Source organism: Metopolophium dirhodum, chromosome 1 (genome assembly GCF_019925205.1).
Source record: "Metopolophium dirhodum isolate CAU chromosome 1, ASM1992520v1, whole genome shotgun sequence".
Taxonomy (NCBI): domain Eukaryota; kingdom Metazoa; phylum Arthropoda; class Insecta; order Hemiptera; family Aphididae; genus Metopolophium; species Metopolophium dirhodum.
Genome location: NC_083560.1, coordinates 5905746 through 5977834, shown reverse-complemented (window position 1 = coordinate 5977834; position 72089 = coordinate 5905746). Strand labels below are relative to the sequence as shown.

General features: G+C 29.2%; 3 protein-coding genes and 2 long non-coding RNA genes across 19 annotated transcripts; 2 read left to right on the top strand and 3 right to left on the bottom strand.

Annotated features, from left to right (window-relative positions):
- Nucleotides 1-13311: 13311 nt before the first annotated feature.
- Nucleotides 13312-24625, bottom strand: LOC132936426 (uncharacterized). Of its 12 annotated transcripts, none has more exons than XR_009663455.1 (15): nucleotides 24222-24625; nucleotides 23880-24142; nucleotides 23176-23283; nucleotides 22942-23083; nucleotides 22724-22862; nucleotides 21092-21228; nucleotides 19606-20454; nucleotides 16722-17444; nucleotides 16338-16653; nucleotides 16018-16154; nucleotides 15792-15950; nucleotides 14766-14901; nucleotides 14529-14695; nucleotides 13581-13756; nucleotides 13312-13463 (listed from the first exon to the last, which is right to left on the bottom strand). It is a non-coding gene; the product is annotated as an uncharacterized LOC132936426 (long non-coding RNA). The 12 variants fall into 12 exon arrangements; XR_009663457.1 differs by having other exon boundaries at nucleotides 16338-16590; XR_009663459.1 differs by having other exon boundaries at nucleotides 14529-14709; nucleotides 16338-17444.
- Nucleotides 24626-25299: 674 nt separating this feature from the next.
- LOC132940941 (uncharacterized) lies at nucleotides 25300-27820 on the top strand. Its single transcript, XM_061008789.1, has 7 exons — nucleotides 25300-25571; nucleotides 25648-25806; nucleotides 25869-25955; nucleotides 26042-26197; nucleotides 26408-26561; nucleotides 27316-27462; nucleotides 27537-27820. The coding sequence occupies exons 1-7, from the start codon at nucleotides 25458-25460 to the stop codon at nucleotides 27818-27820; spliced, it is 1101 nt and encodes a 366-aa protein (XP_060864772.1). The 5' UTR covers nucleotides 25300-25457.
- A 1027-nt stretch (nucleotides 27821-28847) lies between these two features.
- LOC132940852 (putative nuclease HARBI1) lies at nucleotides 28848-30178 on the bottom strand. The gene is made up of 4 exons (XM_061008681.1): nucleotides 29784-30178; nucleotides 29404-29542; nucleotides 29014-29333; nucleotides 28848-28905 (listed from the first exon to the last, which is right to left on the bottom strand). Exons 1-4 carry the CDS (start codon nucleotides 29927-29929, stop codon nucleotides 28848-28850), a joined length of 663 nt encoding a protein of 220 aa, XP_060864664.1. The 5' UTR covers nucleotides 29930-30178.
- Nucleotides 30179-30213: 35 nt separating this feature from the next.
- LOC132937011 (uncharacterized) lies at nucleotides 30214-39758 on the top strand. Of its 4 annotated transcripts, none has more exons than XR_009663580.1 (11): nucleotides 30214-30527; nucleotides 30696-30890; nucleotides 33439-33617; nucleotides 33737-33852; nucleotides 33941-34200; nucleotides 36386-36559; nucleotides 36648-36965; nucleotides 38767-38879; nucleotides 38982-39100; nucleotides 39189-39317; nucleotides 39427-39758. It is a non-coding gene; the product is annotated as an uncharacterized LOC132937011 (long non-coding RNA). The 4 variants fall into 4 exon arrangements; XR_009663579.1 differs by having other exon boundaries at nucleotides 33941-36311; XR_009663578.1 differs by having other exon boundaries at nucleotides 33439-33601; nucleotides 33941-36559.
- A 4262-nt stretch (nucleotides 39759-44020) lies between these two features.
- LOC132934018 (uncharacterized) lies at nucleotides 44021-45628 on the bottom strand. The gene has a single exon (XM_061000309.1). It carries the CDS (start codon nucleotides 45626-45628, stop codon nucleotides 44021-44023), a length of 1608 nt encoding a protein of 535 aa, XP_060856292.1.
- Nucleotides 45629-72089: the final 26461 nt, after the last annotated feature.

Below are 72089 nucleotides of genomic sequence, written 5' to 3'. Positions count from 1 at the left end.
TATAGGTACTACAAATTAAAAAAACAAATTTTCATGGCAAAACATTTATTTTTTTTTAGAATTTTGTAAATACTTACATAAATACAACATACAAGTTATGTAATATATGTGTTGAATATTATTTAATAATGTGAAAAATCACGCCATATCATGCGATATAATTATTAGCGAATCTGATATTGTTAAACAGTGGCGTGAGACTTAGGTCAATAGGTCACTTGTATATAAGGCCGACTCTTAGCATACTGTAGGCCGGTACTTCCTACATTATAATATTACTTATGTGTACGTCATTCGTTTATTAAATGTTACTTATTACTAAAAGCAGTGTAGTCATTTTTATCCAGATCGATCTACAAACATACTCATAAACTCAACAATATGTATAATTATTACAGATCTTATCATAAAATAAAATATAATTTCTATTTTATTGATAGTTTATATACCATATATTATACCTATCAAAATAAATATATCACTTGCTGCATGGTGAGAATTACACCATGAATTAGGCCAGGATTGCGCCATCCAACCTCTATTTTTTTTGTTTTAAAATTTTTTCAACACCAAAGTCGTACTTCTTACCAAAACAATATTTGGTTTTTATACTTAATAAGTCAATTTTTTTCTAAAAAAATGCATCGTTGCAGTATAAGTATAAAAACATTTATCGGTCCCCTGTGTGGGCTGTGCTGGAAAGAGTTAAAAACAGCAAGGGCTATAATAGCTATTATAGCGACGTTATACAGCAACGCACACACTTACTCGCGTTTCGCGTAAGTTCTGTACAAAAATAAATTAAATATCCCAAAATGTTGTTTATCTAATGCATCTAATATATGTATAATATAGTACAATATATTTTAAATTAAAGTAAACGAATAAAATTCATAATAGTAGGTACCAATAAAAAGTAAACAAATATTTTTTAATTTCTGAAATTACAAGTGAGGCTCCTCCCAAAACAGCCACTGTACCTACCTAACCTAACCTATTAAGCACGGTTTTTTTATAATCATTTGAAGTAAAAAAAATTCAAAATATATACCTACAAATAAATAGTTTTTGATTAAACAATTTAATTGACTATACTTTACTTTAGCAAACCTGTAATTCCCTAAACCAATACAAAAACTAGTACCTATGAAATAAGAAAGAATAGAAAAATGTATTTTTTAGTAAGTAGGTATTTAAAAAAATTTGTATATACGTACCAGTGGCGTATTTATAGGGGGACCTCCCCCCCACCATTTACTCGTGTCTCGTACATGTTTAATGTTGTGTTTCTACATGATAAAGAAAAACAAATTTTATCATACAATACAAAGAATTTTGTAGAAAATTTTCGAAGCTTCAGTTATCAACATTTTCAATAAATATCGTGATTTTTTTGTTATCAGTTTGGTACCAAAAATGGTTGAAAAATACTGAGTTCATTTTTTAATTCAAATATTTTCTAGTTTTGTACATGGCCAGTTTCTACAGCCACTCCAGAGAGCTCTTTTTCAACCTTTTTAAGGTTGAAAAGTTATCTAAGATCAACTATGAATGAATAGTTATGTATTTTAGGAAATATTTGTATAAAAGTTATAACTTATATTATAGTGGCGGCTATCCTAGAGTAGAGGTGTGCGCCCACTACACCTTTAATTAGAGGTGAGTGGAGTGGGTTATCTATGTAATTGTTTGTATGTGAATAATACAGAATTATACTTTGGAATATTTTAATAGTATATTTTATAGTAACTGTATTTATAGAATGTAGATTGCAAGATTGTAGGTACTAGATGTCTAGATGTGTTATTTATTAATTTAAATATTAATTAAAAAAAAAAAATTAAGGAAAACCGGGGATTTTTACGCAGGGTAGAACACGATTGAGAACGGTACCTTTTTTAATATCAAGACTGAGAACGTTTTTACCTACCAACTTTTATGCGACGTTGCTGCAGTAATTAAAAATACAAAATAGAAATAAAATATACAGATATTATTTTTTTCTCCGCCAAGCTTGGACTATATGAAAACGGCAAGTTTCAATAATCACATTTGGAAATATTTCTTTGACTACTTCGTGAGCACCGATTTCGAAGTCCAAATTCAGCTTTTGAACGTTAAGAGCTGGACATATTTTCAAGAGATACTTCCACATTTTAATGTAAATTTGTTTTGGTTTGTTCGGTAAAAAAAAATAAGCAATAGGCACGTGAAAACCGTTTACATAATATGTGTGTAATGTATTGTTGGTGCCGACGTAACTCCTACGATATATGGCGGTTAGCCGCACGACGAGGCTGCATCCGAATTGCGTGCAGAAAAAAAGAACTATGTTTGACAACAACCGAATTGCGTGCGCGGTTTTTTCGAGACACAGCCGAATTGCGTGCGTGGTTTCTTCATGACAGAGCTGAATTGCGTGTGCATATTTTATTTAAAGACAACCGGTTTTCACCGAGCTGGATGTGTCGGCCGGAGAATCATTTATCTGTATTTAATATGATAGCTATATATGGGTATATGGGTATTATCAAGAAATTATGTTTTACCAAATTCTAAATTTCCACCGTCATTATGGGCTGAATTTTCTAACTCTTTGCAGCGCACTACTAATTCATGCGAGTCATTCCATTCGAAACTAAACAGTATGTTTTACTCTGCGTATCCAAATATATTTCAATTTGTAGAAATCTTGAAAAATGTACAAACCGCTGTTTATGTCAAAATTCGTAGCTCAAATGTGACAAAAAAACGACGGGAGGTATTAGAAAAAGAAGATTATATTAATTACAACAAAATCTTAAATTTAAAAAGAAAAAGTTTTATGAATTCTCAACTCAAAATAATTTGGAAATTTTCGTCATTTTTACGTATTTTATCAATATTTGAACTGTAAATGATTATAAATAAAAACTGAGACTAAGGATTTTTAATATTTTATTCAAATATCATTGTAACAATATAGTAGAAGCCTTGTATTAAATTTTCGAGCTTTTTTAACCGACAAACAAAGTTTCATTGACATCCATAGAAAAAAATACTAATAAAATTGGAAACTGAAAATGTTCCTAAACAGTTCAAAACAAATCAATATATTTTAAAAATTTTATCGTGTAAAGAAACTGCAAATATAAACAACCAATGAAAATTTCATGTATATACGTTCATTTGTTTTAGAGTTACACCAAAAACCAAAATCGATTTTCTCAAAAACAGATTTTGCTTAAAAATTCCCGTTTTTCCTTAATTTTTCTTTTGTTTTTTCACGGCGCTTTTAAAAACTACTGGGAAATTTTTACTTTTGATCCCCCAAAGTTCTAACTAGATTTACTTTCCTATCAGAAAAGATACTGTTGAAGAAAATCCAAGCACTTTTACTGTCCTAAAAGGTGATGGCAGCCACAAAAAAAAAAAAATCACACATCATTGTAAAATCAATACATTCATCGTTCCACACAGAATTTTAAATAATTTTTATTTTGAAGTGGAGCAGACAAATTTTTAACCATCCTAACACCCAAGTTTTTTTTTAGTTGTGTCACCAGATTTCCCTGTGTATACACATCGAAGTTCCATTAATACCCGTGTTTGTTAGCTAAATCACATACTTTGTAACCTCTTTTATGGGCTTTTTAGGCATATATTGTTTTGATGAATTACGACCTTTAAATTTAATTATAGATTCATCAATAGTAACTATTCGATTAGGATAATACAATGCCTGACTATTTTAAATAATAATCATACAAATCGATCGATTCAATAAGGAAAAAACTCATCATTAGGTTTTAAAAATAAATGTTTGTAAATAATAATTGGAAAAAATTAATTAACCAATATTTAATAATGTTAGCCTTCTAAGAATTTATACGCATTAACTATGTATAAAGGAAAACATATTAAATTTCTTAAATTAAACCAACAGCCGACTGAAAAATAGAAAAAAAATATTTTTTAGGTGGTATGCTATTTGTCCCACCGTGCCAGATGGGTTATTTTTTTGGTGGGACTGCCTGTATCCCACCGTGCCAGAATACGTAGTTATTCGTAAATCTTGGTTGATAAGTTATTCATTATCGATATTTCCGATATCTATAACCAAATACGTTTCGCCAGCACTGCCACTTTCGAATCATAATACCAAACCTTAATAGTATTATGTACCTACTTTTTTTTGTACAATTTTGTACACCCCCCCCCCCCTCCCAAACACGACCAAAACCGTTTTTCCTATGCGCGTGCTGGAGAAACGTTTCCCCAGCACTGCCAATGTCGAAAATCTAAAAAGTTCAATTTTAAACTGTACAGTATTATGTACTTTTTTTTGTACAATTTTGTACAACCAAAATTAAATTTTATACACCCCCCCCAAACACGACCAAAACTCGTCAACAAATGCAATAAACATTGATCAAATTCATCAAATTCATCAAAATTATGCAAAAGAAACAATGATGACATTAGATAATATTCCAAAAACTCTGAATTTAAAAAATCAAATTTACTATCTGAGAGGTGTTGTAGTATTTGAAGGAGGACAGCGTACGGGTTTAAGAGTATCAAGTGGACATTATAAAGGATTTGCATATAGGTCAAACGATCATTGGGAATTATACGATGATCTAAAAGTAAAATGTAAAACCGGCAACAAAAAAAAATGTAAATGTTGAATTACTATTATATACTAAGTAAAAAATTCAGTAAATAATGATTCTATATTTCTGTAATCTTATGTAAAATAATAAAAACAGCACTCCCAACAAAAAAATATCTAACAGTATACAAAAAGTATAAAATAATTTTATTTTACATCAAATATCCTTTTCATCCATATTATTACCAACCTATTAATTAAACCACGCCGTGGCGTATAATACTGTAAACAAAAATATATAAATATTATAAAAATACTTTTATTCTTACCAAAATATTTGATATAGATTTATAAAGAAAATGATAAATTTACATTTCGGACTTTTGGTATTAAAAATATAATCACATCATTCACGTCAATAAATTAAATGGTATATCAAATATCAATGATATAATTTCAAACACGGAAGAGATTGTAAGCAAGTATATTAAGTATTTATCATTATCTATTGGATAAAAAAAAGTATGATAAAATGTGTATAAATAATATATTAGAATGGAAGGTATATTAAGTATTACGTAAAAGAGGAATAAAATAGTATACTACCTACGTTTTATGTATTTTATATTTGTATCATCTTTCAATTAAAATATACAAAAGTATAGTACATAATAGTATGGGCATAGGAAATACAGGAAAATACAGGTAATTGATATGAAAAATGGAAAAATTGTTTTGTCATTCAATTAAAATGTACACAAGTATAGTACATAATAGTATGCGCATAGGAAAAACGGTTTTGGTCGTGTGGGGGGGGGGGGGGGGTGTACAAAATTTAATTTTAGTTATACAAAATTGTACAAAAAAAGTACATAATACTGTACAGTTTAAAATTGAACTTTTTAGATTTTTAGATTTTCGCTGTTTTATTTTGCTTTGCATTGCGGGATAAAAATTCAAAATAAGCACTACTATCAGCTGCAGCACATGCTAAAATACTTAACAAGGAATCTGATGAGCAGCTGTTGTCTAGAATGATTTTACCTTATCTTGGAATGTTGTATGGTTTGTTACGAAATGTATTGCCATTCTTGAGAAATACAATTACCTTTTTTATTTAAATCGACATGGTCAAATCCTGGCTGTGGCATAAGATACGATTCAGCAGATCGACATTGTGATAATATAGTCGATGATTTTGTATTATTGATATTTGAATTCAGCCACCATATACTATGGAAAGATGTAGTGCGGGGAAGACTATTTTTAATTACAACAACAACAACTGGCACAATATTTAATTTACTGATATTATTCGGTTATTATTAACATTTTGTCACTTTATTTTGGTCATATACTATATAGGATATTGATAAAACGCACAGTATAAAATGTGATGCTTTAGTTAAACGCATAGTTCGTAATAATATTATGTCTATGATAAAAAGCATATTTTTTATAAGACTATAATAGTTACTCGTAGATATATAAATGTGCACTAGGCGTACCTATATATTATACTGCATTACAATATGCATGGGTAATACAATTTTAGACTGTTTTAATAATTGCAGGTAATTGATTTGAAAAATGGAAAAACTGTTTTGTCATTCAATTAAAATGTACACAAGTATAGTACATAATAGTATGCGCATAGGAAAAACGGTTTTGGTCGTGTTTGGGGGGGTGTACAAAATTTAATTTTGGTTGTACAAAATTGTACAAAAAAAAGTACATAATACTATTAAGGTTTGGTATTATGATTCGAAAGTGGCAGTGCTGGCGAAACGGGCCTGAGTATTTTATTACGACGTCAACTACGAGCAATATTTATAACGTTTATAAGCGAACAAAGGCTGCATATTCGAGCATTTTTAATCGCATAAGTACACAACAACGGATAGACTGTCTGTTTTATAGCTATGCCACAGTGGAATTATCATAATGAACCCATGATTCAGTTATTCAGTCGTTATTTTATTATTTTTATAAAGACAGATTAGAACCGACAAAGTAACATCGGTATCCAAATACTATATACATAATATACAATTTAAAAATGTTGAATGGTGATCGCTCAAAAACAATAAATTACAATATAGAAATCACTAAATTCTAGGCTCTAGGTATATGGATAAGTATATTATATTATAAATTTATACGGATTACAGACACTGGTATAAGATCGTCACGATTACGATAATTTGATAATTATCAATAATTATTTACAATCGTAAATAAAATTTACATGCGTTATTATGGACCATGGTAATAGACAAGGTGAATATTTTATAATTTGATATTTTAATAGGTATTATCTGTTATTAATCCGAGTAACAATTTTAAGGTTCAGTGTCGGTTCTGGAGTACCGTGCATGTAACACAGTGTACACACTGTCCTAGCGTGCAGGATAAATTGTCTATGGTGCACATTCTGTGCTCAAGGGATATTCAATATGGTTAAAAAAAAACCGTTTCTACTGGGCGCAGCTGTGCAAACTATGTACAGTGCACTAAGGGTACAACCATGCATAACTTGACGGTGCAGTTAAAGTGTATGGGTGTCTATTTGAAACCATTTTTATTTTGCGCACATGCTATTATGATGCTACGAAACGAACTCTGTACATCGAAAGTGTGACGGTGGACAAAATTACGGTGCTGTTACCATACAGCGGTGTTTATAAACATTGTTACAATACATACCTATTTGGTGCATAGCACTATACTGCAGTGGTGCATAGTATAGGTGCCATAATTCTTTTAAAATACCGTTTTTAAGAATGTATAAATGTATCCGTATTTATAGCGTTCTACAATAATTATAGTATAATTATATAATTTTTTCAATAAATATCACAGCTGTTATAACTTATAAGTTATAAGTTATAACCTTTAAAATTTAAACTATTGTCTATTGAATAGGTTTTTGGTGCAATTCTAAAACAAATGATCGTAGGTACATGAAATTTTGACTGAATGTTTATATAAATATTTTCTATACACCACATTTTCCAAATATTTTGACTTATTTTGAGCTGTTTACGGACATTTTCAGTTTCCATTTTTTTTAGTTTTTTTTTCTATAAATATCAATAAAATTTTATTTGTTGGTTAAAAAAGCTTAAAAATTTAATAGAAGGCTCCTAGGTTATTGTTTCAAAGGCAGATGAAAAAAATTAAAAATCCTTAATCACAGTTTTTTTTTATAAGCATCTAAAGTTCAAATCTTGACAAAATACGGAAAAATCACGAAAATTAGCAAATTATTTTGAGTTGAGAATTCATAAAAATTTTTCTTTTTAAATCTAAGAATTGAAAATGTAATAAAAGATTGTCCATAAGTTTGTTAACCCTTATTAACAAAAAAAAAGTCTACAAGAAAGTCGAATTAAATTTTTATGAGCGTTTGAAATTCATATTTTTACAACATTTGATATTCACTCGATTTCTCATGTAACAATTTTCTTATTTTGTTGAAATTAAAAAACGTATGACTGTAGATACTTGAAAATTTCACTGAATGTTTATATTAGCATTTTTTATACACGATAACATTTTGAAAATAATTTGACTTTTTTGAGCTTTTTACGGTGTAACGAACCCAATAATATACATATTATATTATTGTGATCGTTTCGCCTTAAGGGATAGCATATAGTAATTTAAATATATAAATCAAAGTCATACATTCTCTTAAAATACGTTGTGGGAATATAACGAGAGGGCGATGTGATCTTGGAACTGCATTTCAATAGATCCTACAATCTCACCTGAACAGGTCAAGAAAATAGTAACCAGAGGGCCAAATACTCAGAATTAATATTTAAATACAGTAATCAAAACGTAGTACGTATTTCTGATTTTCTGAACAACTATTAAAAAAAGCCTACAGAAGAAATATAATCATAATTATATGAATATGGTATGATATATGGTTATTACTTATAACATATATACATAAATAATGCATAGTATCTAAATATTAACGGATGGCGTATAGCATAATATATTGAAAATATGATAATGGGATACGATTCTTGGAATAGCCAGGCTTGGGAATGTATCGATAATAAATTGAAAAACGTCCTGTGATGTCTACGGATATATCGATAGACTAGGGGGAAGTAAGAGAGCAGGAGGCCCTATAAAACCAGACCCGAAACGGCTTGTAGATTAGACGTGATTTACCATCGTACATACGAGCACCTTTACGAGAGACAGTATAACGATTTTTTCAATTTGGACTAAGAGTGTTTTGTGAAGAACAATTTTAAATATACAACTTAAACTTTTCAACAAAGTCTAATTATTTATCATCCTAGCTAAGAAATCCTCCACCAACGGTCTTGCTATCTGCAACTTATAAGCTAAGCAATTAATCCAATTGCTAGTTTATAACACTGGCACAGTCGAGTACGGAGTCTATTGGAGTTCAAGGCGAGTCAAACAGGCGAGGCAATCAAAATCAAACTAGGAAATTGATTTGAAAGACAGCGGTTCCATTCGACTTTACGAACCCCACGGAGGCAATTCAATACGAATCATCGTTGGAAGGTAATTCACCTTTCAACAACTCCATGACAACGAACATTTCAAGTCAGGCAAGTACACCAAAGAATGAATCAAGCAGCAAGTACTAGTGTTAAGTAAGTTGGATTAATCAAGTAATATTAAGTTGATTTTATTGAGTACGAAAATTGTAAGCTTAGGGAATCACGTCTCCGTTGGAATAAATAAATCCACCAATAAATATATACTAATATAGCATGATTAACACTACAATCGTTAAAGATCGGTAAATAAATAGAAATACTGTTATAGGTTTATGATTACAAAATTCAAAGGACAAAGGGCAGAAAATGAAAATTTAATAGGAAAAGTAATAGAATTAATATTCAGAGGCCAATTGGATTTAATTAATGTCACGAAACAAGTAGATGACGAATTTTATATTCCAAATTTGAACTACGTAAACAGCTATGTTGAAATAATACAAATAAAATGCGAACTGTGCAAATCAAAATATTATAATGGATAGAAGTCTAAATAAATCTAGAACATATTATATGCAAAAATGTTGTACAATTCAATAGGCAGGAAAAATAAAAAAATGATAAAGCAAAATATTTAAACAATGTCGACGGTACGATTGAGGGAGTAAATAAATAAATAAATAAAAGAAAAATTTATTAATATTGTAACAACGAATAACACACTACAAAGAACAACGACACCAAAAATCAATGTTTATGAAATTTTAAACAAATACTCAAAAATAGGGGGACAACGTCAGTTGAAGACGATTATCGGAAAAAATTTGTGAAAAAGGTTAGAAATTAGTACAGTAATTAATGTTATTAAGATATTCAGATCAGGAAAAAGAAAATGAAATAAATTATACAATGCTGTAATACTAGTTATAATAATGTTGATCATAGTAGTGGTGGTAGTAGATGTAGGATATAGATATAATTGTGGGAATGAAATTATCTATAGATCAACGGAACAACAAGTAAATGATAATCCGGATGTAGCGACAACGGAATTTTAGGAAAATTATAATAATAAGTACATGAAATTAATTAAATTATTATAGTTATAAATGAAATAAAAAGTATAAAATGTAATGTTTAATGTTATAAAATGATTGTAATAGATAATAATAGTAGTAGTAATTGAAGTAGAATAATACAGGACTCAAACACCATTGAATGAGTAGATTGATGTTTTTCATGTTGGGTTATAAATAAATTACCAACAAGAGATCCCAAAGTACATCTACTTTCAAGTTATTTGAATATCGAGCACTGATTAAACATTTCTTACCATTTATTTTATAACTTTCTCATTAGGTGGTATTTTAGTCTTCTAAATCTAAAAATTAATTTGAAATTGAAAAAGTTCTCAATTTTGTACTATTGTGACAGAAGGTTTACATGTAATTAGTACCTAACGGCTAATATCAAATATAGTGATCTATCATCTACAATATATAGTGTTTGCAACAATTTGCGGTAACCAATAAATGAATAAATATTAAGGTAGTTACCTATGTGTTGAGTTAGAAATTCATAAAACATTTTTCTTTTTAAATCTAAGATTTTAAAATGTAATACAAAATTATCCATAAATTTGTCTACTTTTATAAAAAATTAAAAATTTCTACAAGAAAGTCAAATTAAATTTTCTTGAGCGTTTGAAATTCATATTTTTAAAACATTTGATATTCACTTGATTTCTTATGTAACGATTTTCTTATTTTGTTGTAATTAAAAAATGAATGACTGTAGATACTTGAAAATTTCACTGAAAGTTTATATTAGCATTTTCTATACTCGATAAAATTTTGAAAATAATTTGACCCTTTTTGAGCTGTTAACGGCCATTGTCAATTTTTAATTTTTTTAGTTTTTTATTCTATAAATAATTATAAAATTTTATTTGTTGAGTAAAAAAGAGTGAAAATTTAATGCAAGGCTCCTGATATAATGTTACAATAGCAGTTGAAAAATATTAAAAATATATAGGCACACATTTTTTTTATAAGTAATTAAAATTCAAATTTTGACAAAATTTAATAGCTATTTTGTAGTTAAAAATGTTCAACTTTTTTAGCTAAGGATTGAAAATGTATAACAAAATTCCACGTAAATAGGTTATATACAAATTACTTTATTCACAATAATATCGTCAAATATACTTGGTAATATCATAAGCCGACTGACCATTTTAGCTCAGAATCGTTATTTTATACCATGGTATTATATCATTGAATTCAAATTTAACACCATCCATTACAGTGACCCACTTGTCACCCACTGTACAACAGAGCGATTTTTAGTCAGGCACAATCACACAAATGATTATTGATATGAATATGTAATGATATCAGGCAACAGCTTAAATATTTTTGTAGTATACTGAATTTTTGGTACATTTTTTATACATTAAAATCACTAATCACTAATCTACTTAATTATCTACATTAAGAGAATGTTGTACCCGAATGTGTTATCTCCTGTTTCAATAGTGTGCTGTTGGTTTTGATATTAGAGTGAAATGACCTTTTAGGTAACAATATTATCTGTAAGAGAGAACCTCTTTGGTTTTTTACAATATTTTTATTTTTAAGTGAATTATGAGCATTTTAAATTATAGGTACACATAAGTGATAACTCATAACTCACTTAAAAATTAAAATATGGTAAAAAACCAACGTGAGTACACAGATAATTTTGTTACTTAAAAGTTTGATAATATGTCGATTCACTCTAATATCAAAACTGATAGCACGATATTGAAACTAGTTTCAAGCGAACCAAAATTTGCTATGTGTACACGTGTAAGACGGACAAAACACAAGCAGATAAAATGTCCTCTTAATGGCCTTCTTAACAGATTGACGGACAATCATGAAAGTACTGCTGTAGCAGTATTTTTGTTTGGTGATGCCAGGGGACACTTTTGAATTCATATGTAATATTATTGCTTAAGCGGTTCTCGAAAACAGACCAAAAATGGACACTACTGCTACAGCAGTGGTTATTTCAATGGTATCATGTGAGAGAGCAAGTCTACTTTCCATATACATCATAAAGTGACATTGGTTACCAAAAAAATAAAGCAAATATAATTTAAACTGATTAATTTAGGCATGTTTTTTATAATTATTTATAACCCTCACTGTCTGTCAATGTGTTAAATTTATGATTCTTTGTAAGACTAATCTTCTTTTCTAAAATCAATATTCCAATAAAAAATAATATTACCGTAGCATAAAAAACCATAAATTACAATAATAATAACCAATGTTAGTATTCACATAATGAGTAGGTACCAATTTCACTTTAGAGTTTAAATTTGGATAGTTTACTTGCTAAATCAAGAATATAATCTTTGTAGTCACTTATTTTTTGAAAATGGGATACTTACTAAATAGTAAATTAAAAGAATTATAAATAAAAACCTAGATTTATTATTACCATTTTATATTTTTAAAAATAAAATTACACTTAAATACATATACAATGTTGTGAAATAGTAGCAACTCATAAATCAAAAGAAAAATACATTCTTATAGATATCTACATTTTAAGTATAAATAACTATTAGAATTGATTATAAATAGTATTTGTAATCAATGCTATTAGTTATATTCAATAACTATACAATTTGATAAGAAAAAAATAAGATTTAAAATACTAATTAAGTTTTAATTAAAGAATATAAGTTAAAATAATGCTGGCCATGTTGTATTGTTGTTTAATATCTTAACCAAGATATATCAAAATAGAATTATATAACGAAAACTGAAACTAAAATTACATTTAATCATTAAAGTATAAAACAGTGGTTAGCTACAATATAAGGGATTATAGATTTATCAAAATTAATTAGTAGGTAAACACTAAACTATGGTATACAAATGAAATAAATATTATTTTTGGTTGATTAATCTAAATATAAATTAATAGTTTATCACATAATTCCTTATTAGAGGTAGAACAACATGCATACAAAAAAAAATTAATTGGTACCTATAATTCAGATAAAAATTAGTTGCTTATCAAACTTAAGTTATAATGATTTGAACAATATTTATATTTATCAACATTTTTTTCTGTTATATTAAGTTATACTTCTAAAAAATATATTGTTTTAGTTCTAAACAAATATCATTATGTTACATAATTACATACAAGAAATAAGAGACTTATAAAAAAAACTTGGTGAAATGTTATTTTTATTTAAATAACTTCTAGTGTCGATTGGTAGCCATTTACAACTTTCAAGTGGATCCCATAAATTGTAATCTTGTGTGACAAGGGCTTTGTGTAATGCATCCATGTCATTGACTTTTTGTAATCTGCAAAATTTTTAATTTATAAAAAAATTATACAAAAATGATCTTTATGTTTTAAAAAAACTTATTTTCAAGTTTCAAATGTATTTAGTTATATTTTGATGAGATTTGATAACATACCAACTAGATTAAAATTGACATTTGTCTTAATAACGACAGTTTCACTAGCTGATTCTGGCTTAAACACATTATTCTGACTTTTGGTTGGTTCCATATTGAGTATCGATGCCAATAGTTGGTTTCAAAAAACTGTCCATAATCTAGACTAGCCTTATACCCTTGAGTCATTTGAAGCACTAAAATAATAGATCAATTATTATACTAATATATAATTACCTAGATTTTAACATTATCTAATACTAAACCAATAATATTTAATATTATCATTTTAATTGTAATAAAATTAAATCTAATACATATATATTTTTAAATATTTTACCCAAATCTTAGACAAAAAATACTAAATTATTTTATATGATAGTACATTTTAATTAATTAATATTATATTTCATACAATAAGGAAATTAATAAAATAAAATATTTGTAGCACAACATTGAATTTTTTTAATATTGAATATTATTTTAGTAATAATAGTTTTTAGTTAAATAAATAAATAAAGTAATATAATTAAATCATAAATACTTAAGTAGGATACTATCAGTAGGATAATAATTTTTATGAGTTTAAGATATAACATATTTGCATGTAATCAAAATTATTTATTGTATAATGTACATTCATATATAGTATATGTTATAATTAGGTATTCTTTTGTAATAAACATAAAAAAGAATAAAGGAACATCAACATAATATTAATTCCACGATATTCCATAACCCAGTATAAAGATTACCAACAAGAAATTTAGCTTTTAACAATCAAAATTATATAAATTATTATATTATACATTAATGAATTATGCGTAAGTCTATGGTCCATGTTTATTTTGATTTTAATAAATAACATTTTTAAATTTATTGGTTGGAGAATAAAATAACTGTCCTATTCGGTTTAGTGACCCAGTATAAATACGAATAGGAAAATTAAAAACTAAAATGACTACTTACTGGATTAGTACCAGGTATATATTTTTCATTGAGTTTATGCATCATAGATAAACAAATGTATAATCAGCAGTTTCGCCAGTATAACGCATCAATTTGACATTCTTTGGATATTTTCCCATCTTTTGAAATGCACCTGTGATGAAGCTCTTCGTCATATAAGGTTTCAGCTAGAATAATAATACTTCATTGTTAATTATAAATTATTTCACATATGCTTCCAATCAATAAACTTCTTACATTTTGTCCGGGAGTTGATACTTGTAGCTGTTGGATGGCGGGTAAGGTTGGACTTATAAACGTTGTAGCTGTTTGCGTCGGTGGTGGAACGTTATAAGCAGTAATTATCCACAATATCCATCTTATTACTTAATTACTATGAAATGAACAATAATTATAACCAACATTTGATAGTAATTGTGGAATGAAAAGATAGCATTTTGCATTTTTCAGGAATTCAAAACGAAAAGTACTAAGTGAAAAGTTGCAAAGTGTGTTGGTAGAACAGGCTCACAAGTATTTCCTACTTTTACGTTGGACTTGTCGAATTTTCTTTCGTACAAACCTTTTACTGACAATTACGAAAAAAACAAAAACAAAATCAACCGATTCGCGGTTAAGCCCCTTAGGGAGGGGGGGGGGGGATAAAGCTACTATGGTAAATCCAAGGTTAATATAAAGTGTGTAATAGGTACAAAATTGTATTTTAGCTTTTGATTTGAGTAATTTTTGGGTTATTATATTCATATTTTGATTTATTCCATGCAGGTATGGAATTAATGCATAATATACATTTTTACCAGTTACATATTTTTAAAACAACTATTGTTCATTATTGCGATAACAAAGTACATTGTATAGAAAAAAAATAAACAAGTTGCAAGCTCATTCAATATGCATATCATTGAGTCAGATGAGCGGAATTGATGTAACTAGTGTATTCTAAAGAAACAATTGTATAACATTAGATACTACTTAAAATAGTGAGCTTAATGAGAACCATTAAATGTATTAGATTGTTTATGCAACCCAGCATAATAACATTACATTTTACTTATAAAATATGCTGTTCCCATCAATTAAAACAAATTATATTATACTTATGATGAAGATTGAGGTTTTGTTAAATCATTTTCTAATATTTCTGAAGTAGTGTCGCTCAGTAATGCATTAAGAACAGATATGGGGTGGTCAATTTGTGATGTTCATAAAAAATAATGAAACGAAAATCAGTTTAAGTTATATGAGATTGTTATTAAATCTTACCAGAAGCTTGTGCCATGAATAATTTTTCAAAAATCTTAATTCTTCTATTAAAATTGATGTTTTTCATCAAGCATTTAATTCTCAGCTCTTAATTGGTTCAAACGTCGCAATGTCTGTTGTGCCTGCCATTCTATTATTAATTGGTGTTCTTTCAACTGCCTGATAAATTAAAAAAATATATATCAAAAAACGCAGAGAAAATTGTAATACAAGAGTTAAAAAATACCCAATTGTTCTCTTCTCAATTGCGTTGATTATCGTCATCACTGCTATCGTCTTCTTCCCGTAAGAGAGATGATGGAGTCATGTTTTTATTTTCTTTAATTTTACGAGCCATAACCTGCGACGCACACACAAGTAATTCTAAACAATAAACAAACAAAACAATAAATTACTAAATATTACAGTAAGAGTGGTTCTATAGTTAGAAAAATGTAATAGTATAAAATATCTAGGAGCCTAATAATATTTATACCTAATAAATAATAAATAGTAAATAATGGACCTCCCCATGAAAATTTGGGTTAGACTCAACAGAATACGCACAGGGCAAGGCAGATGCAACAAATTCATGTACAAATCGAAGTTCAGAGAGTCCGGGATGCGACTGTGGCGCAAATATACAATCAATGCAGCAATGAATCCTGGATTGCCATTTGAGAAGTTACGATGGTGACCTGGAGGACTTCATCAAAGTGGCCCCTGAAGCAGTGGCCTGGTTAGAGGCTTTGAATGTAGACATCTAAACTTAAATCTGTGATACTTAATGTGATATTTTGCTTGTCATGGTACTTTGTACCTTAAAATGTTTATGAATATCAGTTATAAATTTATAATAGTAATATTTATAGTTTATTTTAACCTTAATAGGAAAAATTTTTGTTAGTGCGTTCATTATTAAGTTATACGAATAAATAAATAAATAAATACCTAATAAAAACCGAACTAATTTGCATCCGCATTATCGAATTATTTCGTCGCAGCAACAAATACATCATAACCATCACCATCTGGTCTAAAATCACTCAATTGCAGAACTATTTCAATTTTGCTAGGATTGTTGTGTGCAGGAAGGTGAAAATATTCCATCTAATTAATAAAATTGTTGAAGTACACAGACATACAGAAGTTAAAGGTAAATAATAATAAGATCGAATATATATAATATAATAATAAGTAGAATGATACGATGTACAATAGTGTTACGAGGCGTAATATAAATCAACGACTAACTATGTATACCCGGCTACATTACACAAGACATATATGCTGTAGTATTATAAAAATGTATAGTCAGGGTCTGCTGAACTACAGTGTGAATATATTACTTATACACTACATTATATAGGGTGTTTTGTTTATAATTCTAACACTTTCCCTTAAACATCAATATTTATAACTCCTAACATCTTCCTTAGCTCATTGAACCGCGTTCATGGAGTTGGCTTTGTCATAACGTCTGCAATCTGCTCCTTGCTGGATATGTACTCTAATGAAAACAATCCCTCATTGAACTTTTCTCTTATATAGTGGTAGCGAACATCTATGAGCTTTTTGTTCTTCTATGAAACTCTGGATTTTTTACGAGTTTAATCGCACTTTGATTGTCTCCATACATCGTTGGCACCATTTTTGGCTGGTCCAGCAATTCACCTAAAAACAGTTTTAACCAAGTTAATTTTTGTACTGCTTGACTTAAAGCTATGTACTCTGATTCAGTTTTGCTAAGGCTAACACTGTTGACAACGTGAACTCCATGTTATATTTCCAGATCCTAATGTAAATACTGACCCTGATGTTGAACTTCTTGTATCCAATTCACCTGCATAGTCAGCATCACTGTATCCCTTTAACATGAGTTTTTGTCTAAAACTAAATATCAATCCAAAATTAATAGTTTGCTTTAAATATTTTAAAATTTGTTTCACTGCTGTCCAGTGTTGTTCCTTTGGATCCTCGATGTATCTACTAACTAGATTTAATGAAAAAATTATGTCTGGTCTTGTAATCTGACTGACATATAATAAGCTTCCGAATGCTTCACGATATGGGACTTTACTAGTTAGATTAGTATTTTGTTGCTTGTCATCTAATGAATGTTGAGGTTCTGCTGGTATTTGAACTGGATTTGCTTCAGTCATATTGAACGTCTCCAATATTCTTTTACAATACAACCCTTGGTGCATTACAATTGATCCATCAGATTTTTGCTCAATTTCTGTACCTAATAATTGATTCAATTCTCCTTCGGTAATATTGAAATGTTGTCTCAAATATTCAATTAATGCATTTACACCCTGACTTGATGTAGCTGCAACTAGACCATCATCAACAAATATAGCGACAATTAATACTTTGTTATTTTCTCCATTAACAAAAACACAGAGATCTGCTTTTGTTTCTAATAGATTAAAGTTAAGAAGAAATGTTTTGAACTTTATGTTCCAACATCGTGGTGACTGCATTAGGCCATATAAACTGCGTTGAAGTCTGCACACCATTTCGATACCATCGTTGAACCCTTCTGGTTGTCTCGTGTAAATTTCTTCGTCCAAATCTCCATATAGAAAGGTTGTTTGAGCGTCAAATTGACGAAGTTGTAATTGTTCTGCTGTTGATATAGCTAATATAGACCGAATTGAATCAAACTTTACTACAGGACTAAAAGTTTCATTAAAATCAATACCAAATATTTGACTTTACCCTTTTGCTACTAGCCTAGCCTTGTATCGATCAACAATTCCATGAACATTGTATTTTTGTTTTATACAACCACAATTTACAATAGTTCTGTCCTTAGGTAACTTTACGAGAGAACATGTTCCGTTTTGTTTAAGAGATTCCATTTCATTGTCCATGGCTTCTATCCATTTTTCTGAATTTTGTGTCTCCACAGCTTCCTTGAAATTCACTGGATCGGATTTGACTACAAAAAAGGCTGAATTATCATAACGTAATGGTTTCTTAATATTACTACTATCTCGCAAGTTGTACACGTTTACATTTGACCCATTTCCTTGTTCATGTCCTTGTTTTTCATTGTGAACTACACTTATTGATCCAAATTCATTTTTCATGAATTCATCTCCTTCTGATTTATTGCTGTCTTCTAATGAGCCATCCTTGTGTAAGCTAAGAACATAAATGTTATTACTATCATTTAAATTATTAGAATATTCTACAAGTTGGTAATTTATAACACTTTCTTCCTTGAAAATGACGTCTCTACTAAGTGACACCTCGTTATTTTCTTTATACCAAATACGATACCATTTGAAGTTTCTGAATATCCAACAAAGTATCCTTTTCGGGTTTTTGCATCCCACTTCTTTCGTTGTTGTTTTGGAACTAAATTATATGCATTTATTTTAAAATCTACGAACTTTTCTGTTTTAGGAAGTTTATCAAACCATAACTTGTATGGAGTTTTACATACTTTCCCTGAATTACCAGTATAATTTAATGAGAACACTACTGTATTGACTGCTTCTGCCTACAGTGATTTTGGAAAATTCTTGGCATATATCATTGTTCTGGCTGCCTCACAAATAGTCCTCATTGAACGTTCAGCTCTTCCATTTTGTTCAGGAGTATAAGGTACACTTGTTTCATGCTTTATACCAAGATGATTTAGAATTGATTGAACTTCCGAATTCTTATACTCTAATCCACAGTCACTTCTAATAGTTTTAATAACGTTTTTTGTTTGAGTTTTAAACATACTCAGAAAACAATTAAGCTTTTCTTTTTTAACCTCAGATTTATGTTTCATAAAAAAGACATGAGTATAATTATCTATAGAAATATCTTTTACCTCCTAATGAATTTTCTTCCATGGGTCCACATACGTCGCTCTGTATTATTGCCCTGGTTCAGTAGTTATTGTTTTGCTCTGAGTGAACGTCTCCTTTTGCTATTTGCCATAGATGCATGGTTCACGGAATAACTGTCCTTGTATATTTGTAAATTGTATTTCATTGTGTTTTAAATACTCCGAACATGTTTGACATTCTGATGACATAGTATATTGTGCCAGTGTTCTAATGTTTTTTTTTAACAGCAACGTTAGCACAGTGTCTAATTTCCTGTGTAATATCTGTTTTGATTAGCATTGTAAACAATTTATTCTCACGAACACAGACTGCAATTACACGATTATTAATTTTAAATGTACAACCTTTACTGTCTGTTACCATCGTAATTCTTTTATCAAGGCATGCCCCACAAGAAAATAAATTTACCTTTAGATCAGGTACATATAAAATATTTTCTAAGTAGCATTTTATCCACTTATTGTCAACTTAAGTATGAATATTTATGTAACCTTTCCCGACTGCCATAATGTGCTTACCATCTCTAATACGTACAGGCGAATGCACATCAAAATGTTTATAATCGATGAACCACTCTTTTTGATTAGTCATGTGGTCGCTCGCACTTGAGTCCACACACCATTTGTCTGAGTCGTCGATTTCTTCAATTTTTCTTTGTAGACCAATAAGCGCTAAACCGGAAGTTGATTTCTTTTCTTCTTGTTCGTTTTTGAATATCCTGCAGTCCCTTTTCCAGTGTCCTAGTTTTTTACAGTGATTGCATTTTCCTGGTTTTGAATTACCATTTTTGCTCACGTATTTTTTACTTTAATTATACCTGCCTAATAAACCTAAACAAAGTAAAAAACATTTAAGGTGTAATTTCATATCTATAAAATTCTCTTTATCAATACTGTTGCTATAAAAATTCAAAATATGTATGGGAGTATGAGACAATCAATACGACCAATGCCGGGTTGTATAAAACATTTGATGAATTAATAGTGAGCTTAATGAGAACCATTAAATGTATTAGATTGTTTATGCAACCCGGCATAATAACATTACATTTTGCTTATAAAATATGCTGTTCCCTAGAACTATTTCAATTTCGCTAAGATTGTTGTGTGCAGGAAGATGAAAATATTCCATCTAATTAATAAAATTGTTGAAGTACACAGATATACAGAAGTCAAAGGTAAATAATAATAAGATCGGATATATATAATATAATAATAAGTATAATGATACGATGTACAATAGTGTTACGAGGCGTAATATAAATCAACGACTAACTATGTATACCCGGCTACACTACACAAGACATATATGCTGTAGTATTATAAAAATGTATAGTCAGCGTCTGCTGAACTACAGTGTGAATATATTACTTATACACTACATTATATATGGTGTTTTGTTTATAATTCCCACAAAAATGTTAAATATAAAATTAGTTTTTTGATAAATATTTACGTAGGTACTCACTGTGAATGTTTTTAATGTCTTTTAACGTGATACTTGTTCCTAAACATACATCCACAGGTTAGGTATCGAAATTGAATCCCTTTGTTTGTTCCTGTCCATTCAAATTGCATTTACAGCCGAACGTCGATGCACACATTCTATATTTAAACATATTAATGTTAATTTTTAAGGTAAGTTAAAAATATTTGCTTCGAATATTTTGATGGCCCCCAAAAATTGTCAAAATTCCCAATGTGGCACTGTAAACATTTTTTTGGTAATCCCTGCTGTAATGGATGTGTTAAATTAAAATTCAATGTTAAAGTAATTTATTTTACTAATAGTATAGTACTATATTATATTGAACTAATAACACAGTAGGCTGAATTAATTTTTGTCACAAACATTGTATATGAAAATGTTATTGTGTGTACTTAATATAATATATTAGTATTATAATATAAACCTTATACAGTATAATAAAATATTATTAATATTATAATTACAACAATAATAAGAAAAATATCTAATTTCGTCCAAATTTGAACTTAGAATATGTATGAACAAAAACTGTGCTACTTGCCTACTTAAATATTAGTCAGATTTTTGATAACAGTATTAACTACTTATTAGAAACTTTGTATTATGTTGTCAATCTTCAGCTTTACAAATATTAACATTTTATAAATATTTTAACAATTTGAAAGTTTTCTTGATTTGGACAAATTTTGTCAAAATGAAAATGCTATTTAAAAAAAAAAATGTATGTTTATTGTTTAATATTTTTTTATTGATATTTATAGAAAAATAATTAAATAATTAAATATTTCAAATATCTCTAAATAACTCAAAATTGTATTATATATAGGTATAAAAATATAAAAATAAATATTTGGTGAATATTTCAAGTTTTACCGTTTGTAACTTTGTTTTTGAATAACAAAATATTAAAACGATGAAGATTATGAAAATTATTTATATTATGGGTAAATATCCAATGTCAAAAACCTTTGAACTTCAAACAGTCATAAAAAATTTATTTGACTTTCTGGTTATCTTTTTTTTTGTTAAGAATTTATGAGAATCTCGTTATAAAAAGAATAGCTAATGTTTTATATTAATTGTTTTTTGTTTTTCATGTTTATTTAGATGAGTACTGGGAATTTTCAATTTTACCAACTATATCCAATTTTCTATCAGAAACCATCTCAACATTTACAATTGAACCATTTTTTTTTTTACTACTTTTTGTGTTAGGTAGGTATGTCAAAATAATCACTCGGCACTACCTATGTAATTTTATTTGTCTAATGGTGTATTTTGTAAGTCATAACAGTTACTTTACGAGCTTTAAAATTAGCAAAGTTGTCAATAATCTGCGTAACGTCCATAAGTTCTTCTCTAGCTTTTATAATTTTTATTTTCCCCATGGACTTCTTAGTTAGTTGTTTAAATGAAACACCTATGAATAATAGTAATTTAAATTTAAAACAATAATAATATTTTATTATACTAGGTAGCGCCGAGTGAGTATGTCAAAATAATCACTCGACACTACCTAGTATAATAAAATATTATTATTGTTTTAAATTTTAATTACTATTATTCATAGGTGTTTCATTGATATAATATACATAATAATAATTTACTTACGTGATTCTGAATCATACTATGAATCACCAACAATTGTTTTGCTCCTAAGTTTGAGGATACAACTATAATGTTGCGTCTGCGTGTATTACTATTGCACCATAACGAACAACTCCGTTCAATAATTCCATACATGCAAATACTAAGGAATAATATATTAGTATCCAATGGCATCTCTAAGGCATGCCTTATATAAAACCTGATTTTGACAACATAATTACCTATTAAGTTGACCATCTTCAAATCTATCATCTTACCCACGAAGAGATGCAGGTATGTGCGAAAACGAATTTCCTCTAGCATGACACATCAAATACTCTGCTGCCGACCAAGGATATTGAATTCCTGAATCCGGATATCTACCTATTACAAATAAAATATTTTATTTTATTTTAAAAATGTTAAACAAATAATATCTATAGCTCTTCTATAGGCACCATAACTACTCTACTAACCTAATAGACTAGTTATTGAAGATTGAATAATAAATTGTAAATTGTTTAGTATAACTTTTGACAAAGTACCTCCACTGGGAGGTCTCTTCACTCTGTTTCCTGTGTGTACTAAAAAAAAAATTATCAATTAAGCTTATTGTTCAACTTTTGTAATAGATTGCCTAATAAAAAAATTATGTTGAATAAAAAATATTGTAAAACTTTCTTTTGGATAACAATTATTTTACTTGTATTTAATTGCAGCGAAACAAATAATTCAGTTCAATTTAATTTAGCTAACAGCAATGCAACAATTGTGTCCACTGCTCCAAAGGCAATATTGGCAACAGCAATATCCAAATTAATTTTTATTACTGATTTAAATATTACTTTGTGTAAAAACATTAAGAAGTGAAATAGAAAAGAGTATAAGAGAATTTACAAAATTATTAACAATTAAATATTATGATACGAGCAGTAGTTTTCCTGAGGTGTGTTCATTATTACTTATGTTTTAAACAATGTCTAAGCTACAGCCGAACGGTCATTTTAAAAATTAACAATTATAAACAACTAACTAAGAAGTCCATGGGGAAAATAAAAATTATAAAAGCTAGAGAAGAACTCATGGACATTACGCAGATTATTGACAACTTTGCTAATTTTAAAGCTCGTAAAGTAACTGTTATGACTTACAAAATACACCATTAGACAAATAAAATTACATTTTTCTTTTATGTTTATTCCCAAAAGGAGAAGAACACTTTTTTGCATTGGGGCCAAATTTTTATACTAACGCCACTGCTATGATTGATAAGACAAATAAAACTCCTCATTGATGCTCGGAGGTTGAAGCAATGAGGTAACATTATGGGTTACAAAATTATACTAATAATTTCGAGAATAATTTAAAACCACGTTACGTTACGTAGAACTCGGTGGGCCTTGACAATTTTGGGGCCGTTCAAGTCACGAGGGACTGCGCCGACTGAAAATATGTTTAGAGTTAAAAGTTGAAGAAATGGAGACTATAAAATAAAAAAACTATAAGCGGAATAAAAACGTACCCAAGGGCCGCCAGTTTGTAAGTGGGCTGGTAAAGTACGGAAAACTGGGTGGGCCGAATTGGTCCAATCCGGCACTGCTTCAGGTTGTCGCTGACCGTTCACTGCAACACCTTAACTCGTCTGAACTCAAGATGACGACAATGAAATTACGGATGAGTCGTTAACCAGACCACGACGTGTGTGCAACTCGCCCCCGTACAAATTGTATATTTGTAGTCCACGGCCGCGCGTGCAGTGTAATTGATTTTACTGATGCGCCGGCGTGCGATCAGTGCTAATCACAACAATAAAAGAGAAAACCGACCGTGTAAATCGAGCGGATCTTGTGGGTTCTTCTGGTCGTCTACTATGCTGCCGATATCGTTTACGTAAACCGACGCGTAATAGTAAAGTTGTCGGCGACGGACTCGACACGACCAAAGGATAAAATGATAATACGATAGAACGTTCGATATTTACAGTCCGGTTATCACTGTAACATTCACACTCTGTTGGTCTAATAGCGTTTTCCACCACTGTTGCACTGATAATCATCCTGGGTGCAGGCTGGTGCAAGTGTAGATGAAACACTAAATCGGTACTTATCACTGATACATAAAGATGGTGTTGTGGTTAGTGGTTGGGGTTGGGGTTAACCACCGTACAACCATTCTTATCGGTCTTTATCATTATTCGGACAACTGCCAGCCACCGATAAAGCTGATGGTAAGGTATGGAAGGAGAACCGATGCACAGTGACGGAGGCGTTTTTACTTTTTACGGATGGACTCAGTTGGCCGTAGTATATATCTTTATTCGTGGTCAGGTACAATTCTTATCATATGGGCGGGTTGCATAAAGATTAGTCTGTAAATTCGTTACCGGCCCAGTAATTTACCGGTCCGGTAAGGTTTAATGATTGTGTAGACTATAAGATGGGTTGCATAAAGAAATATTAAATTATTGATAACCGTGGTTACCAAATAAATTAAACCACATTTTATTTGATTAATTTGAATAATGATAACACAAAATATGTAATGTATGGGTCAGGGTATTGATAAATTTGAATAATGATAACAAAAATGTTATACTTATACATTATACATATTATTAATTTATTATGATTTCATAACAATTATTATGACTTATGAGTACTACTCTATCTCCACTGTCCACTACTGGAGTATCTACAATAGTAGTATAATACCGTTGTCCGTTGATATTTAGATATATATTTTGTAATTAAGTTGTACAATGACTACGAAACAAGACATGAAGCGTACACGAACAAAAAACTTTTCAGAACAGGAGAAACAATTGTTAATAACATTAATAACGCCTTATAAACATGTTATTGAAAACATTAAAGTATGTATTTCACTAATGTTCCTTAATTAATATAGCATTATACTCAATATTGGTGTGTATTAAATATTCCTTTTAGACTGATGGTTTTAATATAAAACAAAAAAACCAATCCTGGGCAGTTCTCACATCACAATTTAATGATCGAGTAGAACGTGGGAGTAGAACTGTACAGCAGCTTAAAACACTTTATGATATGATCAAAAGACAAACCAAAAAGAATCTCAGTAATGAAAAGGTAAATCTTTATTTGTTACTAACATAATGTCAATAATTAAAATGATTAATGTTTTGTAATAGGTGATAATGTATAAAATAATGAAACAAATAACTCATGAAGAGCAATGTTTAATTGTGGACCTAGTACAATCGCATCATTCAGAACTCGTAAGTTTTTTTAAGTAAAATAAAGAATGATAAGTACCTACATAAAACAATTTTGTACATTTTATAAAAATATTTATATGACATAGTTTACTGGTAGACCATATGAACAAGAAGAAGCATGGATAAATATTTGTGAAACGTATAATTTACATCAAACCACAGGGCCAAGGGTAATGGAGGAATTGAAGTTTATTTTTGATCATTTGACTAAAGCCGCTAAGATTGAAAATAGTACCGATAAGGTAAGATTCATTATAACTAGAACTGTCAATTTATGGTATTTTATGTTTTGTATATTTGATATCAATGAATTCAAAATTAATACTCTCATCACCGTTGCATCCATAGTATCTTAAAATGTGGGTAGTACATTTAGATTATAATTTTGAATAATAGTTTTCAAGGAACTCTGTAAATATTTCTTAAAATGAATAAATTATGTTCTATGACAGATTGGAAGATATAAAACTGGTGGAGGAACATTTACTAAAAGTATGACAAGTATCAGCGAACAGATTTTAGGAGTTATTACTGAAAGAACTGAACCTCTTGTAAATAAATTTGATGATGACGTTAGTTATATAACTACAGATATTAGAAGTACATGTAAGTTAGGTTAAATGTATTCATTACATTTTATCAAACAATATCATCTATAATATTATATTAATTATTTTAGTAGGTAGGTATACAATGTAATTATATTATATTATAAGCTAAATTTTGTTCAATGAACATTGTTTGTAGTCCATGTAGTATTGTAGTCTGTCTTGTACCTACTTTTTGCATATTACTAAGGACTTAATTTTGTTTTGATTGAATACAATTTTGACTAGTAACTGGGATAGTTACAAATTTAAACTTTCCTTTTCTTTACAGGGTTCTATGAACTCACTATATATCACTATTCTCACTTTTTTTTAGTGTATTAACTTTTTTGCTCTTATTTCATTGATACCTAATTTTTCTCTCTTTTTAAAGATCTTTAAATGTAAATAAGTGTTAAAATAAAATACAAGGCTCCGGATATTATGATAGGTTGAGATTGATTGCCCGTGTTTTACAGCAAAAAATCAAAATCATAGGTATGATTTAAGTATGAGGTGGTATGGAGCAGGTAAAAATGTTTAGCTTGAATTCCATTGTTCTCTGTTGAATGCTTTGGACATCTCTAGATAAGCTGGGTAGTATTTTTTTTTAATCTTTAATGCGGTTGTATAGTCTGTTATTCCATGAATATAGTGTAACTAGAAACCAAATTAGGTGCCAGGTTACATTCACAAACTTAAATCATAAATATACTTTTGCTTTTAAAAAATGATCAATCTTATAAATTATTTGCAATTTTTAATTATGAAAGGCCAAAAGAGTGCTGAATATACACTCAAGGATCATCACAACTTAGAAAATGTGGATGTGGAAGTTGTACATTTTGATGAAAACGTTGAGGCACTTGATGTTACTTTTGATAGTTTGGGTTATACTGGCAGTACTAGAATTAATTGGAGTAAGAAATAATATTTTTAACCATATTATTTGTATTAAACTAAACTTATCTGTACAATATCTTGTTGTTTACAGATAATCTCAGTCCTGAAACAATAACTCATGACACAACTAATATCTCACCACAATTAATTACAAATAATGCCACTACAAATACAGCTAAAACCAAGTCATATAATTCTCATTCATCAATCACCCCATTAAAAGATACCATCACTAAAAAACGATCATCTCAAAAAAAAATTTGTGATGGTTTAGAAGAGTTGACCCAAAATAAAATTAAGAAAGTGCAAGATAAGGGACGTATTTCATCAGAGTTAGATGACATTAAACTAAAAAAGTCCAAATTAGAGCTATAATCAGCAGAGGTAACCTTAGAAATACTACAAACAGAACTTTTAACCAAACAAATAGAAATGGAATCTAAAAAAAACCAAATGCTACTTCAAGAGGAAATTTTAAACTTACAAAAACATAAAATGTTGAATAATTGAATATTTCATACTACTTATATATAGTAGTTTATTATTAGTTTGTGATATAATATTTGTAATTGTTCAATTTACAAGACATTGAATAGCGTTAAAAATTGATGTTTATTTCTTATTATAAAATTATAAATTTTGTTTCTGTTATTAAACAATTGTTTTTTTGATTTAATTATTATTATAAAACAAAAGTCATGTTTATTTCTTATTATAAAATTATAAATTTTGTTTCTGTTATTAAACAATTGTTTTTTTTATTTAATTATGATTATAAAACAAAAGTCATGTTTATTTCTTGTTATAAAATTATTAATTTTGTTTCTTTTCTGGTTATAAAAATAAAGTCGTTTTTACTATCAAATTATTAATTTTATTCAAAATATTTGTTAATACAATCAATTGAACACAGTTTCAATTAAATGTCTTTGTACTGCATTACTAGCTTGTCGAACAGGCAATACTGGAACTTGATCCACCATATCAGCAGTAAGTAGTGTTTCATCGTCTATAACCAGTGGTTCATTTGCTGCAATTAACATATTGTGCAACACTGCGGTAGCAATAATTGTGGTAAGAGTAGTCTGTATTTGTGTTCGTATTCCTAGAGATAAAACTGGGAACCGCCTCTTCCATACACCGAATGTTCTCTCTATGACATTCCTAGTACCAATTTGAGCTTTCTAAAACAAAATTAAGCAAATGTTTTATTTAAAATATACCAGCCCCTTTACAATTTTTTTAATTTGTATTACTTATCACTAATAATTGTATTTATTTTTTGCTAACCTGATATCGTAGTTCTGAATCACTTGTAGGATTTCCAAGTGGTGTCATCATATAATTTCTACAAGCGTAACCTCCATCTCCTACGAGCACGGAATTTCCAAATTCATTGTTTTCAAACTCGTAATAATGAATTGTCAAAAATTGTTGAGTCGTGAACTGAACCAGGCCATCTATAAAAATGTGCATACAAAAATTTAAAAGATATGAAGGGTATTTATACTATTCAATAACTTTTCAGGTACCAACTCATTTTATAAATCAACTTCACTACTACTCACCTAGCTACAATATTTATAAATTGCATATGGCTACTACACACTGCCTGTACATTAATAGAAAAGAATCCTTTTCTATTTCGGAATTTCTCTCCGATGTCACTATTGGGTGACTGAATTTTTATGTGCGTGCAATCAATTTCACCAATAACTTTTGGAAAATTACGTGCTAACAAGAAATCATCTTGTGCTAAGTTGATTTCAGTTTGTGATCTTGGCATTTTTATATATTTAGGTTTTAGAAGTGCAATAGCTTCAGAAACTTTTTTAATGACACGGCAAACTGTGGATTTGTGGACATGTATATGATCACCTAAAACTGTCTAAAATATAAAGTGTATCATTACACAGAATTAATTTTAAATAAATATTAAATACATAATCGTGACAAACCTGAAAAGCACCTGTAGCATAATATCTCAGGGCTATTAGAAGCTGTAGTATTGGTGACAGTGACACATTTCGTAGTGTATTTTGAGTTATATTGTTGCTTATCATGTCAAGTAGATCCATGAACATAAGTTTTGACAATCTAATAAACACAGGAATATAATGTAGGTATATTTAACTACTATATTTTAATGCAACATATTATAAATTATAATATATTATTAACATATTATTAAGAAAAGAAAAATTGTCGTTAGGAGTCAATGATAGTTAAACTATGTTAATATATTTGTAGGGACAGTACCTAATTATATATGAAACGTTTTACTATAGGTACAAAGGTATTTATTTAATAAATAATAAAATATTTTGATATTAGGTACCTGAATCTTAGTTTAAAATTTACATCATCATAATCTGCCAGTGGATTAGACCTGTCTCGAAAAAATCGTGGTCTTGGTAGCAATTGTAAAACATCAATAATAAATAATTCATCATCACTAGATGAAGATGAAGCCGACGAATCCATTGATTATTAATTTTAAAAAGAAACAATGAAAAATGAAAATATTTAATTATTGAGTCAAAACAAATAATTAAATAAACAATTCAGTATCAAAATTGTCACCAATAACATTGATAACATTCGTATAATTAATCGATCTGTAAGTTACAGAACCAAAATCCGATCTGTATTTTACAGATCCAGTAGTCTATAGTTTACAGAGCCGTTACCGCTATCGGGCGTTCAAGCAACACCCACTTTTATTTACAGAGCCGTTAGCGGTTAACAGTGCGATAACGGTTCGGTAAGTCACTACAGGACGTTTATTGCATTTTATAGTATACAGTACGATACGGTACGTCACGGGCAGTGACTGTAATTGTGAACTTCGATTATAGTTCCATTGAACTTATTCCTATTAAGTATTAATGCATGCTTATGTATTAAAAACAAGTACATAATATTATAAAATGATTTCGATATTCGACTAACTTGTAGCAGGCGTCTGAAGCACTAGCTGGGCTTGTAGCTTGTCGGCACTCAACAAACGTGAAACACGACGACGACGAGCTCGGGACTTGGAGCAAGTGTTTGACCGTGTACCTACGCCATTTTAATCTAGGTATGTCCTATATTCCTATATAGGTAATATTATAAGCATTACCTATTAATTTAGTCGTAGAATTTTGATTAAAAATTAATTCACCTTCACCGAGTCGACGTTTATGATGGTTCACTTTAGTACTAGGCTTTGGAAACCTTTAAAACCCTCTGTACCTTGTGCTTACAGTTGTGATGCCGTCTTTTGCTCGGCGGAACGTCCCGTCATTATCGTTTAGGGTAGCGGCTTTTACCGGTGCGTTGCGATAGAATTTATGTGAAAACAGAAACACGGACCTCGTCAAGTTAATGCAATTTTATTTTTCTGGAAGTGCCTACAAAGAAATCATGTTCCAGAAGGCACAGTTTATAAACCAACACTTTAGTAAGTACCTTAAAAATCATTTTTTTTTACTTTTTTAAGTAGCTGGCTGTGTCTTATATTATTGTGTTCTTCTCACAGCTGGCATTACTGCTATTTTTATTTTTCTGAATAGATGTATCTTTTGTACCTATGTATGAACGTGTTTATATTGTCATCAGTGCTCGAATTGGGAATCATTAAGTTCTTTCAATCCAATAATTTATAAACTGTGTTTCAAGCTCAAAATTATTTACCAAAGACCCGTAAATACTAAAAGGTATTAGGTAGTCAAAACTATTGGAAAAATAGGAAAATATTTTTGTTATTAAAAATGTAAAATTCATTAAACAGGTACCATAATATCATTGACTACAATTTAAATAGTTATAAATTACGTAACATCATAATATTTGGTTCCTATTTAAAATTATCGGATTTTGGTTTTAAGGTATATTATAATTTAAAAATTACAATTAAGTTTTACAAAATATCCTTTTGTGTTTTGTTACTAATATATTTACCTTATCAACAATATTACATAGCTATTATATTTTCATTGGCACCCTATTGTATCTTAATAAATGTTTTCTACTAAATTTTACATGGTTTATACAACAATAAAACTTAAGTAGAATTTAAATTTTAATAAGCAAACTACCTCAAAAATTGTTATATTAAAGATTTTTTTTTTAAATCTAGTACAGAATATATCATTTACTATTGCAACAATTTGCTATGTTACGCACTTTAAAACGGAGACAACATATTATGCGGACAAGGCGTTCTCTTAATATTAGAGTGTTTTGAACATTAGTTTTCAAACTTAAAAAAATTATTCATTTCCCCTGTTTATTACAATATTTTAAGTGTTAAGCGAGTTATGAACATTTTCAAATATTATCTTTAAGTATGATAATATATCAATTCACTCTAATACTTTAACTAACAACACAAAATTGGGACTTATGTTTGTTAATTATGTCATGTTATGGGCTAGTAAGCTGATGAAGTCCTTTTAAAAGTACATTGAGTGCTTGACAAAAACCTGCTATCATAGGCTAACTGCATATTTTGCAACATAAATCTTAATTGTCATCAGCATTGTGTTAATAACATTTCTAAAATCCTATAATACCTGATAAGAATAATGATATGTAATTTTATTTTATTTTTATAAATCACTTTTGATAAATATAATGAATATTGTGTATTATATTATACATAATATTAAATATAAATTACAATTTAGATATATAGCATAAGTAAACTGAAATAGATGGACATTATGCTAGAATATTTATACTACTGTTCGGAAATTGTCATTAACATCCTACAGCAGGAGATATGCCTATAGATTATGCAGAAAATTGACAAAATCTCCCTGAACAAACTCTTCCCATTCATTCTGAGTAGGTGGAAAAAATCTCCTCTTATTTTTCAGGAGTAGGAATTTAAAAATTCCTAATTCATACATCATCTTTACAGGTGAAAATATTATATTGTGAACACTTTGGTCTACTATTTTATCATTGAATGGTAATTCAGATGTACCAATTCCAATTTTTATAGGAATTCAAACACAATATAATATATTATTTATAGTCTGTAAATAAGTTGTAAACAAGAAAACATATTATTTACCAGGTGATTCTTTTATTATAAACCAATCAATATTTCAAAATCTATCAGTTTTTGAAAATATTTCTATTAAATAATTTTAAGTACTTACCTAATTTATTAAAAAATAACATTTTTCTAAAAAAAAATATATATTATATTTAAAATATAAAATTATATTTTATAACATCGGGTATGTAATTTATTAAGGTAATAGAAACTACAACCATAAAATAAATAAATAACTGAGGAGATTTTGTTCGACTATACATTTATAAATACATTTATTTGTATAAAATGTTCGGTATTTATTTTAATAATTGTTATTTTATATTGTATAAACAACAATAAAACTTAGTGGAATTTAAATTTTAATAAGTAAACAATTTTTATATTAACATTTTTTAAATATCTACTATCATTTACTATTGTAACATAATCTTCATTTGCTTTAATATTTTATAAAATAGATAAAACTGTAAAACACAAAAGTTCAAATATATTTAAGAAAATAACCTAATAAAATACGTTGGTATAATCAGTTTCTGATAGAAGTTGGTCACTGTCTTAAATGTTTCCCCTGTATTAAGTAAATTGTAATGCCCATTATGAGAAAAACTTGAGATCAGTGGGCAGTTACAAATGTTAAACAGGAAGGAGAAAATTAGGGCCTCACTTCTCAGGCAGCTCTATACTCATTCAAAGACTGCCTTTCTGCCCTTCTATTTTGTGTCAATACTGTCGTTTTCTGACCATCGCAATTAGGCGAATAATTGCATTGATTTTATTTAATTATATATTTATGTTATTAATATATGTTTTTTTAAATACTTGAATAATTTGTGTACCTACTGTAGTCAAATACTTATCCATGGATCCAGTTAACTATGAGTATTAAACAAATTGTTTTATATTCTAGTTTACTAATTCTATCCTAATTTTTATATTATAGACAATGTAAATGACAACGCGGCAGAACCTGCCGATGATCCAGTAATCAAACCTCCTCCGGAACCTCTAACCAGAGAAATTCGAGGACTCTGAGGACTATCAACTGTATATATTGCTGAATAAGGATTTTTCCATTACCAGCATTCCAATAAAGGAAATAATCGGTTAGTAATTCAAAAGGTTAGTATATTAACAAAAAAATTGCATATCATGTAAAAGTAATATGTAACCCAAGTTATTTAACCAATTTTTAAGGAACAAACTGAAATTAAATGTTAACTATTGGTAACAATTTACAGGTTATAATTGATTTTGAGCAGGGTCTTAGGAACGCTATATCGTATATATAGATGTGTCACCAGATACCAAAAATTCTGATGCTAGTATTACTTATCAGGTACTGCAAAAACCAGAGGTAATTCAAATAAACAGACACATAATATATTTATTTTATGATATGTTTTGGCAATAAAAAATATTTTAATAAACAGTTTTTATTTCAGAGCATTATTTGATATGTCATTGAAGCCATTGTCTGGTGAGTTTATGGTTAACAAAAACAAAAGAATCCTGCAGAAGATAATCATTTTTAGTATATAAAGTAATATGAAAATAAATATCAAATTTAAAATTAGAAAAACGATCACCAAGCAAAGAAAAATATCTAGTCAGAATATACCTGAATGAATTAAAATATAAGTTTGCGTGTGTGCTTACAATAATACAATTTCTTGGCCAATGCCAAATGCCTACAATTAAATAAGTTATATTATTTGTATGTTATGTTATATATGCATGTAAATATCTTAAAATCTTATTGTTATTAGAAACTCAACTGGTTTTGGTTATATTTTACTAATCAAAATTATTAACCTATTTTACTATATTATCTATATTCATACTTTTGCATGATTGTAACATACAATTTATATTATAGTTTCTAATATTGTACATGATGTTAAATGTATTAGGTATTATAATTGATGTCTTTGGCTCATTTACCTGTGACGGGAAAACTCTACCTAGGAATTTCATTTTTTATCTAATTGGAATTGAGGATGATTAAACTAGATTATAATTTGTATATGTTGCATTCACTTAGTGAAATCGTTCATTTCATAAAGTAGATGTCCACTTCAGGAAATGTATCCATTTTGTGAAAATGACGTTTTACTACACTATATGGACAATTTGTTGACCTTTTCATGTAGTGAATGAAATTCATTTTATCCACATTCTGTAATATTACTATTAATATATACGAGTATTTTTGATATTTGGTTATTGTACGATTTGCACTAGGTAATTGTGTATAATATGATTATAATTAAATAATATAATATAGGTAACCTTAAATAATGAAGTATAAAAAGTTTTCTTAAACTTTATTTTTTATTTTATTATTTATTTTTACATGGTTTAGAGTTAAGGCAACAACTATTGCACAACATTTTTTTTTTAAAAAGGCACATCTTAATGTTTGACATGGGCTTTTCGATTTACATGAACAAGAAGAAAAGCCTTGTCCACCTGTTGTGACTTTAACAGTTTCTCGAACAGTTTGCTCTTTGTCCAACAAAACCTCGTCACTCTGTAAAAACTTCTCACATTTTTTTAAGCAATCTCCTCCATACCATCCTTTAATTATTCCATGTTTAGTCCCTAGCTTATATAGTTTATTCTTTTTTTCAACAACTAAACATAAAATATTTGGTGGATCTGTAGGCCCTCTGTCGACTTTTGGAACAGCCATTACCACACAATCGTTAATTTCGAGGTCTGGAACTAGTCTAAAAAAGTGTATTATAATAATATTTTTATTTTATTTTTAAAATAATTGTGTTATTTAAAAATTTACCTGTAACATTTTTTCAGCTAATTTTTTTATGCCATCAGAGCCTTTTTTCGTTGCATTTTAATCTGTTCTTTTTTATGTATAGTTTACACATAATAGATCCAGATTCTTCTTGATTTTCAACTTCATGTGTGTCAATTTCACATGTATGACATGTATAATTAACTGTTGAGCATTGTACATTTTCTTCAATTTCTTCTTCATTCGTAATAGTCTACCAATAACTGGTATAAGACAGACTGACACATTATTGTCAACGGGATTTCAGGATCATAAACTATCTGTTTATTACTATGTATCTGTACAATCATTTTCAATTATTTGATATCTTATTTAGAAATTACCTGATCGACTGACGAACCAGTGCAGTGTACAAGTTACAAATTATATCAAGCAACTTTTATATTTATTTTATACACAATTACCTAGTGCAAATCGTACATTAACCTGATATCAAAAATACTCGTATATAATAGTAATATTACAGTAATATTACATCAAGATGTGCCTGTTTTAAAAAAAAAATGTTGTGCAATAGTCGTTGCCATAACTCTAAACCATGTAAAAATAAATAATAAAATATAAAATACAGTTTAAGAAAACTTTAATTTAATTTTTATACTTCACTATTTAAGGTTACCTATATTATATTATTTAATTATTATCATATTATACACAATTACCTAGTGCAAATCATGCAATAACCCAATATCAAAAATACTCCTATATATAAATAGTAATATTACAGAATGTGGATAAAATGAATTTCATCCACTTCATGAAAAGGTCAACAAATTGTCCATATAGTATAGTAAAACGTCATATTCACTAAATGGATACATTTCATGAAGTGGACGTCAACTTCATGAAATGAGCGATTTCACTAAGTGGATGTGACATATACATTTCTTAGTTCACTTGTTAACATTGGATGATAGAGGATGAAATGATTTTAGTTGAGCAGTCAACAGGCAGAGGGTTATTACAACTTAAATCACATTAATTACTTTATTAACAATGTATTTATCATTCAAATGTTTTTCAATTACTAACATGTCTAAACAATATGCTTATCCCAGTTTTGGTTCATTAGGTCAGGAAAGCAGATTACAATTTACATGGTCACCCACGTAATGATGTGATAACAAGAAATGAGTGGGTAAATGTTGAAAATAGCAACTATAATCTGAGTGATTTCATAAGAAATGTGGCATTCACAACATACCAAATTAATAGAAATAAAATTGGGAGCCCAATTTTCCACATCGTAAGTCATTTATAAATGAATATTACTACATAATTTTTAAAAGTAAGCAACAATTTGTTTAACTTGATTCTTCAATTTTATCATTTAGATGCTACAGTACCAGGTATTAACCTCTTGCTCTATCTGCACTATTGCCACAGCCATTTTTTAGACCTTTAATATTTGGCCTAATGCACGCAACCGTCTCTTCGAACACCTGCGGTCTTCCTAATGTGTCCACTGTTGCCCATTTGACCACTTCGGATACCTCTACCATTGTCACCAGGTTTAGACCAGCCAATATATCCACCACCACCTGAGTTACTCTTAAAGAAGATATTAATTGAAGCTCCTCACTGGGGACCAGGACGTATTTGTGGTCGAGGTAGAAAAAGGCATGAAAAAATTGATCAACCATATCCTATAGGTTTCTTATATTACTAAATAATGCAAAACACATTTGAATATAATTCTCATTAAATAAGTTAACTTTTTATACAATTAATTCATTAAAATATTGATAGAAAATCTTTGACATGGAAGAGTGAAATGAGCATATAAGTAGACGAAAGAGTCAAACTGGTGCACTCACTCGACTCACTCACTCACTCACTCACTCGGCCGATGGACGTATAGGATCATTGGGACTTAACTACAGCCCGTCCCGTCTACAATTTGGACTATATATCAGACCTTGTAGCGGTGGAATCCCATTCTGTTTCTGCAATAATTTATATTTTTCATTCATTTTTATATCAGTCGAGTTTAAAGTACTTACAAGTTTGATATACGTTTCATAAGTTGTAATTCATTTTTGAATTAACTACAGCTCCTCCCGTCTACAATTTGGACTATATTTCAGCACCTGTGGCGGTGGAATCCCGTCCTGTTTCTGCAATAATTTTTTTTTTTTCCAAAAAATAGAGTATAATATACTTAAAGTTTGGTGTAAGTTTCCTAACTTTTAGTTCATTTTTGAATTAACTACAGCTCGTCCCGTCTATAATTTGGACTATATTTCAGACCTTGTGGCGATTGAATCCCGTCATGTTTTTGAAATAATAAAAATGTTTTGATAATTTTCATATTAAAAGGTAGGATTTAATCGACTTTAACTTTGGTGTACGTTATACAAGTTTTAAATCATTTTGGGCTTAACTTCATTCTACCAGATGCATGGACTATAGCTGGGCAAATATGTAATGTTTTTACAATAACATTTATGTTTTTACTAATTTTGGTATGCAGGTTAATGGGTTAATATATTCTATGTAATTAATGTACGTTTTTAATAATAAATTTAATAATATAACAGTAATACGGAATAATGTATTTAAGTTATGTATTAAGTATGTTATGGGTACAAGGATAACAATATTTTAGCCCGGTTCGTTCAGGCCACATTGTTTTTCTTATCACCGTTTGGAATGGAATCGGTCCCGTCCCTTCATGGACTTAAGTATTACCCTTAATTAGTACCTAACTATAATTCTAAATATTTATTTGTTTATTAAGATGACGCCTCATTTGTGTGCGTGTTGTCTTACTAGCATACAACAAAATACATTATTGTCCAGCAAAATTCAATGTATATTATTATCTTTAATATTAGAGTCAATTTACTTTAAAGAAATTGTATTATGTCTGTGATTTACCCTCTACAAAACTTAAAGGTAAGAATGATATCGAATAAGATTTCATTGGTTTTTCATTTTAAAGTGAGATAAATTTATTTAGCTATGTGAAATATCACAACTTTAAAATGATCAAAACTCACTTTAAAATTACAATAATAAAAAAAACATATTATAATATTCTATTGATAATATTCTTACTATTAAGTTTAACTGTAGGTGAATTGACTCTTACATTAAAACTAACAACATCAAATGGATTCTGTTGATTGCAATTTTTCCATGTTTTACATATTTGGTAAGACAAAAACAACAACATGCATGAGAGGTATAGGTACTCTATTAATATTATTTAACAATTGTAATTTAAATTTATAAATACCTACATAATGCTGTTCAAACATCTAATATTAATTCTCCTTTATTTTTTTTAGTCAACTGACCTTACTTATTTATTTGTAAAAAAATGTATTATGTAGGTACCTATGTTCTATGAGATAATTATTCTACATTTTGGATTAATTAAACCTACCTAATTATTAAAATATAATATAATATTATTGTAGTTTTTAATGTAATCGTAAATATTTATAGACACTTATGAACAAGCATATCAAAAACAAAGAAAAATATTTTTATCATCAGAAGCCTAGGGTGTGGAAAGAGGATAAAAAAGTCAAACAAGAAAAATAATGATGCTGATACTGGTAATTATTATGATTATCAAATAGATTTAAGTCTCTTATTTTATAAATAAAACAAACTTGTAGAAGTAATAATGTTATATTATTTTTTATACATTTTATTAGACAGTTTTAGGGGTTTCTCTCCAATTGAAATAATTGAAAAAAAAGTATCTAACATAATATCAAATGAAATATCTGATCACAGTAAAGAACAAAATACTAGTAATATCATATCTAGTAAGGTATATAATTCTCATTGAGCTTGACTCATTTTGTATTTCCCAATAAATTATATGTACTTAGATATTAAAATATTCAATGTTTCAATAGCAATTAATACACTGCATAATATTCAGGATCAATCATGCCAAGAGTTAAGACAAAAGGCTTTGTATACAGTTAATATGTTTGCAAGTACAAGTGGTATAAAATCATAAAACTACAACATTGTTTATTATGGTAAGTTGCTTATTAACAGCTATTGATTAAATTTAAAAAACACTAGGTAGATACATAATATTAAAGCGTCAGAAAAATACATGAAATATGTTATTTTATTTTCTCACAGCTCTCAACCAAAGTATTTCTGTAACAGATCATGCCACTACATCTACAAATTGCAATTTATTCAATAATTTCAAAGTTCAAACTATAAACAGCATGACCAGTAAGTGCAGTAATAGTATAAATGAATTAGGTATTAAAATGTAATATAATTAATAACTATATTTTATTTTATTAATCATAATTAAGTGTAAATAAATATTTTTTTTTTAAAGTAGAAGACCTATAAGTATATTTATTAAAAGAATATTTAAATGTATTCATTAACTTTTGAGATTCTGAGCAGAGCGATGAATGTATTGATTTTACATTGATGTGTGTTTTTTTTATTTTTTATTTTTGTGTCTGTCATCACCTTTTATACAAGAAAGTCATATTAAATTTTTATGAGCGTTTGAAATTCATATTTGTACAACATTTGATATTCACATGATTTCTCATGTAACGATTCTCTTATTTTATTGTAATTAAAAAAAAAAATGACTGTAGATACTTGGAAATTTCACTGAATGTTTATATTAGCATTTTCTATACACCATACAATTTTGAAAAACAATTTGACTCTTTTTGAGCTGTTTAAACGGACATTTTCAGTTTTCAATTTTTTTTAGTTTTTTTTCTTCTATAAATATCATTAAAAATTTTTTTGTTGGGTAAATAGCGTGAAAATTTAATATAAGGCTCCTGATATATCGTTCTGATAGCAGTTGAAAAATATTTAAAATACATATGCACAATTTTTTTTTATAAGCATTTAAAGTTCAAATTTTGACAACATTTTTTTTACTTAATGTTAATATTTTAATTTCTATAAGAATAAGTCATATGTAAAGTTAAAATTTAACCACTTTCTATCCATTCTTCATTTAAGTACTTATCTGATACAGAATCCATAAACGTAATTTCGACGGTTGCAGATTTATTTTGTTGATCCGTAGAAACAACATATTATATTGTACATATTTTATCCATGATTTTCAAAAGTTCATCTTCGTCTATAGAATCTATTCCGTGTAAATAACAAGTTAATGATTGTAAAGAATTTAAGTTTTTCTTATACAATGATATTATATAATTGAATTCAAATTTAACACCATCCATTACAGTGACCCACTTGTAACTTACTGTACAGCAGAGCGACATCCACATTATATCGGAATCGACAATACCCATTTTTTTTTTTTTTTTTTTGAAACTGTGACAGGCAATGCTACAATTGCATGTCATTCCACTATATTTGACTCACCAAATTCTGAAATCCAGGAATTAAATAAAATTAATCAGTCCAGTAACAGTATCAACGAACTAGGTAATTAATGAGGCCAAAAATGTGCGTGTTCAGTATCTAATATTATAATAAAAAAAAAAAAAAACTACAATAAAATTGTATCTTTATTATTCTTCATCTGAATCTATATGTGATATCATATCTGTACATGCAAAACTAATTCAATACCTTTAAATTTTTTTTATAATAAAGCATCTGGAATATTTCCTACAAAATTTAAAAAAATCCCTTATCATTCCTTCATATAAATCAGGGGCTTCTAATAATATAACTGATCATAGAGCTACCTCTCTGTCTCTCACGCTGTCTATTTAAAAAATGTCTTAAAAATAGATTAGTAAATTTCTTAAATGAACATAATTTTTTTTTTCTAATAGTCAGTTTGGGTTCAGGAAACGTAAATCTAATTAATGGTGATCTACTGCAGACTTTGAATTTCATTCATTCTAGTCTAGATAGAGGAAATAAGGTAATAGACATGTTCCTTAATTTGAAAAGAACATTTGAATCGTCGGTCAACTATAATATTTTTTATAAAGACCTTAAAGTATCCGTTGGAATTCTCTATCACTATTCTCATATTACCTTTCAAATAAACACTCAACACAGGTAGTTAGAATTAATGAGTGCTTTAGTTTTTTGATTTCTGTTAACTGTGGTGTTCCTCAATGTACCGTCTTAGGACCTATACTATTCCTTATATACATTAATGGACTTATTAATTTGAAAATTAATGGTAAGGTAATTTGTTTTGCGGATGATCCATTAGTGTTACCTTGAACATGATAATATTGACAATCTATATAGCTTAGCTAATAAATGTATCAACTACATTAAAGCCTGGTTAGATAAAAATTTTCTTGAACTTAATGTTAACAAATTTAAATCAATGTATTTTAGTATAAATAATACTAATGTACCTTAGAAAGATGTCATAGCTCATAGCTACAATTGTTTAAATAAAATAGAATTTGTGATTGCCTTTTACTTGAAAATGTTTCCAAAATAAAATATTTATGCATTATCTTAGATCATAATCTCAATTGGAAAGAGTACATAACATACAATATTTGTTATCTTATTAGAAAATTATTTTATAAATTTAAAATGTTAAAAAACTTATGAGGAACCGATTGTATTATATTTTTAAATTTTTTGACCCAACGAATAATTTTTTATTGCTATTTTAAGAAAAAAAACTAAAATTAATCAATTATAATTTACAATCCAAGCGAAGACAATCTAACCAAAGTTACCAAACAATTTTAATCAAATATCATTTATTTATTTTTGTTTTTCTTGATTACTTTAAAAAATACCGAGATTTTTCAATTTTAACATCCTAAAAGTACCAACTAGATCCATTTTGCTTCCAAAAACCTCCATCGAAGTTTATGACCAGAGCATTTTTTCTACTAGTTGTGCATATATATATATATATTTTTAAAATATATTCTGGTTGCTCAAGCAATAGCGAATAAGCAACCCCCTGAATATAATATGACCTATTCATGCCACTGATTAGCGAAAAAAATATTTTATAATCATAAAAAAAAATAATAAAGACTAGTCACCATTAAAAGTAACTGTGACTTAGATACTGATTACCAATCCACACTTGAAGTCACCCTAGATAAACTAATATAATAATCTCTAGTATATGATGGTTAGGTACTAAATAAGCTAAATATGTGTTATGTATAAGGATGGAATTATATTATTCCTTAAAACACTACCTAAATAACATAATATTTGATGAAGCAAATGCACTTTTACAATATATTAGTATTTGGTTCAGTAGACAGGTTAGTACAAACACATAGGATTCATATATTGACCAATACCTTAGCTAGGTATAGAAATGTATATAATAAATACGCAATGCGCATAATATAATGTAGGTAGTTTTGATTTATAATATTTAAAATAATTTAACAGCAAAAACGTATAATGATGTGTAGGACCTAGTGTAGGTTATATGTATCATGGGGTGCCGTCAATAAACTATCATCAAATTTAGCCATTGTATAACTTGTAAATACAGATAGTAAATATACTACATTTTGTTCAATAAAAAAAAAAGGCATATGTATACTTGTATAATATATAATATTGATATTACTTTATATGTAGGTACCTTTTATTTTATGTCTTAATATAAATTATTATTTATTTTAAACCAGTTATTATAATTTATAGTGGTACGATATAGCTTGTATATACAAAGTACCTATGTATGTATATAGTTTGTATTGTGTATCTTAATACATCTATGTGTATTAGATAAATAATTATAACATTCAAAATCATTTAATTTAAAACTAACAACTGTTACCTACCAAAAAAATTAATTTATACAATGTATATATACTAACTATTAACTACCATACTATAAATATAGTTATCCCTATTATAATGCATAGGCGTTAGTTAATTTATATGCAAAATTGTATGATCAAAAAACAATTATTATGCGTAATTATAAATGTTAAATAAAAGTAGAAGTTGTGTGCGATGTTCAAATTAATAACATCACTCAATCTGGTGTTTGGGGCGTATCAAATACATCCCTGAGTGGTTAATAAGAATTATTTTCTAACTTCGAAACACTAAAAAGGCAGTCTATGTAACATCCATGTTTTTGATAGTGGTTCACAGGGCCTCTACCTATTAGATTAGGTATTTAATTAAGGATTTAAGGATTATAGTAATCATATAGTAATCATAGAATTGTTTCAATGTATGAAAGAAGGAAATATTTACCTTGTCCGAACATGGACTTTCGTGGAACTCGTCTTGTTATTGTGCAGCACAATGATTATCGTTGCAGTATTTGCATAATTTTCATTGTAAATAGTTATAATTTTACTTATAAAGGTACTATTATACACCAAACCACAAAAGCATTGGCTATTCGCTTAAATAATCAGAGTCAAACATATTACTTAAATGCACTATCTCGTGTAATTGAACAATTATCTACTATTATTTATTATTCTATTACCTAGCTACTTGTGCTTTAAAAAATTGGTTAATTTATTATATCGATACAAATTTTAAATAATTGTCATATCAACAAACTAATTATTATGTTCAAACATTATGATCAAGTGGCCAATTGTTTCAATTGTTGGCGCCAGGTTTTTTTTTTACTTAAAGTTAATATTTTAATTTTTATAAGAATAAGTCATTGGTAAAGTTAAAATTTAACAATATAATGTTGTACAAAAAAAAATATTATACATATATTGCGTGTTCAGTATATAATATTATATTATAAAAAAAAAACTACAATAAAATTGTATCTTTATTATTCTTCATCTGAATCTGGTTTGGCAACACCACTTTCTATCCATTCTTCATTTAAGTACTTATCTGATACAGAATCCATAAACTTAATTTTGACAGTTGCAGATTTATTCTGTTGATCAGTAGAAACAACATATATTGTACATTTTTTATCTATAATTTTCAAAAGTTCATCTTCGTCTATAGAATCTATTCCGTGTAAATAACAAGTTAATGATTGTGGCGGTAATTTGCTAAACCGTTTATGTAGTAACCTGATGTCTTCAAATGAAATAGTATGCATCAAACCATTGTCAATATTCATAATTTTTATTACACTTAAGTTGATATCAATAACAATTCCTCTGAACCAACAATCATCAAAACAATATGCAAATGTTTGTTTTACCATTGCTATAGTTGGATCAAATAACAAATTTGTATCATATACAAAATAGAAGTTTGTCATATCATTTATTAACTTCTGTAATACATGATATTGTTCGACGCTTTGACATATTATAGTTGGTACAATATTTGTATAAACTCCACAAACATTGACATTTAATGAATTATTGATTTTGAGTTCGGAATGTTGAATTTCTTGAATTACTCCATCATTTTCATTTGGTCCATTATCATATTTTTCTTTTGCATTAATAGAAAAATGGCTGGACTCATTTACTTCTTCTGATACATAATTTGTATTTTTATAATCATGACAAGTATGTTTTAATGATGAAATTACATATATATCATTAATTGAGAAATGTACACAACCCAATTCTGGTAGTTTGCATAACATTTGACTAATTCTGCTGAAACCCCATCGTCTATAATGATTAAATTCAGAACCAAATTTGTCATTGTATAAACTATATATTTGTATATCAGATATCCAACCGGGTATTTCATTTAACAGTTGTTCAATATTAGTTTTAATTGTTTCTTCTAAAATATAGAACAATGGGTATTCTAGTCCATTGTAAATTCGTTGATCATCATATCTATTTTCTAATGAATACTCATCAATGTTGAATATATCCATAGCTGTGTATTTATCTCCTGTCTCAATTATTTCTTTCAATCCGTTTACTAATCTTGGGTGCAAGCTTATGATTTTCATTCCCCTTCTTATAAATACATGGTCCAAACTTGACAATAGTAAATCAACACAGTTGATGTAAGACTGAAATATTGGAATACACAAAACATCAGATTTAAAAGTACTTATAGACAAACCTTCCCGATATAATTCATAAAAGATTCTGATAAATGCACATTGTATTCTGTATGGTACCGATAAATTGTTGTGACTAAATTTACTTTTGGGTGGCCTTATTATATTTTTTGAGACCAATAGCTCCATATGCCTGCTCAATTTTGAACTTACTAAATAAACAATGGAGTTTGTATCTTCTGGATCTTCTAACTGAACCACATCTGGTATACTTTTAAGGAAATCTAAAGGAGTATCATAACCAAATAATTTTAACTGTACTTGTAGTTGTGGTCGTCCGAATTCGTAAATTGTCCTTTTCCATAATTCGTTGACTGTTAATTGGTTTTTGCACGCAACTATAACGGAACGGACAACAATTTTCAACTCCTTAAGACTCTCGGAAGCCATTTTGTCAAACTATATTGCTAGTGACTACACTTTATTATAATTTACTAAAAAATAACTTAAATCGGGAATGATGCACAGCGTCACTTTCAATCGCCAAATGCTCACAGCTACAATCATGATCACAACATACGTATCAGAGGTTATTTTAGGTTAGGCAGAGGCTAATTTATTATGTTGACAGTGTGACACATAGATAACAAAAAATAAACTTATAATCATGCTTGCCAACACAAGAATACGAATAAAATGGCGGCACAACAAATCAACAAATACTTAACTTACAAAATTTTATGATTACAAAAAAAAACTTGAGCTCACTACAACAACTGCCATAACTTATGATAAAAATAAGAAATTTATCCACTTAACTTTAAGTCGTTACAAAACAACATTTTTGACAAAAAAAATGATAACAATAAAAATAGTAAAAAAATTGTTCCCACTTTATATTCTACGATATCACACAAATTTGAACCACTGTTACACTTCCCATTTTTATCCTTATACGTAAAAAAGTTATGGAGTGAAATGCTTGACACCCTTTGTTTTAATAATATTACCTTCCTAATCACGTTTTCGACTTTTTTTTTGAACTTTTTTCCACCCACCACCACAAATTGTTTGATTTTTAATTTTGGTACATGTTTGGTCAGTTGGTAATAAACTACGTATTTATTAAAACATTTGCGCTCATCTCTTCATTTTGAATTATGTGTCGATATAAATTACTTATAGTTGACAAACTATAATTGTATCATCGTGAGAGGAGTGTAGGTAAAATATATGTACTAGACTCGAGTGCTAAAAGCGTCATACTGACTTTACTATAATGGCAAAATACCGAATGGCCAAACGAGAGATAACATATCATAATTACATAACCATTATTATAGATAGCAGTTATAGCTATTAGCTATGTAACAATAATAATGATTAATAAATAATAATAAATAAATCACAGTCAAACTACATAACATCGACACGACTCACAATCACACTCTAATCAATTTAAAACTGTAATTATTTGATATTAAAATGTTTTTTACAATATAAATTGACTGATTAGTTCTAATTAAATAATCACACTATACAATTTATATTAAACCTTTTACAAACTAACTATTCCATTTACATTATATCACATGTAATTAATGGTTTGTGCAAGATTACTATAAATTGATAATGTTATTTTATTATAGAATAGACGGCGTCCATTGATAATCTACACCTAAACACCCTAATAAGTTTATTCAGATTTAAACAAAACTTTACCCAGGTGGATCACTCATATAATATGCGTTATAAAGATAATGTTCATATACCTGGGCATCATTTTAAAAAAACAAATTGCTCTGAAATGTTGTATATCTGTTGCTATTAAAATTTGTAGATTATGCAAGATTAATATTTATGACTTTTTTAATATATATATGTTTGTTCTTTATAAAAGAAATAGATTTTTCTAAACCTTAGTTACTATAATCCTATTTATATATTTATATTTTGTTCTATTCTCTACTTAAAAAAAAACTATTTACTGTCTTTTTTTCTTTATTATTATACAGTCGAGTCTCAATTACTCAACTTTTTTTTGTCCATAGGAAAAATTAAAAAAAAATTTGAGTTATGTAACTCGAAAAATACATAAGACGAATTAATTTTTATCTCCCTTGAGATTTGAGTTATCGAGACTCAACTGTATAATGTATTTTTTCTTGTTTAATTAACTATACTGTATATACTGAACTCAAATTCTTAATCCCCACCACAAACATTACGATTAGGTATATGGGAGTTTGCAGCTTGTATTAATTTGTTATTTATTTTGTATTTTGTTGTTTGCAAAAAATAAATTATATTTTTATTAATTCCAAAAGTTTTAGATAATAATCAACAATTTTATTGAAGATCCCAGTAATTAATACTTCTACATTTTGTTAAAATGTCTAGAACTTAAATGGCACTTTGCATGGAATTATTAAAAATTAAATATGACACAATGTCTTGACTCTCCATAACTGCCAGTTCTATCAGGTAAATGTTCAGCCATGCATTAGGTATTCTCATATTCGCATTGCCTAACCTGAAATTTAAAGGAGATGTTGAAATGTATAATTTATAAACTATAAACTGAGTGGAGACTACAAATTACTATTATTGGTCTTGGACTAGAAAAAAAACATTGTAATACAAATATTGTAAATTTAATCATTATAATATATTAATGAGTTTCTTACAACGGTTATTGGTTTAAGTCCATTATGAAACCTGGAACCATGTATGTTTGAGGGATGTCTTGATCATCAAATGAATGATAAATAAAGCAGAAGTTCTCCCTACATACTGGACAAGTTGGTTCAGACTAAAATATATATAAACATAACCATTGTTTAAGTAGGTATAGGTAAGTATGAAACTATTCAATAAATTCCTAAATGTTTTAACAAATAAAATTTACTTCAATTTCATATTTATAATGAGAAAAAAAATGAAGACATTTTTGATACAATGTGATATGGATATGTTTAACAATTCATAACTATAAAGTTTTTACGAAACTTACAAATTGGCGTAGTTTCCAACATTTCTTTGACCATCTTTTTAAGCATTTAAAACAAAATAAATGCATACATTTTTCTGTATAACATTTATTGTTTAAATCACAAAAACAAATTGAACATATTATATCCATATTGACAGTTGAATTCTAAAAAAAAAAAAGGTGGATAAGTGGATGTCACTCTGCTGTACAGTAGGTTACAAGTGGGTCACTGTAATGGATGGTGTTAAATTTGAATTCAATGATATAATATCATTGTATAAGAAAAACGATTCTGAGCGAAAACGGTCAGTCACCCTATGATATTACCAAGTATATTTGATGATATTATTGTGAATAAAGTAATTTATATATAACCTATTAACGTGGAATTTTGTTTTAAATTTTCAATCCTTAGCTATAAAAGTAGAACATTTTATAAATATTTTACTACAAAGTAATTAATAAATTATAAATTTGATAAATGTTGTCAAAATTTGAACTTTAAATGCTTATAAAAAAAAATTGTGCCTATGTATTTTTAATATTTTTCAACTGCTATTAGAACGATATATCAGGAGCCTTATATTAAATTTTCACGCTTTTTTACCCAACAAATAAAAATTAATTGATATTTATAGAAAAAAAAACTAAAAAAATTGAAAACTGAAAATGTCCGTAAACAGCTCAAAAAGAGTCAAAATATTTTCAACATTTTATGTTGTATAGAAAATGCTAATATGAACATTCAGTGAAATTTTCAAGTATCTACAGTCATTCGTTTTTTAATTACAATAAAATAAGAAAATTGTTACATGAGAAATCGAGTAAATATCAAATGTTGTAAAAATATAAATTTCAGACGCTCATAAAAATTTAATTTAAGTTTCTTCTAGACATTTTTTTTTTTGATAAAGGTAGACAAACATATGAGTAATCTTATATTACATTTTCAAATCTCAGATTTAAAAAGAAAAATTTTTATGAATTCTCAACTCAAAATAATTTGCTATTTTTCGTGATTTTTCCGTATTTTGTCAAAATTTTAACTTTAAATGCTTATAATTAAAAACTGTGAAGAAGGATTTTTAATATTTTTCAACTGCTAATAGAACGATATATCAGGAGCCTTATATTAAATTTTCATGCTTTTTTACCCAACAAATAAAAATGTATTAATATTTATAGAAAAAAAAACTAAAAAAATTGAAAACTGACAATGGCCGTAAACAGCTCAAAAAGAGTCAAAATATTTTGTAAATTTTATGGTGTATAGAAAATGCTAATATAAACATTCAGTCAAATTTTCATGTCCCTACGGTCATTTGTTTTAGAGTTACACCAAAACCAAAATCGATTTTCTCAAAAACAGATTTTGCGTAAAAATTCCCGTTTTTTCCTTAATTTTTCTTTTGTTTTTCACGTCGCTTGTGAAAACTACTGGGATTTTTACTTTTGACCCCCCAAAGTACCAACTAGATTCACTTTCCTATCAGAAAAGTTACTATTGAAGAAAATCCAAGCACTTTTACTGTCCTAAAAGGTGATGACAGACACAAAAAAAAAAAAAAATAAAAAAAATAAAAAAAAAAAAAAAACACACATCATTGTAGAATCAATACATTCATCGCTTCGCTCAGAATCTAAAAAGTATGTGGAACCTTATATTATTACATTTTAAAGTTTTTTGATCAAAAAATTATTTATCAACAAAAATTACGCCGTGCCGTTCCAATTCTGTATTTAAATATTATTGTGAATTGACCCATCATCAAACTTAAATTTATGAACATTATCTGTGTTATCTCGTACGTTTTTACGGTATTTAGATTTTTTAGTGAGTTATAAGCATTTTCATGTGCAGGTACAAAAACGAAAGAAAAACGTGAATTTTTACGTTGCGTATATACAATTTTTACGTTGATACAATATTCGCATTTTCTATACATGATAACATTTTCAAAATATTTTGACTCATTTTGAGATGTTAAGAGACATTTTCAGTTTCCAATTGTATTAGTCTTTTTTCCTATGAATGTCAATACATCTTTATTTGTTAGGTAAAAAAGCTTGAAAATTTAATACGAGGCTCCTACTATATTGTTACAATGATATTTGAAAAATATTAAAAATCCTTAGTCACGGTTTCTTTTATTAGCATTTAAAGTTCAAATCTTGACAAAATACGGAAAACACGAAAATTAGCGAATTATTTTGAATTGAGAGTTAACAAAAATTTTTACTTTTAAATCTAAGATATGAAAATGTAATACAATATTCTTTATAAGTTTGTCTACCTTTATCAAAAAAAATAAAATGTCTACAATCAAATTAATTACATTTTTTGAACGATGGAAGTTCATATTTTTACAAGATTGGTTATTCGCTCGATTTTTCATGTATAGCCATTTTGTTATTTTGTTGTAATTCAAAAACGAATAACTGTAAATAGGTATATGAAAATTTCACTGAATGTTTATATTTTCATTTTCTATACACCATACAATTTTGAACATATACTTTGACTCTTTTTAAGCTGTTTACAAATATTGACAGTTTTTTTTTCTATAAATATCAATAAAATTTAATTTGTTGGGTAAAAGAGCGTGAAAATTAAATGCAAATCTCCTGATATATTGTTACAATAGCAGTTGAAAAAAATTAAAAATAGGTACATAAAAGCATTAAAAGCACAGTTTTTTTATAAGCATTTAAAGTTCAAATTTTAACGAAATTTATCAAATTTAAAATTTAATTAATATTTTGTAGTTCAAAATTTATAAAATGTTCAACTTTTATAGCTAAGGATTGAACATTTAAAACAAGGTTCCACGTATATATAGGTTATATATATATATTCACAATAATATTATCAAATATACTTTAAATTACTAAATAATTTCAAAATAAATTAGCATTATAAAATATATGAAATGTTGTCATAGACGTTGTTGGCCAGTTAATTATATTTTGGAGAATAGTCGCTAACTATTAAACAAAGTCGCTGCTTTAAATGATCATAAGAAATTTGTAGTTTGGTATTCAGCTTTTATAACTTCCATCTGAGAAAATGCAATTTCACACAAACAGATTGATCTGAAATATGCATGTAACTGTATTTACTAAATGTATAGGTAATAATAACTAGGGCTCGGATTTTAAAGCAAGTGAATCTAATTTTTATACATAAATTTGCTTCACGTAATTCTGATTCCAAATAAACGATTTTATTTTTGCTTTTTTTGCTTTTTTTATTGATTTTTTCAGTTATTCTAACTGTGGAATCCGAAGTGAGAGTTTTCACTTAAAAAAATGTTTGTTTAATTAATAAGAAATGTAAAAATTCGGAATACGGACTAAATGGTTGTATTGGATTATTATAGTTTTTGTTATCGGCTTGATTTTATATCTATGTATAATATAAATATAGATTTTATTGTAGATTATTGATATCTACAGACAGGTCGATAGCTTATCGGCTATTGCATATAGCCTGTAGAACTTACTGTTACAAACCCATTTAATTAGTAATATAAGTATTTGTAATATAAGCATTTCTTTGACATATAATATATGTAATCAATGATTACATATCATGATTACATCATGATTACTAATCATGTATACGCCGTAGGAACGAGCACGGCCAGCGTATATGGCATTCCGCTGCATGGGCACTTTTGAGCCACAGCGGGCCCGCCCGACCACGCTCGTCCCCAAGGCGAGTCAGTCGTTGTTAGTCCAACAGAGCCTCCACAAATCCATGTATTTTTTGTATTAATTTAGTGTTCAAATAAAGTATAGTCGTTAACTACCTCACTGCGTGTTTCATTTATTTAGTTGTGTAGACGTATGTAACGTGCCGCAGTCAAAGAATAGAAGGATGATGGTAATAATATAGATCTTGAGTTTATGGTATAATATATTTGATTTATTTAATTTATTCTACTGTGATTGATATAAAAAATACTCTAAGTCCAATTATATGACTGAAGCTAGCGAGATGTGACTATAGTTGTTAACTAATGACTGTTCTTGAGCTAGTCGGTTGTTCGTCTGATGAACGCTTGTCCATCAGCTCTCTTCGATGGGTCAGTCCCTGTCCTTTCTTTATTCTGTATAACCGTACATAGTCATCTTCCGGTTAGGCCTACCGTGGGATTGTCACACGCTTTGCACACGGCCGGATGTCTGACATATATGTGTTGTTGTTGTGCATTTGTGGTGTTTTATTCCATATAACCACACAAGATCTATACGGACATATTATACGAGTTATTTATATACGTAGTCTGGTAGTCATATATATATTGACGCACGCCGTCCATGGTCACGCGCTCGAAAATCGTTGTACTACTACACACGCAGCACATACGCTATTATTATTACTATTAATGTTACGCGGCGCGTACCTACTATATATGATTACGTATACATTTTGACACTGCCTAAATAGGTGTTATATATTAGTTAATCGGGTAAATAGTCACAGCTCGCTACACGTACATAACACTACGCTCAGTACATAGATAACATCAAAATTTAAGTTTTATAGTGTTGTAATTTATAAAAATACCTAAAGTTAAAACAAATTCATTTTTAAAAAAATTATTGTTAGAAGTTGATGAAGAATTTTTTCAAACAGATGGATCGATTTTATATTGCAAATTTTGTGAAATAAAAGGGTCATATGAAAAAATATATAATGTACCTACAACAGCATGTACGGTGAGAAAAACATGTGCAAGCTGTTAAAAGACACGAAAATCTTGTCAGATACATGGTAGTGAATTCTTTTTTTTTTAATTTAAATTAATTTTTAAATTTTTATTCAGTTTTATAACTAATTCATGTTAATTTTTGGTCATGCTTTTTTAAACAATAAATATGCTTCATTTTTGGTTTTTTAAAACAATTTTGTGCTTTTTTTTGTTATTTAATATGCTTTAAAATCCGAGCCCTAGTAATAACTAACAAGTCAGGGGCTGATAGGCGACGTACTTTTTTGTTATTTAAAAACGCCGCCGAATTGTATGTTTGTGTGAAATTAGATTTTTGATAGACCGACATGAACTCGAAGTTGTACGACATTAAAGATATAGGTTATAGCGTGAGTCATTTAAGAGGACGCTATATACAGATATTTGTTATCTCCATCTGACAAATGTATAAAAAAACAAACTTACGCTCAGCAAATCACGTTTAACTCAGTTAGTTTAAAAATTTGAGTGAATTGACGTATTATGAAACTTGATGTTAAGAACATTATCTGTGTGATTGTATTGCTATTAGGGTTTTTAAGTGATTTATGACTTTATGAGCATTTTTAATTTACGCTTTATTATATTATATACGCATAACTTACTAAAGAATTGAATTATCGTGAAAGACTCTAATACAAACACAGATAATGTACCTACTTACCATCAAGTTTCATATTAGGTCTAAATTGTCTAATAGATCTCAATTTGCTCTAATATTGAAACTAATGGAGCTAAATGCTAAAACGCGTTCTTCTGACCTAAAATTTGCCATGTTACGCACTTGTATAACGAAGACAAGAAATTACTGTGTAGCGTCGTCCTCTATAGCTTAACATACTACAATTAAAATTTAGTAAGCAATCCTAAGATAATTTTACCTAAAAAAAAAAATTATTTAAATTAAATTAAAAATGTTGAATACTTACGCGTCAAATTGTCGAATGAATTGTGAACGGTCACAGGACAGACAACCGCGGTGTGCTGAAATCGTATACCTCATCACCCCACTTCCATATCGCTACGATGATCGATCATAATACATTTATTTTCTGCGAATGACCCCACCAAATCTATATATTAATAAATTGTTAAAATATAATATATAGTTCTAAATTTAATATCTATTAACATTGGCACACAGGTCAAAATTAGGATTTTGGCGCTTTCGTACGATACAATACTTTTTTTTCAAGATAAAGACCGGTGATAGTCGTAGGTCGATGACCTGGCCCGGCGAACGTGGGTTCTTGTAAATCCGATGCTTTATTATAGATTTAGATAAACACTTATCTTTTTTGGTTTCTATAATAACGCTTATATTGAATATTCCATAACTAGGTGCCTATCTGCATTCTGCTTGTAGAATGTTAACACTTATAAGGTAGGTATAATCAAAAACTTAAAAAGGTTAAAAGTTGTATATATTGGTTCTAAAAAGAAAATAATTTTAGACGTAAATTGATTAAATATTGTTGTTTTATTTTATTTCATGGGTACCTCAATACCTACGTTCTTATAGGCTATAATAATTATATGGGCCAGTGGCGTCATTTCAGTTTTGATTAGACGGGCAACTTTTCACGGCTTTTCCGAATCAACATTTTTTTCACTCAGATTCTCGTAACATATTGCTATAGTGGTTAAGGGGGGGGGGGGGGTGGTAAATGTGCTGACTTAAGGTTGATATAAATACTAGACTGGGGCACATGCCCAAGTTGCCCCACCCCAAATGATGCCACTGAACTGGGCCATATTATATTATTATGTATTATATATTTAAATTTATTATACATTTGATATTAATACATATATCATATTAAAGTCGCACCATCAGCCAGTGGCGGATTCAGGGGAGGGGCACAGGGGCACGTGGCCCCCTGTCAATTTTCTATTGAACATTTTTTATGTTACTACTAGTATCATATAAATGAAAAATTAATTTAATAAGAATAATTCTACGAACTATTAATTATTATTTATTATAATAATTATTGTTTAAAAATAATTGTACACAATATGTATGTATTATTAATTAAAATTATATAATTTACTAGCTGACCCGGCAAACGTTGTTTTGCCATATAAATAATTTCCTAGTAATTTCAAGTGTAGACTAAAAATAGCTTACTTATTGGAAGTATGTATCTATGTTAGAATGTGTATATTGTATGTATGTAAGAATGTGGTATATGCGTGAAATAATTTGTAAGAATTTATGTGGTTCGTTTGGCATTGGCAGCAGTGAGCCCATTTTATGATAAACTTGGCCTCTGATTTTGAATGTAGAATTGAATTTTTGACCATTTGCATTAGTATTTCGAACTATTTCTGTTGCTCCGAACGATGTCATTGGAAAGCATGAATTGAATCTTCGAATTGACTTCAGGAACTCGTTAGAATCTGGATCCATGCCGATGAGTAAGCCGATCAATGGTTCAGGTGGTGTTTCAATTTCAGGTAGTTGCACTTTTCCTGACGCGCAACACATCCCAGCTGGCTCATTTTTGAATTTCAGAGCATGACAATGCGGACATTCCTTGTCCATAGCACCAATTACCACTTTTGAATGAGCATAATATTCAATATCAGGCTCATACTGGAATGCTAGACGCGGGAATGAATCAGATATAAATGCTCGATGTACCTGTTGTCGTTGTTGATCATTTGTTCTTCGTCTTTTGACTGTGAAGCGGCGTGATTGTCGTTGTTCTAATCTTCTGACTTCATTGCGTTCAGCTTGTGTATCTTCTGGCTCTTCTTGATGCAATTGCGCCATTCTGACACGTGCATCAGTATTTTGTTGCTGGATTTGTTCTTCTGTTCTTTCGGATCTGTTATTTCGCAAGTTTCGAGCTTTACTTGTACTGCGGCTCAAATCAGCCCCTTTGCGTTTTCTTGACATTGCTCACTGTACAAAACATCTAATATATAAAATTCTCGTGTCACAGTTTTCGTTGCCATACATATTGTTTATGCATCAAGTGTAGTAACGTTGACAATTGTACATAATGTATGTTTTGTACGGTGAGCAATGCCAATAAAACGCGAAGGGGCAGATTAAAAGGAAAAATGATTAAATTACTAAAATGGCTATTAAATAATAAGGGTTGATCGTAGAAGGGTGAAAATTGAGGATTGTATGTATTTTTGTATGTTGTATCTATTATTTTTTTTTTTTTTTTATATATAACCAATACCTTAGCAACCATTTATAAACAATTATTTCTACCGTAAATTATCAAAATCCCTGTTTGAGCACTTCTTTTATTTTTTTCTGGACAACCCTTATCACTTAGGGGTATGAAAAATAGATGTTAGCCGATTCTCATACCTACTGAATATGCAAAAAAAATTTCATCAAAATCTGTCAAGCCATTTCGGAGGAGTATGGCAACGAAAACTGTGACACGAGAATTTTATATATTAGACTAGCTGACCCGGCAAACGTTGTTTTGCCATATAAATAATTTCCTAGTTTATTAAAAATAAATGATTAGTGACGATAGCGTGATTATCGCTTTGTAATAATTGGTGCATATGTGATTTGAATATTTTCAACAACTCGTTGTGCTCGTTCAAAAGAGCATCTAGATATGTGGCCCCCCTATCAAAATATCGAAGATCCGTCGTTGGCAACAGCAACCAGTAGCCTATATGCCTATAAATACATCTATGTAATACGTAAGTAAAATTTCGGTATGTCGAAACTCGAGGGGAACAGAAAAATGTTCGAGATTACATCTTTTCGAACTTAAGGTTAAAATGAATTACAAAGCGACTTCATTTACGTAGGCTATCATTAAAGGCTTGAATGTTTGATTTTTATTTATCAATATCCGTTTATTTGGTAAAATTATTATTAATTAACATCATCGAAATTACGAAATAACTTTTTGCTGTGCCCCTCGAATAGTGTTAAATAATAACAATATTTTCAATAATAGTTCAGTTTTAGATATAATCTGTCAAACATTCTCGATACACCATGGTCATGAAGTTAGCCCCCCCCACTTTGGCGGATTCACTTCAAACCAGCGACAATATTTAGCAAATTTAGTGCACGCTCGCAAACTAAAAAAATGATGTGGGGGGGGGGGGCTAACTTCATGCAGCCCCCCCCCACTTTGTCCAATCCGTTCTAAACCAACGCCAATATTTAGCAAATTAATTGCAAATTGGTTTTTAGAATTTGCAAATCAAAATTGGAATTTTGGCGAATTTTTTTGCAAATTTGGTCAGCCCCCCCACTTCGTCCGATCCGTTCCAAACCAACGCTAATATTTAGCAAATTAATTGCAAATTATTGCAAATCGGTTTTTAGAATACGATAATATGATTATATGATTTATTATTTGTATTTTGTTTCTCTTATTTATTACACCATGCTACTAAACAGTCTCGAGCTTCTGTAATATACATTATTTATGCACTATTTATAAATATTTTACTTTTATAATTTTCAATAAACATAATTTTTACTAATTACTTTTAGTGTTTTGATATTTTGTATTTATAATCCATAATTAGTATATTCAATTTATTGTTTTTATTTAAAGTTAATTCAATACTTTAATTTTAATTTTAATTAAATGTATTAATTATTTATGTATAAATCATTGTTATTAATTATTCTTATAACTTTTAGATACCTTTTTTTTTTTTTTTTTCCTTTCATCACTACATGGGGGCCGGACTGTTTTCACATTACTTAGCCCCCATGCAGCATCGTTTATTTGAATCAAATTTACATATAATATGGTTTCGGCTCGCAAGGACTGGGTACACCTTCCTTAGCTATCGCTAGTATGTATGTGTGTACCCAGTCCGAGATACCTTACAAAAAAATTTACATGGCCGAAGCCGCAATGGTATTAGCAGGGACATGCCCCGTGCTAATACCTCACATAGTTTATTAAAGTTTAATACGTTTTCCTGTAGTCTTCCCGGGTCGATCTCATTCCGTCACCCTGGACATCTCGTTCCTTGATCTCTTCTCGGACCGGCCTCGCCAGTCGTCCTGGACGTCTCGTTCCGAGGACCTGTTCGCGAGCCGGCAAGCTCGCCGCTCTAGAAATCCGATCTAGTCTTCCGCCGCCTCAGCAGCCTGTCGGGACCTTTCCTCTGCCTCTTTGAGAGTTAGGATCTCTTCCACCATTTTGTAAAAGATCCTAAACGTCTCTTCAGCTTCATTGAGAGCGATCGCCTTTTCCTGAGGGTCCGCTGGGAGTTCTTCAAATACGGGGCCGCATAAGATGTCCTCGACGTCATCTGCTGAGGGAGGGTGCCCCAGCCGTTCGCGGAGATCGTTCCGTAGACCTTCCCAGTTCTGGCAGTGAAAGATGGTGTGGTCGGCTGTGTCCGAGCGACTGTGGCAGTGCATGCAACGGGGGCTGGGTGCCCTGCCGAATCGGTGCAGGTAAAACTGGAAGCATCCGTGACCAGTGAGTGCCTGCGTCATGTGGTATGTCCACGGGATCGCAGGGGTGGTCTTGTTGGTCCATCTTCGGATGTCAGGGATGAGCCGTCGCGTCCAGTGGGCTTTGTCCGATGATGTCCATCTCCTCTGCCACTCCGAGATGGTAGTCTTTCTCTCCAATTTTTTTAACTTGGCTCTGGACAAGGGAGGATCGCCTGGGATCGGATCCTCTGATAGTCTCGCCTTGATCCTGCCTCTTTCGGCCGCGATGAGGTCCGACGGAGGCATTCCGGCCAGGAGGAAGGCGGCCTCGTCAGAAACCGTCCTGTAACCTCTGATGACCCTCAAGACGGCTTTCCTCTGTGGCCTCCTCAGGTTGGTCCTGAACTTGGCCGTGCCGTTCACAGAAAAGGTCCACACCAGGGCGGCGTATAATAGCTGGCTCTCGACTACCGACATTAGCAGCCTCCTTTCCACTGGCATGGTCCACTGATGTTTGGCATGAGTCTAGCCAGGGCTGTCGCTGAGGAAGTCGCCTTCTTGGCCACCGTCTCCACATGTTTCCCAAATGAAAGGCGCGTGTCCAGAATGACTCCTAGGTAGCGCAGGTGCTTGCTGAGAGAAATTTGGAACCCGCCGATGGTGAGACGAGGAGTGTTGTATATCCTCTTGTTTGTCAGCATAACTGATTCAGTTTTGTGGTGCGCGAGTTGCAGTCCGTGCTCGGTCATCCACTCATCTATCCTCTCGAGGACTGGATTGAGCAGGTTCTCCAACATCTCGCCCGTTCTGGCCACTCCGACAACGGCTAGGTCGTCAGCGAAGCCGACAAGGTGGACGCCGGGAGGAACCTCCATGTTGAGTAGGTCGTCGTATACGACGTTCCATAGAGTAGGGCCCAAGACAGAGCCCTGGGGCACGCCGCACGTGACGGCCCTGGGAGCCCTCTGGTCCCCGACGAGGAGCACTCTGTCCGATAGCCAGGAGCGAATCATGAGGACGAGGTACTCGGGCGTGTCCTTTTTCCTGAGAGCTTTATCAATGACGGGCCACCGGAGTGAGTTCAATGCGTTTTTCACATCAAGGGTGACCAAAACGCAGAGCTCCTTCTACCTGTGGTTTCCGGTGGCTGCGTAGGCTGAAATTTTTGTGACCACCTCGCGTTATTTTTCGTAATGATATTCTATAAATTACGTTTTGCGATATTTTTTGTTTAATGATATATTATATATATTGTTAATCATTATGTTTTGTTTTGCGGTATTTAATTATTTTTGATTATCGTTTTCCGTTATAATTACGTTTACAAATTTCAATCGTTATTTGTCAAATATAACGTTATAATCATAACGTTATTATAACGTTTGCAAGCCCTGGTTTGTCCCTGGTATTTTATATAATTACGTTGGTACCTATACTATACCAATTATTATTTAATATTTTAATTTAATAAATTATCTAGGAATTATATAAAATCACTACACATTATATTACCTATAATAGCAAAAATAAAACCATTAATTATTATTGTTTTAAATGTATTATACATTTATACCTAATTGATCATCAATCATTATTATTTATTTATAGTTTTATAAGTGTTAGAATTATATAGTCATTTTTACAACATTTCATATTATGTAAATATCATTTAAAATTAGACAGTAATTTATGTTTTACACATTTGCACTGATTAGTTTGACATATACCTGAAATGTACCTTGATACAATTGCCTAATAAATTATAGAAATATTGAGTATAGACTATAATATTATAGTATTCCTATTACTATATACACAAATAATGGAATAAATACTAACACCAATATGTAAGTAAATAGTAATGTATTCAAGTATATATAATATGATACTACCCATGATAGCGTTTTTGTTTTAATATTTAGCTAGGTAATATAAATAAAACGGATGTTTTAATAACAGTATACTAAGAGGATCGCAGTAGTACAGACTACAGAGTAGATAAAGTACAGAGTGAATAGTGAATACAAAATAAGTCTATACTCTATACTTCTACAGCGCAATTATTGGGGCATTATTAATCATTATTAATTATTAATCGGTATTAGCTATTGACAATTCAGTTTAAAAGTTATCAATAATTCCAAAAAAATGCGGGTAGGTAATGTCCCAGATACGGAATATAATATAATCAATTCTTAGATTTTTTTCTAAGACAAAAATAAATTGCATGAAATAAAATATATTTCTACAAAACCAATATACCTTAAATACCTTTAAATAAATGGATTTAAAATTTTCAAATAATTTTGTTTTGCGTTATTTTTCGTAATGATATTCTATAAATTACGTTTTGCGATATTTTTTGTTTAATGATATATTATATATATTGTTAATCGTTATGTTTTGTTTTGCGGTATTTAATTATTTTTGATTATCGTTTTCCGTTATAATTACGTTTACAAATTTCAATCGTTATTTGTCAAATATAACGTTATAATCATAACGTTATTATAACGTTTGCAAGCCCTGGTTTTTACTGAGATTTAGCAATTGGTGTTGAATATACAACAGTTTTCTATGTTTGCATATTACTTATATTTGGAAAATGTTTTGGTGTATAGAAAATGCTAAAATAAACATTCAGTAAAAATGTCATGTACTTACTTACTTGTTGATCATTTGTTTTAGAGTTGCACCAAAAACCAAAAACCAAAAAAATTGAACTTCACTCTAAGTATATTATATATTAATACTAGCTGTCCCTCCCGGCGTTGCCCGGGCAAAAGTTACCTCAGATGAAATAGTTGAAAAAGCCAATATTATAACTTATGTGTATAAATTCAAGGACTCAAAAATGCATAATGGAAATTTTATAATTTTAAACTTTAATCCTCTAGATTGTGATACTGCCAATTTTTACAAACCGGAATTCTTAAATTTTAATTTTCACCAACCGGAACGGACGCTAAGTTTATATTACGAACCGAAACGCCGTCCCGGTCCATTTCGAGCACTGAATATCCTGATATCTACATGGTTGCCCCTGGCTACGGTATTTTTATATATAGGATCATACAATTCTCCCTGGATATCTTATATTTAACTGGTTGTTCCCCCGACCACTTTACAACACCATCCATCACAGTGACTAACTTGTAACCTACTGAACAGTGGAGTGAAATACACTTACCCACTTTTATAATTTATATATGAAAATTATGTAAAAATGTTAAAGGTAATATTCTTAGAATAGTTAAATTAATGTAAAATTCACAAAATAAAATACATGTAACCATATAGAGTCATAAAAAGTATATGATTCAAGTGTCAAAAATATCTACTTTACCTATTTAATACTTATGTATCTCAACAAAAACACTACCTACGTGTAAAAAACATCGCTAAGAAAAAAAAAACAAGTTTGATGATTTGTGATATAAAAAGGGGCAAAGTAATTTGTTAAATTCATTAGTAGGTATAGAAATTGTTTATAATTGTTTGTCTTTGATGAAGTACGATAATTTAATACAAATAAATTAACTTAGCTTGGTGGCAACTATATAATATGTAAAACTACAACTAAACATATAACGCTGACATACATGTTTTAGGTACGGTCCCATTTTATATTTCTATAATATTACCATAACACTATTTAAGTATATGCTATAAGTAGCCGTCAAGCTAAGTTAATTTATTTGTATTAAATAATGATCGCATTTCATCAAATACAAGCAATTATAAAAAAATTCTATAACTACTAATGGATTTAAGAAATAACTTAGCCCCTTTTTTGATATCACATATTTTCTAACTTAAGTTTTTTTTCTTAGAGAAGTTTTTCACATGTAGTGTTTTTGTTGAGATATCATTCATTTTTTTTATCACAATTTTGGACATAGTTTTTATTGGTTTTTTTTTTAAAAAAAAAATAATTGTCTGATAGACTAGGTAATGTATTTTTTACACGAGCGTTGATAAATAAAGCTTAAACTACAAACGTAATATAGAACGCAGATAGGTATGTAAGATATTTAAATTTGTAGTACCTATGTTAAATCATCTTTGAAACAAACTATCTACCTATGTACTTACGCGTTTTTAAAATAACGAAATATTAATAATCATGATGTTATAAAAATATATTAATACCAGCCTTCCGGTCTAGATGGGATAAAATCCCAGACCCCCAGTGATGGCTAAAAGTGGATACCAATTTATCAGTGGTCAGTGGTATTTGGATTTTATATAATATATAGATTCCCTTCTCCCTCCCCTTGGTGACTTGGTGACATTCAGGGAAGTATTTGGAACAACATTGCGAAAAAAAAATTGAAAAAATATTAAATAGTGTCGACACAAAATTAAAACATAAAAAACGTGGATAAGTGGATGTCGCTCTGCTGTACCGTAGGTTACAAGTGGGTCACTGTAATGGATGGTGTTAAATTTGAATTCAACGATATAATATAATTGTATAAGAAAAACAAATCAGAGTGAAAACCTTCAGTCAGCCTTAGATATTACTAAGTAAATTTGATGATATTATTGTGAATAAAGTAATTTATATATTTACCTATTTACGTGGAATATCGTTTTAAATGTTCAAAATAGTCAAAATAATTATTAAATTTTAAATTTGATACATTTTTAAATACAAAATAATTATTAAATTTTAAATGTGATAAATTTTGTCAAAAATTTGAACTTAAAATGCTTATAAAAAAAAATTGTGACTGGATTTTTAATATTTTTCAACTGCTAGTGTAACGATATATCAGCAGCCTTGCATAATACTTTCACGCTTTTTTACCCAACAAATACAATTTTATTGATATTTACAGAAAAATAAAACTAAAAAAATTGAAAACTGACAATGTCCGTTAACAGCTCCAAATGAGTCAAATTATTTTCAAAATTGTATGGTAAATAGAAAATGACAAGTATCTATAGTCATTCGTTTTTTAATTACAACAAAATAAGAAAATCGTTACATGAGAAATCAAGTGGATATCAAATGTTGTAAAAATATGAACTTCAAACGCTCATAAAAATTTAATTTGACTTTCTCGTAGACATTTTTTTTTTTGATAAAGGTAGACAAACTTATGAGGAATCTTGCATTACATTTTCAAATCTTAGATTTAAAAAGAAAATTTTTTATAAATATCTAACTCAAAATAATTTGCAAATTTTCGTCATTTTTACGTATTTTGTCAATAATTGAACTTAAAATGATTATAAAAAAAATTGTGACTGGATTTTTAATTTTTTTCATCTGCCTTTGAAACAATAACCTATTCGTCTTCCGCTTTTCCTACATTTATTTTTTGTTTTTCACGTCACTTTTGAAAACTACTGGGAAATTACCAACTAGAATCACTTTTCTATCAGAAAGGATACTGTTGAAGAAAATCTAAGCATTATTACTGTCCTAAAAGGTAATGACAGACACAAATATAAAAAATAAAACACACATCATTGTAAAATCAATGCGTTCATCGCTCCGCTCAGAATCTAAAAAGCCTGTTCTTTTATTTATATAAGTATAGATTAGCTTTGTTTTTAATATTTCAAGAAATTTATACTTATTTTTTATTGACAAAAGTGGTACTAAAACCTTCAGCAGACGATCAGATATAACAGTAAAAAAGTTCAACCAAATCGGTTCAGTAGTTTTCTCGGTTAGCGCGGTCGTAGAAATCCCCTTACAATTGTACATAGTATAGTATAGATTAGATATCGTATAAGTCTATAATAGACATATGAATAACGGTTCCAGGTCACTTACTCACTTTGTACGGTCGAGCATTAAAAGTGCGAAACGCGGACACTTTGTACGGTCGGGTAAAAAGGTACATTGAAGAACGCGGACACTTTGTACTATTATATACATAAAGTATATATATTATAAATATAAGTTATATACCTAAGTAGTAAGTATATATAATATTTTAAATTATAATGTAAATTATTAAAATAGAAAAACTAAAAATAAAAAGTAAATTGTTTCATCGTATATTAATAATGATCAAAATAATCAAACAAACAATAATATTATTATAAATCTTAATTGTATTATAATATTAGATATTAGTTTAAAGCAAATTAAAAATGTGTACAGTATAAATATGTCATAATGACAAATAAAATATAATTTTTTACCTATAATATGGAAATAATTCGTCAAAATTAACGATCTATAAAATATAAAATTTCCATTCTTTAATATTTAAAAAAATCTCTAAAAACTACATGTATAATATATGGAATTTGAAAATTCCATATTTGTTATTTCCTTTTTTTGATGTTTGTTACATAAATTTAATAGTTTATTATTGCCAGCAGTATAGGATTTTTGTCTCTTATGAAGTCTATTGCCACATTCATCTAACTGTATTGCTCGCAAAACCGTCCAAAAACTTAGTAAAATTTGTCATATATAATATATAGTATTATTTACTTGCTAATTTAGGTATATAACTTATATTTATAATATATATACTTTATGTATATAATAGTACAAAGTGTCCGCGTTCTGCAATGTACCTTTTTACCCGACCGTACAAAGTGACCATTTACTATGAATAACATATAATTTAGAAACTCAAAAGTGTAACGTATCGAACATATTATTATATATTTTGGTTCCCTGTGTAATAAATCAATTCGGCTTGAACACATATATCGTATAAATTTATTAGAGTATTAACTATTAAACATACCTTAAAAGAAAACTTTTTATTCGGCATTATATTTAAATTATAACCGCTTCGTTTTGTTTTTACTGAGATTTAGTAATTGGTGTTGAATATACAAAAGTTTTCTATGTGTGCATATTACTTATATATCAATATTGCAATCGAAGCAGTATTAGTAGTGTTCGCGCCAAGCTATTAACGCATCGCGTAATCTCATTCGGCGGCGACGACGACCGCTCCCTATCAGCTCCCTTGTCATCCATACACCGCTCATTCTGTTAATTGTGAATTATTATAATTGTTGTATTTGTTTAATCTCTTTGTGTTGTACTATCGGTCGATGTATATTATATCATCTCCCGTTATCTTGCCCTTTTTCGTTTCGTTCTGCGGCCAACGCCCTATTTTTTTTTATTATTATTATCATTGTTGTTTGGATAACAAAATTAATAAAAGATCACTATATTAGTGGATCTTACAATAAAAAAACGTATGGTCGCTTTAATAGCGGACCAAAAAAAACAACAATGATAATAATAATAAAAAAAATAGGGCGTTGGCCGCAGAACGAAACGAAAAAGGGCAAGATAACGGGAGATGATATAATATATATCGACCGATAGTACAACACAAAGAGATTAAACAAATACAACAATTTTATTATAATAATTCACAATTAACAGAATGAGCGGTGTATGGATGACAAGGGAGCTGATAGGGAGCGGTCGTCGTCGCCGCCGAATTAGATTCCGCGATGCGGCAATAGCTTGGCGCGAACAATAAGTTCAATGCGTTTGTATGATTGTAAGAATGATTTGTGGCTAGCTAGGTATCTACCGTATGAGAGGTCGGTATTATCAGAGAACAAACCAGTAACCATAGTTGAAGCTGTCTTACCAGTTATCTTATAATATATTATACCGTGTGTCTGCAGAAACTGGGTAATTGCCCTCCATAAGACAGTTACCTAAATTACCAGTAGGCAGTACTCTCACTTATTTTAGAATTGTGCGGGAGGTTGAGGATCCAATAGACAATAGTCTAGTCTCATGTCCCAAAAACATAATTCAATAATATGTGTAGGCTACTGAGTATTATGGGTAATTTAATTATACAGTGAACCCTGTTTTTGCGGACACACGGTACCTATATATAGGTACATAATATAATACTGTACGATAACTGATTAATACGATATAATTGTATTATTTACGATTTTAAAATTGCAAACTGGAAATATTTTTTAAAAAAATTATTTTATTGTAATTTATAAGTAATTTTATTTCACGGAAGATCTCGTGAAAGCGGAAAATCTTGAAGGGGCGATGCAGTTACTTCCCCGTGCACACGCCTATACATTCGCATTTTACTTTAAATTATGATGAGTCTTGTAACATGAATAAATTATTAAACACGCGTTGTTAACTGTTAGTGTGTAAAACTCATAAAAGGATTTCCGATAATAGGTATGTGGTATCGTCTGTCATTCGTCATCTAACTAGAATTTAGAAACAAAAAACATATTGACCTACGGAATTTATTTTCGGTGAGGTAACCTCCCCTTAGATAAGGTCTTACTTATGGGATATGATCAATAACTACATCTATATTACATCTATACTATATTCTATAATATTAATGTTTATTGCAATCATTATTGAACTGGCTGTCCATCCAATCTTCCTAACAAATTAAGAATCCAATTTATATGAATAATATAGCTCTACGTAACCCAAAACTAATAAACTACAATACAATTTAAAAATATTATTTTCAAATAAACGTCTTAATAAAACCTGTGCATATAATAAGCTTTAATAACTTTTTGTTGAATGCTAATAAATATTTTTTTTAAAAAAAGTGGATAAGTTAGTGTCGCTCTGCTGTACAGTAGATCATAAGTGGGTCACTAACCTACATTACGTATGGTATTAAATTTTAAATGTGGACATGTAGATACATAAAATGTATTTTATTCTGGCATCCAGGTGAAAAGTTCAAACTACACCACTAGGTACTTTGATTATACATAGCTCAATAGTAATTGTCATATATACGTGCATAATATGACCCAAATACTACCCAAAAGCGAAAAAAACACGTCTTTTGAGCAAAAACCTATTATGTTTTAAACTACGTCCATGCGAAAATAATATTTATTTTACTGCCGACTGCGTATACACTGAACGGGTTTTGTAACTGGATGCGTATCAATTAGTATTAATATAAATTGTAACTAAATGATTCACCTGACGAAAATAATAAATAGTCTTAACAATAGGTAGGTAATTCATACTTAATGCTTAATTAATCTGAGAAATCATTATTAAATGTTAAATAAACAATTAAATTAAACACATTTTTATAACTCGATAAGTAATTAGCTACAATATATGTATAAAATTGTATAGAAACTATTAGATTTCATTTCTGATTGATGAATCAAATTAGTAATTACCTAGCTTATATTAAAATATACATGGCAAAAAATAAAATGATGTGAAACAAATCTATCTTGTCTTCAATAATTGTATAACTTGCCATATAGTAAACGTCATGTAACTTGAACATTATCACAATATTTAATCATCGTCATCATCTGAAATTAAATCAATACCTGCAAAATGACAAAATAAATATATATACTCAATCTTATCAATACTAAATAAAAAATAATATTCGCACAATCTATTTAAATTTTAAACATATGCAATATCAATATTATAAATTTGATATATTCTGAAAAATATGCGTTTATATTTTCTAGATTCTAGTATTCATTAAGATAAAAAAAAAAAATGAATTTTCTATACTTGTCTTATATAAGAGTAACCTCGCGGAAATAGGTTATGGAAATTGGCAATCCTAACGCCCACTGATCTGAACTTCATTATTTCAATCACCTAGCTAATAGTATGCCATTTTCCGCCCATGGACAATTGTCGGAAACTAACGTTAATGAAAACCGAATTAATTGAGAATATGGCATGTCAATCTTAAAGTATTAACTGGGCATATTCAATTACTGTTTATGACATTCTGGGCCTGACCGAACAGGAAAAAAATCGATCGCTTCCTGAAGTGACTCTTATATGAGACGTCGTATGTATAATAACATACACTTTAAATTATACTGATCATTATCATACGTATTTTATATATTATGAGTATTTTATAATATTTTAATTGAAATTTAATGGTTTGCAAAAACAGGGCTGTTAGAAAAATCTCTCATATAGCCTTTTTTAATTGATCCGTAACTAGATATTATTGGCAACTGTATTTGAGGCATTCGCTCAACTTGTTGTTCATCGTCAGATATACACTAAAAATAGTTGAACAATCATAGTAAGTATGAAAATATATTATTTAGTGGTTATCAGACTGGTAGGTAATTTGAGCAATTAATACTTAAATTCGGCTGTGTCGTTAACGTTTTTTATAAAAATTAGCTCAAATATTAACTTATAAAATTGCAAGAATGGAAAGTAAAAATATGTTCTATACGAAAAAGATAATTATTATTAAAATTCTCATGTCTAAAAGCACACTATTACTGAATAAGATTTCCAATTAAATATAAAATTATTTTAACATTAATAATTCAAATTATCCACTTGTATTGTGTTATATTGGTACTTAGACAATATTGTCAATGTGTAAACTATTGTAAACATAAGCTGTTCAAAGCTAGTATCAATGTATATAGTAATACATTTGGCTAAAATGTAATATATGGTAAATTAGTATGTACTTTTTTATTCTCCTGGGCCGAAATCCCCCCTCCCCTTTCTGCCTCTGATTTGAATTTTTATTTGTTTTGAAAACAATGATAAAAAAATAATAATAACAATTTGTTTTAATATACTATTTGAGTATAACGACTTATGTTTGTGGGTTATATTTTGTGATTATAGTATATAATAATATGCTATTAAGAGGTAAGAATATCGACCGTTTCTAAAGATTTCAATATAGGCAATTTTCTATTTGTGTGCATGTGGGTCGTGTAAATGTGTGTGTAGTGAGAGATCTGTGAGTGACTGTGTATAAAATAAAAAGCGGAGCGCTCCGGCATGACGTGTCCACACATGTCAGTAACTCAGCCTTTTAAACAGTAATTAAAAATGTTAATTTTAGTGGAACACTGAAACTTAGTTTCGTATTTCCAATAATATAGCTTACCAAGTGACATTACACCTATTATACAAATTGAAGAAAAGAAGTTTATCTAGGCTTGTCTTGGAGTCAATTTTCAGTATTTTATTTTCAATGTCCAATATTTAGCTCTAGAACTTGTGATATTTTAATTTTTATATTTGAATTACTGAGTTCAGTACCTAATTAAAATATCGAAAATAGACTTTTATACAGGCATAGATTAACTTCTTTTCTATAGTAAGGAGAATATGTGTATTTACTATCAAATCGCTCAATAAACTATATTATTGGAAATACAAAAATACATTTTCATAGCATTTTTCAATACTATTCATACCCCTTAAACTAATGTATTTACTATTATTAATACAGCGTAACTATAGTCGGGGACACGAAAAGTGGCGTGTGACCGACGCGATCCAAGCGGTTAAATCGTCTAATGGGTTCTTAAACGGACAATACTAATTGCCGCGCTTTTTTAAAAATATTTACATATTATCTATAATAATAAAAACTAAAACAACAAAATCGTACTATTAATATAAAAAATTTTATTTAAAAACATCTTATCATTTTAAATGCTTATGTTGTATATTCACAAAATGTTACGCTGCGCGCGCGAAATACGCCGCATGTTGAGAACCACCGACCGCAGGCCGGGTGTGGGTTGGGGTACAGTCGAGGTCACACGCCACTTTTCGTGTCCCCGACTATAGGTGGAATTAATTTTATGAGCTAATGTTATAAGTTAATATTATTTAAGCTAATTTTATAAGAAAATAAAAATGTTATCTTACAGGTAATCTACATGATTGAATTATTTTGCATTTTAGCCAATATTTTATTTCTTATTATTATTGAAATGTTTTTCATGTAGTTTATAAGTTATCTAACCTTAAACAATTCTAACCTAACCAGAGCTATGGTCATACTTTTTATTATATTCTATAATATATCCTATCTTATTATAATATACATTTAGCTTCAATATAATATCTGTGTACTTCAAACACAACATAAACTAGAAATCGGCTGAAAATATTTTAAGTGTATTACCTGTACACTGCTATTACTATCATTGCTGTCATCTGAATCCACAGCAGCTATACAAAACCTTAGTTATTCTTTCCACACGGCGCGAATTAACATTTTAATCCGCCGTCGGACGCATTATCGCCGTCGTCGTGGTGAACAATACGGGCGCGTACGACCCATATTCGCCGAGTTGCCGCGAGTAATATATTTTATTCCAGAGAGCGGGCGGAAGTGGGTTCTTTGGCAGTTTGTAGCGTGTGCGTTGTCGTGTGCTCAGTGGCGTCATTAGGAGGGGGGGGGGAGGGCAACTGGGGCTATTGCCCCAGTCTAGTAATTACATCAACCTTAGGTCAGCACATTTACCGTCGTTTCTTACCCCGTCGTTCTTTCTTATTTATTAATTATAAGTGGTAAAAACCGTGCGACAAGAGCTCGACAGCCTAACAATTATTTATAGGTCATAATAGCTATAGCCAAAGATCATACCTCCAACAGGAACGCAATGAGCTATTTATGATGACATTAAATATTTAATTAATGACAATAATAAGATAGCTGATGGCAAGTTAAATTGTTGTTTATAGTTTATTTTGTTTAACGGACGATAACTAATATTAGTAATACATAACAAAAAGTAAAAATATAAATATAAAACAAGATAAACTATAAAATACTATAATATATATATTATAATATACTATATAATACAATAATCAAAAAAAGAAGTGTAAGTTTAATATAAGAATAAATTAATAAATAATTACTTAAGGAGATGATAAAAAAGAAAAATGTATATGATTAATTAAAACAATATTAAAATATCTAGAATTTAAGTTTTTTAATATTATTTGAAATCACAATTTTAGGTTTTGTTTTAGTTTTAATAAAATTTTTACTTATTATTGTTTTACTTATTGTCGTTATATAGACTTCCTTCTGTATTAAATACGAGTTTAAATATTTTAAATATTGCTTAATAGTTATTTAAAGTTAATTTTCTTATTTTTACTTTAATGTTCAACTTGCGTCTACCTCGCCTCAAGCACTGCTTAATGACGTAGATTAAACATATTAATACATTGTAAGAGTTCTAGTTTTAACTTGTAAATTTTTTTATGTATACTGTAATGTATTCTATTTTTTATTTAATAAAAAAAAATTGTATATTTTCTAGAAGACATTTAGAAATTCGATGGAGTGTAAGATATATATATATAGCTTTCGGAATATGGTGGTATAAAAAATGAGTCTATAATGACATTTTAATGATAACTGATCAATAAAGCTCTAGCAGTTCTATATTAATTAAGCAACATTATAAGATAAATATGATTATAATTAGGATAATAGATAATTTAATCACTCCACCCATATTGGTCCGTAGACACACCTATAATTTGGCACTGTATTTACTACAGGTTACTGGACCTTTAGCCAATTGCAGTCGCAGCTGGTTTGATTGAGTTGATAATACTTGATTAGACACCGCCTTAGTTTTCGGCGGCAACTCGAAACGCTTTTACAGACGAGTATAATAATTATTACTCGTCCACCACTACAAACCGATTTTACACAACAAGGCGAATCCAGAAATGTTTAACAGTGGAGGGGGGGGGTTGTGCAAACTTGTCTTTTTGCTTATGATTAAGCTTTCTAAACTGGAATATAAATTATAATACGTAAAAGCAACAAAAAGTACGCGGGCTACTTAAACGAAATTCGTACAATGACATAAGATACACTCTGTACATTAGATGCATTAGAAAAACAACATTTTGTAATATTTAATTATTTTTTGTACGGAACTTATGCGATACGCAAGGAAGTGTGGGTATAAGAGCTATTATGCTGTAATTATTATTGC

Coding starts and splice junctions, on each gene's coding strand:
- LOC132940852 (XM_061008681.1), bottom strand. CDS start 29,929: ATGGATTCGTCGGCTTCATCTTCATCTAGTGATGATGAATTATTTATT. Junction 29,334..29,403: donor ATGCTACAGGTGCTTTTCAG/GTTTGTCACGAT, acceptor TTTATATTTTAG/ACAGTTTTAGGTGATCATAT. Junction 28,906..29,013: donor TTTATAAATATTGTAGCTAG/GTGAGTAGTAGT, acceptor ACATTTTTATAG/ATGGCCTGGTTCAGTTCACG.
- LOC132934018 (XM_061000309.1), bottom strand. CDS start 45,628: ATGGCTTCCGAGAGTCTTAAGGAGTTGAAAATTGTTGTCCGTTCCGTT.
- LOC132940941 (XM_061008789.1), top strand. CDS start 25,458: ATGACTACGAAACAAGACATGAAGCGTACACGAACAAAAAACTTTTCA. Junction 25,956..26,041: donor AATCGCATCATTCAGAACTC/GTAAGTTTTTTT, acceptor TATATGACATAG/TTTACTGGTAGACCATATGA. Junction 26,562..27,315: donor TACAGATATTAGAAGTACAT/GTAAGTTAGGTT, acceptor TAATTATGAAAG/GCCAAAAGAGTGCTGAATAT.